Source organism: Vicia villosa, linkage group LG3 (assembly GCF_029867415.1).
Source record: "Vicia villosa cultivar HV-30 ecotype Madison, WI linkage group LG3, Vvil1.0, whole genome shotgun sequence".
Lineage (NCBI taxonomy): Eukaryota > Viridiplantae > Streptophyta > Magnoliopsida > Fabales > Fabaceae > Vicia > Vicia villosa.
Window position 1 is genome coordinate 136188772 of NC_081182.1, and position 72089 is coordinate 136260860.

General features: G+C 35.3%; 1 protein-coding gene and 1 long non-coding RNA gene across 2 annotated transcripts; one reads left to right on the forward strand and one right to left on the reverse strand.

Moving 5' to 3' along the window:
• Positions 1-23990: 23990 nt before the first annotated feature.
• Positions 23991-26746, forward strand: LOC131662443 (uncharacterized). Its single transcript, XR_009301574.1, has 2 exons — positions 23991-24268; positions 26442-26746. It is a non-coding gene; the product is annotated as an uncharacterized LOC131662443 (long non-coding RNA).
• A 21840-nt stretch (positions 26747-48586) lies between these two features.
• On the reverse strand, positions 48587-49297 carry LOC131659013 (uncharacterized). The gene is made up of 3 exons (XM_058928259.1): positions 49003-49297; positions 48761-48957; positions 48587-48664 (listed from the first exon to the last, which is right to left on the reverse strand). The coding sequence occupies exons 1-3, from the start codon at positions 49295-49297 to the stop codon at positions 48587-48589; spliced, it is 570 nt and encodes a 189-aa protein (XP_058784242.1).
• Between the last annotated feature and the right edge of the window lie 22792 nt (positions 49298-72089).

The following is a 72089-nucleotide window of genomic DNA, read 5'->3' on the forward strand; positions in this document are numbered from 1 at the left end:
GTCGTATCCTTGGCGAGCAAAACTTCTCTCTCAAACCATTCAAACCTTAGCACCCGTAGACCCCGAGCTACAGATGCTCTGATTCCCTCTAGGGGATATGTATGCAGAGGATCGCGATGATCTTTGCGAGCATAATCAAACAAACACCTTAGGTCCCACCTATTTCACAAGAACCTCTCAATAACATGGAATGAAAAACAAAGCAAAGAAACTTATAGAGTACTATAGATACGTTGGGTGCTAATACCTTCCCTTCGTATAACCAACCCTCTTACCCAAGATCTCTCCCCCCACTTTTAGGTTATTGCAGCTTTTTTCCTTTTCCTCCTTTGGAAATAATAAAAAGTTTGGTCGGTACAAAAGAAAAATCATTTTTTTGAGCACTCGAGCCCAAAGAAGGCATCAGGTGTCTCATCCACAAAAAAGAGGGACAAAACGATTTTTCGCCCGCGACACCTGGTTCCCTCTTTGGTTTCTGACACTTGCCACTAATATGCCCTTCTTCACCACAGTTGAAACAGATAACTTCCTTATGCCTACAATCAATAGTTACGTGTCCTGCCTTACCACAACGGAAACATCTTTTCTCCCCAGCAGTACACACATCACTCTTGTGACCAGGTTCTCCACATTTGAAACAAACCACGCTAGCTGGAGCTCCTCCCCCACTAGTTTTCTTGCCATTAGCCACTTCTACTTTTCCCCTTCCAACTGGAGCATCATAAGGTGTGCTACGGTTCTGCTTGCCTCTCCGATCCTTAACAAGTTTGTAATGTGCATTATGATCTTCTTCATAAATCCTGCAACTATCAACCAGATTAGGAAAGATACGAATCTTTTGATACCCAACAACTTTCTTGATCTCAGAGCGCAATCCGTTCTCAAACTTGATGCACTTTGAAAACTCAGCACCTGCTCCCTCATAATACGGGTAGAACTTAGCCAACTTAGTGAACTTTGCAGCATACTCTGTCACTGACATATTTCCCTGTTTCAGCTCAAGGAACTCAATCTCCTTCTTACCCCGAACATCTTCAGGTTAATACTTCCTCAGAAACTCTCTGCGGAAAACAATCCAAGTGATCTCTTCACCAGCAACTTCCAATCTCTGACGAGTCTCTAACCACCAGTCATTCGCTTCCTTAGCCAGCATATGAGTGCCATATCTAACCTTCTGTGCAGGAGTGCAATCCATGACACGGAAGATTCGCTCGATCTCCTTCAGCCAATCAAGAGCACCATCGGGGTCATGCGTACCCTTGAACACCGGCGGATTCTCCCTCTGGAAAGTCGCCAAACTACGAGATCCAGCATTCTCATCAGCATTTGGCTGATTCACCAAAGCCTGAGCCATAGCCTCAAGAGCAGCAGTTTCATACCCCAAAATTTGCTTTCCATAGTTCAGTCACAATTATTCAAAAAAACTCAGGGGATTCATCAAGTCATTCTCTTGAGCAAAGGTCCCCTAAAACTAGGGTTTGAGATTCTCTTAAGGGAATCAATAAGATAGGGTTCTCAATCAAAGGTATATGGTTCATAGTGATCTAATGCAACTCCATGGCAAAAGTCAAGGCACAACTCCAAAGGTTACCTGCTCAAACAATCCCAAGATCCACAGTCAACTGGTTTGACCTAAAAGTCAACCATAATCAAAGCACAGTCAAAAACTCTCAATTTTGGGTCAACATAAAGTGAATAAGAGTATAACCATCATTTGATCAAATATTGATCATGATTCCATTAATAGAAACTCAGAGATGAACAAATACAAAAAGGTTCAAATTAGGGTTTCTTAGGAGAAAGTCAACTCAACTTTGACTGGGCATAACTTTCACATGGAACATCAAAAATTCCCCACTCAAAGCCTATTTTGAAGAAAATTGGATTATCTACAACTTTGCCTCTCACAAGCCAAGGCTAGAAATGCTTCATTTGAGAGGTATGATGCAAAAGATTACAGGTCATTTTCAGGCATCCTTCAAAAGCATTTTTTTGTCAAAGAAGATATGATCAAGATAAAAACTCCAAATGAAAAATATGTTCCAAAGTGGCTTATAGAGGATATCTTGAGGTTTCCAAAAAGTCTTAGAACTCATTCATAGCTTAAAAATTGAGTGAGATACGCTTGGTTAAAGTTGGGTTATTTTTGGAGGCAAAATGTGAAATAAGAAGGTTCAAATTGGAAAATTTTGCAAATAGGCCTATGGTATTATGATACAAACTTGGTCCACAAGTCATTAGCATGCCCAAAACCATATGCCACGAATTTTAGATTTTTATTTTGATTTTCATATGATTTTTATTCATTTAAATAATGATTTAAAATTGTATAAATCAAAGGAAATCAAATATTTGAAAAAAGGTTGCATAAATATTAATTCCAATCAGCATTTATATCACAATATCATATAATTTTCGTGGTATATTTATTGGGAAAAAATGGATACAAGACTCGGCCAAAATAGAAAGATTTCATTAAAGATTTGAATCAATTTTCTCAAATATGGTAATATTGGATGCAAGGACTTTGGGCTCTCTTGGTTGACCTAATTCTGTTTCACTATAAGTATAGAACATGAGTCAAGGGAATAGGGGTTGAAGGATCGGATCAGAGGCACACTTGCAAGAACTTGAAAGTTCATAAAAAACTCACGTTCGGTTTCTGTAAATTAGAAGGTTTCAACCAGGTTTAAAGGGTGCAAAAGTTTCCTCGAAGGCCTCTGAAGGTGACTGGATATTGGCATAGCATCAACACCCCCAGATAACCCTCCAATTAGTCAAGGTATGTGCGTTTGAAGTTATGGCCGATTGGAATGATTCATGTGCACCCATAGCAAATTAATTGTGTATTCTGATTATTCTTGGTATCCTTGTTATTTCTGGGTGGTTTAATTGTTGTTTGTACGCTTAAATCGTGAATCACCATTGGAGGCCGAATTAGGGTTCCTTATTTTGATTTGGGGGTTTTCATTAGGGCTAAAATTAGGATAAAACAAGTGCATGATGGGATTCGTATGGGTTAAACGAAGATTATAGGCTAGTCGCGAAACGTTTATTCTTGTGCAGGTGCTGTTCGCTATTTTCCAGGTAAACGTGCTACGAATGAAATCGTAGCAAATCCGTAGCTAAGTTTGCAGAGGTTTTCAGGTAATGTTGGGGACGATGATGATGTGTCTGCGCGCCACTGGTCCATTTGAATTCACGCGCGCATTTTGTAGATTGGGTGCTCATATGTTTTATACATAGTGATGGGTGCGTTTCTATAACACACATGGTGTCTAGCTGGGTTGGTTGGGGAACGCTTGTTAAAGTTTAAGGGTGTGGGTTCGATCCCCCACGCCCACACATATATTTTTTTGAATTTTCAGACTCCTGATCCCATGTGCATGCGTCTGTAGGACTTACCATATACCCTCCAGATCTAACCACTCAATTGCCACTAGCTTCAATCTAACGTCCCAGTCCTAATACCCATACCATGTGCCCTCATAATCATCACACAGGATTATAACCTTAAATAAATTCAAATAATTTTAATTATTTATTTATTTTAATTGAAATATCTTTTTAATATATTGATTATTAAATAATTATTTTTTTTAATAAAATAATTATATAATAGTTATATTAAAAATTTTAATTTGTTGCTCGTGCCGATTAAATCGATTAATCGCTATGGTCAACAACAATTTTAATTAAAATGCTATTTAATTAAAATGCAATTAAATTATATTTGGTTAAATGGTTGTAACTATTTTATTAGTTGTGATGATTAACCTTTTTCTTTTTTCTAACTTTAATTCGTTATTCTTTTTAATCGAATCAATCGATTACGAGGGGTAACGATACAAACTAATTATTAAAAATTATAAAAAATATCCTAATTCGTTACTAGTAATAATCAGATCAATTGATTAAAATTGGTAACGATACAATTTCAAATCTGTTAACTATGGCGATCGAATCTATTGATCGTTGCGGTTAATAGTGCAAAATTAAATCAGGGTTGTACGCCCAAACCTCAAAACACCTTACAAACCTTTCAAAACTTCAATATCAAACTACGGATGACTACAACTACGATAGGCCATTCAAAAAGCCTCCTAACCCATATCAAATCAAACTTCAAATTCTAAAGGCGTACAACCCTTCCCCGAACTACGTTGACTCTGATTCTCCCTAAGGAGATACGTAGGCACTTGGATAACCAAGGCGAGTCCCCTTCCCTCTAAATCTCATTTTTTTTCTGATTCGTTCCCCTTAATTATTTAACCCTCGAAAGCATAAACCTTACCTTAATACTCTTAGCCATAAAACTGTGGACCTTAGATTCAAAGCCATAGGAAAGGGTTGAGGGTGCCTAACACCTTCCCTCGACCTGAATATAGTATCTTACCCTGATCTCTATACTGCGTAGGGTTTCCTATTCGCCCTTCAGAATAGGTGGCGACTCTAAACCTTCGAATTCAAGGCAGGTTGCTACAGCTGGCGACTCTGCTGGGGAAAACCTAATAGTGAATACTATGCTCCTATAGGTTTTGGCAGGGTTTAGGTTTGGCGCATTTTAGGGTTTGGCAAGCTTGCCATTTTTAGGGTTTGGGGGAGGTTCATCTTTATAATAAATATTTTAATTATTTGTTTTGTTTTGTTATTGTTTTTTTATTATTGAATGTTTTATTTAAAATGTTTGATTATATATTATATGCATTGCTGGTGTTTTTTTTTATGTTGTGTTAAACCCTAAGTGTGGGAGTTAACTTTGAGATCAGGGGGGAATCGAATCGCCTACGAGTCTCATTGGTAACTCCACTCGGAGTGGGTTGAGTATTCGGAAATGTCCAAAACGAGGCTTGACTTTGTTGAGGGCAGGACTGGATACTTGGCTGATCTCTCCGAGAACCTACCCCAAAAATTCGAACCTCATGGATAAAATGAGTTGTTCTAAAATTCGAAGAGACAAAAAGTCTCAGAGGCTACGAACGACCCCTTGAGACCTTCTAGAACCCCCCATAAAAAGGTTGGCTCCCTAGAGCCGCTACGTCGAACCTATGAACTTATGTGATTATGTGCTATATGTATATATATGTGTTGATCATTATTTTTTATTATTTCTTTTTCCATTCATCATACATCATGGGCATTCTTGCATCATATTTTTATTCAAAAAGAAAGAAAAAAGGATATCATGCATATCATGCATGGCATACACATCATTTTCATGGCATTAAGAGAAGATTTCTCTTCTATTTCTAGAACAAGGGACCATTGGGAAGGATAACCTAACATCCCGATCGTCTTATCAAACAAGATTTCAGCAAAAGAGATCAATGGATCAGCTGGAACAGAATCAAGCCGCTCTTCGTGAGGAAGTGGATCAACTGAAGGTTAGTATGGAAGAGGTTAAAGGAGGTATGGCTCAGATGCTAGGGTTCATGAAGGCCCTCCTGGATAAACAAGAAAAAGCAAAAGAGGTTCAGTCTAGGGATACCCTGGTTCAGGATGAGATCCCTAACGACGAAAACCCGCCGCTAGGATTTGTTTCAGGCTTTGGCCCGGCTAAAGACAAACCTCAGACCCGCTCTGTTAGGAGAGCTATCCAATTCCAAGAGAAAGGAGAGACCTCCCAAGAAGGATTTGTCCCCACTCCACAAACGAAAGGGACAACCCGCACAGTTTGCATTCCTGCTAGAAATGTCCCTAGGGATGATGATTACCTGGATCTACAATACGGAGTGCAAGAGGTGGACAACACAGACCAAGCACCTCAAACGCAACAGTCTAATCCCGAATCTAGGGAAGACTCCAAAGACAGTGAGCAAATCAAGACGCTAGTGTTAGAACAAGATTTGTTCTTATCAATTATCTTAGTTTTGATGATAACAATAATATGAATTTTGCTTAAGATAATATGGTACTCTAATCCAATGCAATTTCCCTTTCAGGAAATATATATAAAGAGTACGCATAATTCAGCGCTCAGAAGATGTGTCTCAAATGGTTCAGCATGCAACATCAGAACATGGTCTGGCAAGACATCAGAAGATGGTCGAAGCAGAATCAGAACATGGGTCTATGGAAGCATCAGAAGAACATGAGATCAGAAGCACTGAAGATCAGAAGATGGTATCACGCTCAGAAGCACTTCAAGGTCAGAAGATCAGAAGATGCTGTGCACCAAGCTGTTTGACTCTGATGATATTCAAACGTCGTATTCACAAACATCAGATCAGAAGGAAGTACACGTGGCAGACTACGCTGACTGACAAAAGGAACGTTAAAGCTACTAAAGGCTACGTCAGTAGACACAGCGTGAACAAGGCTCGAGGTAGTTGACAAAAGCGTATAACATTAAATGCAAAGCTGTACGGAACACGCAAAGCATTAAATGCATTCAACGGTCATCTTCTCAACGCCTATAAATATGAAGTTCTGATGAGAAGCAAGGTTAACGATTTCGCACCAATACAATTCAAATTAACTTGCTGAAACGCTGTTCAAATCTAAACTCAGAATCTTCATCTTCATCAAAGCTCACTACATTGCTGTTGTAATATCTTAGTGAGATTAAGCTTAAATTGTAAGAGAAATATCACAGTTGTGATTATCGCTTTTAAGAAGCATTTGTAAACTCTTGAATAGATTACATTAAGTTGTAAGGAACTAGAGTGATCAGTTGATCAGTATACTCTAGGAAGTCTTAGCAGTTAGCTGAGCAGGAAGTCTTGGCAGTTGGCTGAGCAGGAAGTCTTGGCAGTTGGCTGAGCAGAAAGTCTTAGGAGTGAACTAAGCCTAGAGTGATCGTGTTGATCAGTAGACTCTAGAAAAGTCTTAGGAGTGAACTAAGCAGTTGTTCCTGGAGTGATCAGGTTGTGATCAGAAGACTCTGGAAGACTTAGTTGCGGCTAAGTGGAAAACCATTGTAATCCGTGCGATTAGTGGATTAAATCCTCAATTGAGGTAAATCATCTCTGCGGGGGTGGACTGGAGTAGCTTCGTTAACAGCGAACCAGGATAAAAATAATTGTGCATTTTATTTTTATCGTCCAAGTTTTTTAAGTCACACTTATTCAATCCCCCCCTTTCTAAGTGTTTTTCTATCCTTCAATTGGCATCAGAGCGCCGGTTCTAAGGTGCAAGCACTTAACCGTGTTTAGAAAAGATTCAGGAAGAGAAAAACGCTTCATTTAAAAGATGGTTGATGAAAGTGAAAGGACTATACCTACACCTGCATCTACATCTGGCTCTGCTGAGCAATACAACGGTAACAATGGTTATACTAGACCGCCGGTATTTGATGGTGAAAACTTTGAATACTGGAAAGATAAACTGGAGAGTTACTTTCTGGGTCTAGATGGTGATCTATGGGATCTTCTGATGGATGGTTACAAACATCCAGTAAATGCCAGAGGCGTGAAGCTGTCAAGGCAAGAAATGAATGATGACCAAAAGAAGCTTTTCAGGAATCATCATAAATGTAGAACTGTTTTGCTGAATGCTATCTCTCATGCTGAGTATGAGAAGATATCTAACAGGGAAACGGCCTATGACATATATGAGTCCTTGAAAATGACTCATGAAGGAAATGCTCAAGTCAAGGAGACAAAAGCTCTTGCCTTAATCCAGAAGTATGAAGCCTTCAAGATGGAGGATGATGAAGACATTGAAAAGATGTTTTCGAGATTTCAAACTCTGACGGCTGGATTGAGAGTTCTTGACAAAGGATACACCAAGGCTGATCATGTAAAGAAGATCATCAGAAGCTTACCCAGAAGATGGGGTCCGATGGTGACTGCATTCAAGATTGCGAAGAATCTGAATGAAGTTTCTCTGGAAGAGCTTATCAGTGCCTTGAGAAGGCATGAGATTGAGCTGGACGCAAATGAGCCTCAAAAGAAAGGTAAGTCTATTGCATTAAAATCTAATATCAAGAAATGCACTAACGCTTTTCAGGCTAGAGAAGAAGATCCTGAAGAATCAGAATCTGAAGAAGAAGATGAACTGTCCATGATTTCCAGAAGGCTAAATCAACTCTGGAAGACCAAGCAAAGGAAGTTCAGAGGCTTCAGAAGTTCAAGGAAATTTGAACGTGGAGAATCTTCTGATGAAAGAAGATTTGACAAGAAGAAGGTCATGTGCTATGAATGCAATGAGCCTGGACACTACAAGAATGAATGTCCAAATCTTCAGAAGGAAAGTCCCAAGAAAAAGTTTCATAAGAAGAAAGGTCTTATGGCAACCTGGGATGAGTCAGAAGATGATTCAGAAGATGAGCAGGCCAACTGTGCGCTGATGGCGACAGAAGATGACGGATCAGAATCTACATCAGAATCAGATTCTGAAGAGGTATTTTCTGAACTTACTAGAGATGAGTTAGTTTCCGGTCTAACTGAACTTCTGGAACTCAAGTCTCAGATCAGTCTCAAATACAAAAAGCTGAAAAAGCAATTTGAATTTGAAACAAAGAAGCTTGAGTTGGAGAATTCTGAATTAAAGGAAAAACTTTTAAAATTATCCAATAATGTTGGATCTCCTTCTGATTCAGAAAAATCCACTCCCAGTCTGAACCATATTCTGAAAGAATATGATTTAAGTTTCAGGAAGTTCCTATCTAGAAGTATTGGCAGAAGTCATCTAGCTTCTATGATATATGCTGTGTCTGGAAACAAAAGAGTTGGCATTGGTTATGAGGGTGAAACCCCATACAAACTTGAACCTGTTGATGAAATGAAAATTACATACAAGCCATTGTATGATCAGTTCAAGTACGGCCACTCACATGATATTAGGCACACCTCACATGCACAAAGTTTTCACATTACACACACTAAGAAGCATGTGACACAACCTAGGAAATATCATGAAACTCACATTAAGAATTATCATGCTGTTCCTCCTATTGCTTACAATGTTAAACCCAAGTTCAATCAGAACTTGAGAAAATCTAACAAGAAAGGACCCAAAAAGATGTGGGTACCTAAGGATAAGATTATTCCTATTGCAGATATCCTTGGCTGCAAGAAGGACAAAGCACAACATGTCATGGTACCTGGACTCTGGATGCTCGCGACACATGACAGGAAGAAGGTCTATGTTCCAAGACCTGGTGCTTAAGTCTGGAGGAGAAGTCAAGTTCGGAGGAGATCAGAAGGGCAAGATAATTGGCTCTGGAACTATAAAATCTGGTAACTCTCCTTCCATCTCTAATGTACTTCTTGTAGAAGGATTAACACATAACCTTTTATCTATCAGTCAATTAAGTGACAATGGTTATGATATAATCTTTAATCAAGAGTCTTGCAAGGCTGTAAATCAGAAGGATGGCTCAATCCTATTTACAGGCAAGAGGAAGAACAACATTTATAAGACAGATCTGCAAGATCTTATGAGTCAGAAGGTGACTTGTCTTATGTCTGTTTCTGAAGAGCAGTGGGTCTGGCACAGGAGATTAGGTCATGCTAGTTTGAGAAAGATCTCTCAAATTAACAAACTGAATCTTGTCAGAGGACTCCCTAATCTGAAATTCCAATCAGATGCTCTTTGTGAAGCATGTCAGAAGGGCAAGTTCTCCAAACCTGCATTCAAGTCTAAGAATGTTGTTTCTACCTCAAGGCCATTAGAACTCTTGCACATTGATCTGTTTGGACCAGTCAAAACAGCATCTGTCAGAGGAAAGAAATATGGATTAGTCATCGTAGATGATTATAGCCGCTGGACATGGGTAAAATTCTTAAAACACAAGGATGAGACTCATTCAGTGTTCTTTGATTTCTGCATTCAGATTCAATCTGAAAAAGAGTGTAAAATCATAAAGGTCAGAAGTGATCATGGTGGTGAATTTGAGAACAAATCCTTTGAAGAATTCTTCAAAGAAAATGGTATTGCCCATGATTTCTCTTGTCCTAGAACTCCACAGCAAAATGGGGTTGTAGAACGAAAGAATAGGACTCTTCAAGAAATGGCCAGAACCATGATCAATGAAACCAATATGGCTAAGCATTTCTGGGCAGAAGCAATAAACACTGCATGTTATATTCAGAATAGAATCTCTATCAGACCTATTCTAAATAAGACTCCCTATGAATTGTGGAAGAATAGAAAGCCCAACATTTCATATTTCCATCCTTTTGGATGTGTATGCTTTATTCTGAACACTAAAGATCATCTTGGTAAGTTTGATTCCAAAGCTCAAAAGTGTTTCCTTCTTGGATATTCTGAACGCTCAAAAGGCTACAGGGTATACAATACTGAAACATTGGTTGTAGAAGAATCAATCAATATCAGGTTTGATGATAAGCTTGGTTCTGAAAAACCAAAGCAAGTTGATAATTTTGCAGGTTGTGATATTGACATATCAGAAGTTGTTGAGCCAAGAAGCAACGCATCAGAAGCAGAGCTCCTCAGAAGCAAAGAATCTGAAGATCAAGTAACAGCTTCTCTGGAGGATCTAAGTATTTCTGAAGAACCATCTGTCAGAAGATCATCCAGACTTATCTCTGGTCATTCAGAAGATGTCATTCTTGGAAAGAAGGATGATCCAATCAGAACAAGAGCATTCCTCAGGAACAATGCAGACTGTCAATTAGGTCTTGTATCCTTGATCGAGCCAACTTCTGTTGATCATGCTCTAGAAGATCCAGACTGGATAATTGCTATGCAAGAAGAACTAAATCAGTTTACAAGGAATGATGTTTGGGATCTTGTTCCTAGACCAGATGGATTCAACATAATTGGTACAAAATGGGTCTTCAGAAACAAGCTTAGTGAGAAAGGTGAAGTGGTAAGGAACAAAGCCAGACTGGTGGCTCAGGGTTATAGTCAGCAAGAAGGGATTGACTACACAGAAAACTTTGCACCAGTGGCCAGGTTAGAGTCTATTCGTCTATTAATTTCTTTTGCCACTCAACATAACATCACTCTCTATCAGATGGATGTTAAGAGTGCCTTCTTAAATGGTTATATAGATGAAGAAGTTTATGTCCATCAACCTCCTGGTTTTGAAGACTCTATGTCTCCTAATCATGTTTTTAAACTTAAGAAATCATTGTATGGATTGAAACAGGCTCCCAGAGCTTGGTATGAACGCTTAAGTTCTTTCCTTCTAGATAATGGTTTCACTAGAGGAAAAGTGGACACTACTCTCTTTTGTAAAACCTTTGAAAAGGATATTTTAATTTGTCAAATATATGTAGATGATATTATTTTTGGAACATCTAATGCTACACTTGGAAAGGAGTTTGCTAAGTCTATGCAGGCTGAGTTTGAAATGAGCATGATGGGAGAACTCAAGTATTTCCTTGGAATACAAATAAATCAAACATCAGAAGGAACGTATGTTCACCAAACCAAGTATGTGAAGGAACTTCTGAAGAAGTTCAATCTTCTAGACTGCAAAGAAGCCAAAACTCCTATGCATCCAACATGCATCCTAGGTAAGGATGAGGTAAGTAAGAAGGTAGATCAGAAGCTATACAGAGGTATGATTGGATCTCTTCTATATCTGACTGCTTCTAGACCTGACATTCTGTTCAGTGTCTGTTTGTGTGCTAGATTCCAATCGGATCCTAGAGAATCTCATTTAACTGCTGTTAAGAGGATTCTAAGGTATCTGAAAGGTACTACTAATGTTGGTTTAGTTTACAGAAAATCTAAAGAATACAACTTAGTAGGATTCTGCGATGCTGATTATGCTGGAGACAGAATTGAAAGAAAAAGTACTTCAGGAAGTTGCCAATTTCTTGGAAGTCACTTAATCTCCTGGTACAGCAAGAAGCAAGCAACTATTGCTCTATCAACCACAGAAGCAGAATATGTCGCAGCTGCTGGTTGTAGTACACAGATGCTCTGGATGAAAAGTCAGTTAGAAGATTATCAGATATTTGAGAGTAACATTCCTATATTCTGTGATAATACTTCTGCTATATGTTTATCTAAGAATCCTATTCTTCATTCAAAAGCTAAACATATTGAGATAAAACATCATTTCATAAGGGACTATGTTCAGAAGGGTGTTATATCTTTAAACTTTGTTGATACAGACCATCAATGGGCTGATATCTTTACAAAACCCCTGGCTGAAGATAGGTTTAAGTTCATTCTGAAGAACATCAGTATGGATTTATGCCCAGAATGAGAAGATGAGAATTTCTCATGTATGAGTATCTTCTGAAATGAATGTGGAACATTTTTTTATCAGAAGTTCTGATTGAATTCGTTTAGAAATTATGATTCGGTTATTACTAACGTTTCATTGTCTAAGCTGATTCAGAACATCTTGTAAAGCAAAACAGCTGTTACGCTTTATCTCGGGATGGTAAACCTGCCGTTACTATTCATGGATAAGCGCGCGTGCAGTTGAAGGGACGCCGACCATAGGTAACTGTGCTAGTCACCTCATTCGTCTTTATTATCTCTCCTCACGTTACGTAACATTAAATGCTTTTCATCATTCGTTTCATTTTATTTTCCTTTAAATACTCTTCAAAATGGTTTTCGGTTTCCTATCTCTTTGTTTCCTTCTTAAAGATTGTCTCTCCCTCTCTTCCTTATCAAACCCTACCTATTTTTTTCGCAAACCCATCATGAATTCTTCTTCAAAACCAGCAAATAATGAGAATGATAGAAATAACAAACGAAAAGCTGTTGAAACATCACCTTCCAAACCCAAAAAGATTAAAATCACCTATGATCCTCTCAAGGTAAATCCTTTCGAAGCAATGCTGTCTGGAAATTATTCTAGACGTGTGTTTCATCCTCCTGGTGAAAGCCCTCCATCATCTCCATCTTCTTCCTCATCTCTCGATCTTCAAGACTCAGCTTCCTCTGATTTTTCCTCTCCCTTAATCTCTTCTGAAGACATCTCTTCATCTTCACCCGCTGAGGATGTTGTCTCTGGAAAAGGTGGTGGAAGATCTGCTGCAGGACCAAGTCTCCCTGATCCCTCGCCTGAAAGCCCTAGAAGCAGTCAATGAGGCGTTTCACTCCTTCATGGCATGCTGGCACAGACGTGGTCTTAGCTAGGGTCCTAGGATTTGGTCTCAGTAGTTTTATTTTTCTTTGTTGCACATCTTTTGTAATATCTTTTGATTATCAATGAAAAAGTTTCCTTGTGTTTTACATTCCAGTAAATGTTTTCTTTTGTCGTTTTATACATCTGAATCTTTTTATATATACTTTTTGATGTTATGACAAAAAGGGGGAGAAAGATAAATGATAAATGATTTGATTAAATCTATCAGTTGCTGGGTAAAGGCTCCCACACATTCACTAACAAGAACTGCAAGTTCTATATGGTTTAAGTGTTTTGCAGGAACAAAGAAGTGAAGTGAATCTTCAAAGCAAACACTAGAAGCAAAACCATTGAAACTGAAGCAAGCTGAGTGCTGTCAAGCTTCAGAGATCAGAAGCAAGAAAGAAGAATGAATCAGAAGCACTGATAATAGAATTTGAACATTCATGTTCTGACAAAATTCTATTTGCCCTGATACACATAATGTTATGGATCTAATACATTATTTGCTCTGATACATGTTTTTAGCCTAAAATGCTCTGATACATTTGGCTCTGATACATATCATGTATTTGAATATACATTTTATGTTCTAACTCGTTCATGCTGACTTTTGTCGTTTAGTTTTTGTTCTGTAACATTTCAGGATGTAGAGATGCTCAGATGATGCTCTGGTACATTCAATAATGTTCTGATACAAATCTAGCATGAAGTGATGTTAGTAGACATTCAAAGTTCTGAAGCTATCCGAGGGAAGCAGAAATCAGAAGATGTGAATGTTCTAAAAAATCCAGAAATTCAAGTTCTGAAGCTGTCCTGAATGGAAGCAGAAGTCAGAAGCTGTGAATGTTCTGAAGATCAAAGAAATTCAAGTTCTGAAGCTGTCCAATGGAAGCAGAAGTCAGAAGCTATGGATTCTCTGAAGGCAGAAGCTCATATGATCGTCTCTACCGAAATAATCAGGGAAGTCTTTTATTAAAGTTCTTCGAGTATTTATTTCAGGGGGAGATTATTTATCTCAGGGGGAGATTGTTAATCTCAGGGGGAGACATATTCATATGCTTATGCTATAGCTGTGTAATTTGTCTTTTGCCGTCTACTCTTTCTGATCGCAAATTCATATCATTTATATATGTTTTTGTCATCATCAAAAAGGGGGAGATTGTTAGAACAAGATTTGTTCTTATCAATTATCTTAGTTTTGATGATAACAATAATATGAATTTTGCTTAAGATAATATGGTACTCTAATCCAATGCAATTTCCCTTTCAGGAAATATATATAAAGAGTACGCATAATTCAGCGCTCAGAAGATGTGTCTCAAATGGTTCAGCATGCAACATCAGAACATGGTCTGGCAAGACATCAGAAGATGGTCGAAGCAGAATCAGAACATGGGTCTATGGAAGCATCAGAAGAACATGAGATCAGAAGCACTGAAGATCAGAAGATGGTATCACGCTCAGAAGCACTTCAAGGTCAGAAGATCAGAAGATGCTGTGCACCAAGCTGTTTGACTCTGATGATATTCAAACGTCGTATTCACAAACATCAGATCAGAAGGAAGTACACGTGGCAGACTACGCTGACTGACAAAAGGAACGTTAAAGCTACTAAAGGCTACGTCAGTAGACACAGCGTGAACAAGGCTCGAGGTAGTTGACAAAAGCGTATAACATTAAATGCAAAGCTGTACGGAACACGCAAAGCATTAAATGCATTCAACGGTCATCTTCTCAACGCCTATAAATATGAAGTTCTGATGAGAAGCAAGGTTAACGATTTCGCACCAATACAATTCAAATTAACTTGCTGAAACGCTGTTCAAATCTAAACTCAGAATCTTCATCTTCATCAAAGCTCACTACATTGCTGTTGTAATATCTTAGTGAGATTAAGCTTAAATTGTAAGAGAAATATCACAATTGTGATTATCGCTTTTAAGAAGCATTTGTAAACTCTTGAATAGATTACATTAAGTTGTAAGGAACTAGAGTGATCAGTTGATCAGTATACTCTAGGAAGTCTTAGCAGTTAGCTGAGCAGGAAGTCTTGGCAGTTGGCTGAGCAGGAAGTCTTGGCAGTTGGCTGAGCAGAAAGTCTTAGGAGTGAACTAAGCCTAGAGTGATCGTGTTGATCAGTAGACTCTAGAAAAGTCTTAGGAGTGAACTAAGCAGTTGTTCCTGGAGTGATCAGGTTGTGATCAGAAGACTCTGGAAGACTTAGTTGCGGCTAAGTGGAAAACCATTGTAATCCGTGCGATTAGTGGATTAAATCCTCAGTTGAGGTAAATCATCTCTGCGGGGGTGGACTGGAGTAGCTTCGTTAACAGCGAACCAGGATAAAAATAATTGTGCATTTTATTTTTATCGTCCAAGTTTTTTAAGTCACACTTATTCAATCCCCCCCTTTCTAAGTGTTTTTCTATCCTTCAGCTAGAAGAGAGACTAAAAGTGGTAGAAGGATACGATGTCTTTGACATGGATACCTTCGAAATGAGCTTAGTCTCAGGGTTGACTATCCCACACAAATTCAAGATTCCAGACTTCGAAAAATACAAAGGGCTCACGTGTCCGAGGAATCATTTGCGCATGTATGTGCGAAAAATGGCTGCTTATGCTCACGATCAAAAGCTGATGATACACTTCTTCCAAGAGAGTTTAAGCGGAGCATCTATTGACTGGTATATGCAACTGGAGAAATCCTATATCAGAAGCTGGAATGATCTGGCTAACACATTCTTGAAGCAATACAAGTACAACTTGGACATGGCACCCAATAGGATGCAATTACAAAACATGTCACAGAAGAAGGATGAATCATTCAAGGAGTATGCCCAAAGGTGGAGGGAAATGGCTTCTCGAGTCCAACCTCCCTTGATGGAAAAAGAACTAGTGGACATATTTATGAGCACTTTGCAAGGACCGTACTACGACAAGATGGTCGGAAGCATATCTTCAGGGTTCTCGGACTTGGTAGTCATTGGTGAGAGGATTGAAGATGGAATAAAAAATGGGAAGATACAAGGGGAACCCTCAGGTTCCTATCACACAAAGAAGTCATATGACGGAAAAACGGAATCCAACACTGTGGGGGCAATCAGACCCCAGTATTACATCAAAGGGATCAGCAAAAGCAACAGGGTGGCCAATGCACCTGGAGGTCCAAGCCAAAACGATCATTCACCCCGTTGTACATGCCACTGTCTCAAGCTTTGCAACGTCTTCTCAGTCAAAACATGGTAACTCTGCTACCTCCATACTCAGCTCCAGTTAACCCCGCTCCTGGGTACAAGCATCATGCTAGGTGCGCTTATCATTCAGACAGTCCTGGTCATGATACAGAGGATTGTGGGCCGTTGAAGCACAAGATCCAAGATTTGATTGAAGAAGGGCTCATTGAGTTCGAAGATCCTCGCAAGGCTAATGCCATAGGTGGCTAGAAGGAGGATTTCTTAGATCATTAGTTTTGTTTCCATTCGCAATTTCTTTCCGCTTGTTTAAACATTAGTCTTACGACATATGCTATGTACTTTACAATAATCATTAATGCATTGCTTACGTTTGTCTTGATTTATTCCTAGTGTTCTCACTATATTTAAAACTGTGTTTTTACTCGGTTTTCTCATTTGTGATATTCAACTCTCGTTAAAAGTCGTACACCTTTAGAGGGAGAATGACGAAAACGATGCCACAATTTCATACACTACGCTTTCGAACAGACCATGTTGACAATGTACAGGCATTATTTAAATTCTTAAATAACGGAGATATAAGGATGTTAATCCCTCGTCAACCCCATTGAGCCTAAAAGAAGTAGGAGTTTTCCTTCATACAAAATAAAAACCCTCAAAATATAACCTGGGGAAGGGTAGTTGTTCAGTTAACTTGATTATCCCAAATTGTTCCTTTAAACATAATCACCGATGGTTCCCCGTCATCATTAAATCCGGCAGTCTATAGCCTCCAAGAAAAAGAAAGCAATGCAAAGGCCTGCTAAGTCAAAACCTATTAAGGAGACTTAGGCAAAATTAGGGCACCCCGCTGACTGTAGTTTTAAAACAAACAGTTCAGGCAAGAGTTAGGGACAACAAAGTCGAAAAGAGGTCACTATACACCTCGACAAAAAGAAAGACCTTACAAGGAAAATGTCTGCCTTTGCAAATAAACTTGTGGCTTTTGAACCATCATATTACAATTCCCAAAGTCTTTTGGAACTTAAACGTATAGCTAACTGAGCATAGGACCGGAGGACATCACGAAGATAGGGATGGGTACAAATAAACTTTGAGCCACTATCCTTGTTTCTTAAAACCGTGAACCAGGCCACGTTACAACCCTTAAAAGTCCTAACTGAAGCATGGTTAGTTCGAAAGCATACTGTTACCAAAAGTATCCCGACTCCTTAAGGTCTACTATAACTCTTGAGTTGATATCACTTTCTTACAAAAAAAAACTTTGTTTTACTCAAAAAATGTTTTTAAGCTTTCAAGACAGACATATGCATTCGCATCTTATGAATTTCATTATAAAGTACACTTGTCTATGTGGATTCAAATGTTTAAACATCAGGGAGAAGTTGCATGGGGCATGGCTAATGGTTAAGAATCCTACTAACTGGCGAAATAGCTTTAAAAAAAAAAAGAAGCTCATCAAAAGAAGAAACATCTCTTACACATGACTGAGATAGCTAAGGTGTACACAGGGCATAACTCGTCACTATACCATTTACATGGGGCAATCTAATCAAGATCCATGGAATCTGTCAAAAGTGTTGAATAGCCCATGGGGCAAGCCCATCACCTGGGGGCATGTTGCAAAGGTCACTCAGTACCAGATGGTGTCAATGCCAGTCTCACATCCTTTCCAGGAACCTTTATAGGATACTTCTCAATCTGTCCATATAGTCTTCTTTAAGACATGTTCAAACACTTCTTACCCTTTCTAGGAGCCTTTTTCAGACAGTCTTTTGAAGACCCACCTTCTTATCCTTTCCATTTTCAAACCCTTCCAGACAGTCTTCTCTAAGACATATTCCTTTCTAAGAACCTTTTCTAGGTAGTCTTCTGTAAGACATCTCTTAACTTTTTCAGTTAGTCTTTTGTAGACATATTCAAACTCCTCTTATGCTTCAAAAAAAAACCTTGTCAAACTTTGTTCAAAGTACAGAGTCTTCTCTAAGACAATTCACCATCCTTTCTAGGGTGATCTTCTTCAAGATGTTTTGCCTAAGTTTTGTTTAAAACCCCACATTCCGTAAAACAGTCTTTATCCTCTATAGGAATATCTTTGACCCTCTGCACAAACACATCCCTTTGAGCTTTGTTTAAAGCGCAATCTTGTTTAAGACAATTTCCCATTCTTTCCAAGGACCTCTTCAGGTGGTCTTATAGAAGACATCATCTCATTCTGAGTACTCAGCAAATCACTGTCCGTCAGGCGTGACCGAAATGCATGACTCACTCTGAAAAGCATCTGCTTCACATTCAAATCAATACATACAATCAAGGATCCTACTGACTAGGGGCCTATCTTTCAAGAATTCAAACACTGGGGCAATGCATATCAGGAAAGACATGGTGAAACTCAAGTTCTCTCTAAAGGGCTTTCCTTTAGATTAAGGGCACGTCTCTCAAAATTTTCTGATATTCGGGAAGTCACACTAGTATCACACAAGGAGCATTGTTGCGTAATTGATCTTCCCACGCCTGTACTATTTACGCCCCGCAGTGTGGGATCGGCATACATGCATAATTCTCATCTATTTTTAGAATCTCATTACATGACACATGCATCATGACATTGCATAAAACTAACGCTGCCTTTTCAGGTCACTTCATAATCAAAAGGATGTTATCATCCAACTACAGTGCAAATACGATCGTATCAACGATTCAATCTTAACACGCAAAGATACAATTCTAATACCTCATTCCAAGTCTTTCTTCAAAGGCAATCCAGAAGCAATCTAAGAATTTCTCACCTCTCCAGGCAGTCTTGTCCAAGACAATTATCCTAATCTTTCCAAGCAGTCTTGTGTAAGACGTATCCTGACCTTTTCTAGGTAGTTTTGTTTAAAACATCCCACGACCTTTATAGGAACCTTTCTAGGTAGTTTTGTTTAAAACGTTTCATGTCCTTTATAGGAACCTCTCTAGGTAGTTTTGTTTAAAACATATCGTTCCCTTTATAGGAACCTTTCTAGGTAGTTTTGTTTAAAACATATCGTTCCCTTTATAGGAACCTTTCTAGGTAGTTTTGTTTAAAACATATCGTTCCCTTTATAGGAATCTTTCTAGATACGTCTTGTTTAAGATATCTCGTATCCTATCTAAGAGCCTTTCCAGGTGAGTCTTGTGTAAGACATATCACACTATTTCCGAGAACCTTTCTAGGTTAGTCTTGTTTAAGACGTACCATAACCTGTCTAGGTAGTCCTGTTTAAGACGTTTCATATCTTTTTAAGAGCCTTTCTAGGTGAGTCTTATTTAAGCCATATCATGCCTTTCTAGGTAGCCTTCTTAAAATGTTTATCCAATCTTTTCTAAGACATACCTAATTCTTTTAAAGAACTCCGTGGTTAGTCTTCTCCAAGACATTCTTCCTAAGCTTTGTTCAAAGCCTAAGCTTCTTCACATCATCCTTTGATATACCCTATTCAGGAACCTCTTCAGGTGGTCTTATGTAAGACATTACTTCCTCTCTCCTCAGATACAATCAAATGATCCAGGTCTGAAAAGCATATGCTTTAGACAAGTACCCTGCCAGGCAAAGAGGTGGCATCTATAAGCCCATCTCCCACAGAACTCCTTCCCCACGCAAGCAAATTTTAGGGCATTTCAGTGTCCAATCATCTTCTACCTCTTCAGGTTTAAGAAGATTGAACAGGGGCAGCTGTCATACCCCAAAATTTGCCTTCCATAGTTCAGTCACAATTATTCAAAAAAACTCAGGGGATTCATCAAGTTATTCTCTTGAGCAAAGGTCCCCTAAAACTAGGGTTTGAGATTCTCTTAAGGGAATCAATAAGATAGGGTTCTCAATCAAAGGTTTATGGTTCATAGTGATATAATGCAACTCCATGGCAAAAGTCAAGGCACAACTCCAAAGGTTACCTGCTCAAACAATCCCAAGATCCACAGTCAACTAGTTTGACCTAAAAGTCAACCATAATCAAAGCACAGTCAAAAACTCTCAATTTTGGGTCAACATAAAGTGAATAAGAGTATAACCATCATTTGATCAAAGATTGATCATGATTCCATTAATAGAAACTCAGAGATGAACAAATACAAAAAGGTTCAAATTAGGGTTTCTTAGGAGAAAGTCAACCCAACTTTGACTGGGCATAACTTTCACATGGAACATCAAAAATTCCCCACTCAAAGCCTATTTTTAAGAAAATTGGATTCTCTACAACTTTGCCTCTCACAAGCCAAGGCTAGAAATGCTTCATTTGAGAGGTATGATGCAAAAGATTACAGGTCATTTTCAGGCATCCTTCAAAAGCATTTTTTTGTCAAAGAAGATATGATCAAGATAAAAACTCCAAATGAAAAATATGTTCCAAAGTGGCTTATAGAGGATATCTTGAGGTTTCCAAAAAGTCTTAGAACTCATTCATAGCTTAAAAATTGAGTGAGATACGCTTGGTTAAAGTTGGGTTATTTTTGGAGGCAAAATGTGAAATAAGAAGGTTCAAATTGGAAAATTTTGCAAATAGGCCTATGGTATTATGATACAAACTTGGTCCACAAGTCATTAGCATGCCCAAAACCATATGCCACGAATTTTAGATTTTTATTTTGATTTTCATATGATTTTTATTCATTTAAATAATGATTTAAAATTGTATAAATCAAAGGAAATCAAATATTTGAAAAAAGGTTGCATAAATATTAATTCCAATCAGCATTTATATCACAATATCATATAATTTTCGTGGTATATTTATTGGGAAAAAATGGATACAAGACTCGGCCAAAATAGAAAGATTTCATTAAAGATTTGAATCAATTTTCTCAAATATGGTAATATTGGATGCAAGGACTTTGGGCTCTCTTGGTTGACCTAATTCTGTTTCACTATAAGTATAGAACATGAGTCAAGGGAATAGGGGTTGAAGGATCGGATCAGAGGCACACTTGCAAGAACTTGAAAGTTCATAAAAAACTCACGTTCGGTTTCTGTAAATTAGAAGGTTTCAACCAGGTTTAAAGGGTGCAAAAGTTTCCTCGAAGGCCTCTGAAGGTGACTGGATATTGGCATAGCATCAACACCCCCAGATAACCCTCCAATTAGTCAAGGTATGTGCGTTTGAAGTTATGGCCGATTGGAATGATTCATGTGCATCCATAGCAAATTAATTGTGTATTCTGATTATTCTTGGTATCCTTGTTATTTCTGGGTGGTTTAATTGTTGTTTGTACGCTTAAATCGTGAATCACCATTGGAGGCCGAATTAGGGTTCCTTATTTTGATTTGGGGGTTTTCATTAGGGCTAAAATTAGGATAAAACAAGTGCATGATGGGATTCGTATGGGTTAAACGAAGATTATAGGCTAGTCGCGAAACGTTTATTCTTGTGCAGGTGCTGTTCGCTATTTTCCAGGTAAACGTGCTACGAATGAAATCGTAGCAAATCCGTAGCTAAGTTTGCAGAGGTTTTCAGGTAATGTTGGGGACGATGATGATGTGTCTGCGCGCCACTGGTCCATTTGAATTCACGCGCGCATTTTGTAGATTGGGTGCTCATATGTTTTATACATAGTGATGGGTGCGTTTCTATAACACACATGGTGTCTAGCTGGGTTGGTTGGGGAACGCTGGTTAAAGTTTAAGGGTGTGGGTTCGATCCCCCACGCCCACACATATATTTTTCTGAATTTTCAGACTCCTGATCCCATGTGCACGCGTCTGTAGGACTTACCATATACCCTCCAGATCTAACCACTCAATTGCCACTAGCTTCAATCTAACGTCCCAGTCCTAATACCCATACCATGTGCCCTCATAATCATCACACAGGATTATAACCTTAAATAAATTCAAATAATTTTAATTATTTATTTATTTTAATTGAAATATCTTTTTAATATATTGATTATTAAATAATTATTTTTTTTAATAAAATAATTATATAATAGTTATTTTGAAAATTTTAATTTGTTGCTCGTGCCGATTAAATCGATTAATCGCTATGGTCAACAACAATTTTAATTAAAATGCTATTTAATTAAAATGCAATTAAATTATATTTGGTTAAATGGTTGCAACTATTTTATTAGTTGTGATGATTAACCTTTTTCTTTTTTCTAACTTTAATTCGTTATTCTTTTTAATCGAATTAATCGATTACGAGGGGTAACGATACAAACTAATTATTAAAAATTATAAAAAATATCCTAATTCGTTACTAGTAATAATCAGATCAATTGATTAAAATTGGTAACGATACAATTTCAAATCTGTTAACTATGGCGATCGAATCTATTGATCGTTGCGGTTAATAGTGCAAAATTAAATCAGGGTTGTACGCCCAAACCTCAAAACACCTTACAAACCTTTCAAAACTTCAATATCAAACTACGGATGATTACAACTACGATAGGCCATTCAAAAAGCCTCCTAACCCATATCAAATCAAACTTCAAATTCTAAGGGCGTACAACCCTTCCCCGAACTACGTTGACTCTGATTCTCCCTAAGGAGATACGTAGGCACTTGGATAACCAAGGCGAGTCCCCTTCCCTCTAAATCTCATTTTTTTCCCGATTCGTTCCCCTTAATTATTTAACCCTCGAAAGCATAAACCTTACCTTAATACTCTTAGCCATAAAACTGTGGACCTTAGATTCAAAGCCATAGGAAAGGGTTGAGGGTGCCTAACACCTTCCCTCGACCTGAATATAGTATCTTACCCTGATCTCTATACTACGTAGGGTTTCCTATTCGCCCTTCAGAATAGGTGGCGACTCTAAACCTTCGAATTCAAGGCAGGTTGCTACAAGCAGCAATTGCAGCATCGTTTCTACCAGCCATCTCAACTAAGCACTACAAGATAAACAACAGTCAGATAAAAGTAATTAACAATACTCGATTGTTAACTAACTACGACTCGACAACTGGCCGGACGGACCGACCTGTTCTGATACCACTAATGTAACACCCCAAAATTTACCCGGTAATTATAAATAAAAATCAAAGTATTTTAAAATTTTCATACGATGAAATAGGATGTCACATTCGTCATTCAATTCACATGCGACAATTATGCCTCCAGATAGATACATAGCACTTAAACGAGAGCGGAGAAATTATAACATTAATTAAATTACTTCGCAGCGGAATCATCAAACTTCATAAATATTCAAATCAAGTCGTAGCATCTTTGCACGGTAACTTTAAGTTACAATTTAAAGCAAAACCAAATAAAATTCAGCAACTAAAACAATAATAAAAACAATCATTTTGTCCCCCAGAGTGCTACGTGTAACATCCCGATTTTTATTTATATTTTTATTAATTATATTATTTGGTGTTTTTAATAATTATTTTCTTAATTTAGTCATTTCTGACATTTATTGAGATTTTCGCGTTTTGGGACGATTTAGATGATATCGGTTCGGGATAGCGGGTTGATATTTAATCGAAAATTTTAATATTTTTAGTATTAAAAATATTAATGAGCTAATATTTAGCGTTTTGGGAATTTTCCGAGTAATTAAGATTTGACCGGAAATATGAGACATTGAGTTATTAGAGGATTTTATCAGTATTTATTTTACTATTTTATTTGACTTGTTTGGTGTGTTAATTAATTAATTGATTGTTAGATAGTATAATAATTGATTATATTAATTAATTTGGTGTGTTGATTGATATATATATATATATATATATATATATATATATATATATATATATATATATATATATATATATATATATTAATTAACTTGGTGTATATTTGTGTCTATTTAATTATTGGTGTTATTTGATTTAGTCACTAAATAGAAATAATAAATAGAATATATTATATTGGGCTTATTTATTGATGTTAGGAGTAAATAGGATGTGTTATATTTAGGCCCATATAGCATATGATAGTAAGAGTTAGAATGAGGGAGTGCCACATTTTCTTTCATTTTTCCTTTTCATTTTCGGATAGAGAGAGGCAGAGAAAGACAAGAAGAAGAAAAAAGGGAAAAGAGAAAGGGGAAGAACAAAGGGGAGCTAGGGTTTGGAGGAGACATTGAAGAGGTAAGGGGGAGAATCCTTATTATTATGGGTTAGTATGATTGGGTCAATGGGTATAATATGTTTAGGTTGAAATCCCTAATTTTTATGGTTTTGACATTGTTAGACCTTGATGAGTAATTCTTAATATATGATGATTATTGATGTTAGTAATTGATATATTGGTGAAATTGGGAGATGATTGAGAATCAAAAATGGACACTGTAGCCCTTAATTTAGTTTTGTTTACGGTATTTTGGTACTGTGTAGTGATTTTGATACTGTGTTGTGATTTTGGTAGTGTAGCCCTTTATTTAGTTTTGTTTCAGGTATTTTTGTTTCTATTGATATATGTTTTTGCGATTACATTGAAGTTTTAATCTAAACTATTAGATAACATATAGTTTTGTTTTGATGGCTGTAGGTTCAAATTAATTGTTATATAGACTTGTTTTCAAAATGGCTGAAAGTTCACTCTGTATCAGAAGAAAAAAAAAAGAATTCAATGCTAAGAGAATATACTGTAGCGGCAAAACTTGTTAATTGAATTACTATAATGTTACATGTTTATATATTATATATATAATACTTCATTTTGTATCAATAATAAATTATAATAATAATAATTAGTACTAATAAAATAATAATATAATATTTAGGAGTTAAATATGTGATTTAATTGAATAATTTAAGTTATTTCAAATTTTGATAGAGTTGTCAATAGAGTTGTTAGAGTTGTCAATAAAATTGTTAGAATTGTAAATAAAGTTGTTAAAGTTGTTTTGAGTATTAAGAGTCATACTTTTATTTGTTTTGCGTAATTTTGACATGTTTAGAGTTGTCAGTTTATGATGTCGGTATTTACATTCTCGTTAAAACTTTAACAATTCATATCTTTTGAACCGAAACTCCGTTTGAGTCTCCGTTTGAAGCGTTAGAAAACTAGCACGACATTCTTTTTAATAAAAATGGTCTTGAGCAATAGAAGGATAGAAAGTGGAAATGGAATAGAAATAGAAGTGAATTAAATTAATATAGTTTGATATTAATTGGTTAAATTAATAATTGAATTAATTGCGATGAGCCTATTTAATCAGATTATGTTGGACTTGGATGACTTATTCGGTTTATCGGTAAATTACAGTATTTTAAGAATTTGTCCGTAATTGTGTTTTTGGCTCGAATATTTATGTTGAGAATAATATATTGTTATGCCAATGATGTTGTTTTGATAATGTGTATATTCATATATACGTGGTAAATGTGAATTGACATGAGATAGTATGGATACTAGTGTTAATTGGATTTTGTGAAACGTAATTGATTAATTGGCCTCTTATATGTTAATGATGTGTGTGTGTGTTGCGAATGTTGTGTACAATTGGTGGATAATTCATAGAGTTGAATTATTGTGATATGCGGAAAGTTAAGATGGTAGAGATGATCTTAATTGCATATATTTGTGATATTGTACATACATTCATATCATAGTGTGCCTTGAAACACAGGTGGATTTGCTTTGAAACACAAGCGGGCTTGGATTCTAGAGTGAATCGGAAGCCGTAAACTATATGTTTACAATTGGTGGACTTTGGTCTTGTCCGGATCGGAAGTGTGGCTTAGATTCTAGAGTTATGAATCGGAGGCCGGTGAAACTTAGAATTTCACATTGGTATCACATGCATAGTGTCACATGTTTCATTGAGTCACATTAGAGTTATGTGATAGTTGATTATGTGCATTATGTTGTTATGATATGTGCATGAATGTGATAATTGATTATGTGCATTATGTTGTTGTGGTAAGTGTATGAGTGAACAATTGATTATGTGCATAGATGTCGTGATGCTATGTGTATGAGTTTGGTAATTGATTATGTACACTTGGTGTTGTAGTGATAATCGTATTAGTTGATAATTGGGAAGGGATGATGTTTGAATACGTAATTGGTTAAATGCTAGAATATGTGATAATTATGGCTATGTGTATAATTGAGAATATAGTATTGAGATATTATACTCTTATACTTGGTGTATGCTTAATATATGTGAATTATGATTAGTATTAATTTCATGATTAAGTAGGTGTAATGCATTCCTATAATTGATTTAACCATTGTATCTCATTATAATTTCTTCATAATGGTTCGTATTCTCACCCTTCTGTTTTAATGTTGCCCTCGTTTAGCGACATGCAGGTTTTGACGATTAGTAGCTGGCGTGTGATCTAGTCGGAGTTTCTTCCGAGTTGCTTGGTAATTAAGTAGCGAGTCGATGCTCTGGTCATGTAACAATGGGTAGCTTAGACGTTGAACTCATGTTCTATTTGTTTATGTATTTTGTTATAACTTGTGAACATGTTTAATTGGTTACTTGTTGTTGAGAGGCTTTAAGCCGAATATTATGATTATGGTTATCTTATGCGTTGTTTATGGAAATATGATCATGGTATGGGACATGTATCATTTATATGAAACACATGAGTATTACTTTCCGCTGTTAATGCATATTCTAGATGAGTTATGATTATATGTCAGGTGTTATTTGAAATGACCAGGTGTATTGTATTTTGTGAATAAATGATGTCGTTTTTAAAAATCTTTTTAGTTTTTGAAAACATCGATGTGACGCCCTTTTGAGTTATATGCATGCTTATTCTCTGATTATATGCTTAATATTTTATGGGGTAAAAAGGGGTGTTACATTAGTGGTATCAGAGCATGGTCGACCAGTTGGTCAATAGTCGTTAATGTTTTCTAATCCTGTTGTATTTGATTCGTGTATCTAACTGACACGATCAATACTGTTTGTCTGGTTATTTGGCTGTTTAGAACGATGGTTACAAGAAGGAATGGTGACATTAATGTCGCAGCAGTAACGAGGTGGATTGGTGCCATTGGACAAGCACCGCACGAGAGTGCATGTAATGGAGGAGAGGAGGAGTTACGTGCTTTTGGAGACTTCTGAAGGTGCAATCCTCCTATCTTTGAAGGAGAGTATGGACCGGACAAAGCACAAGCATTAATGAGTGAAATTGATAAGATCTTTCAAGTCGTGAGTTGCACTGATGTACAGAAAGTACGGTTTAGTACTCACATGCTGACGAACGGAGCTGACGATTGGTAGAGTAATACTGTGCGGAGATTTGAAAGAGAAGGTATTGAAGTTACTTGGAATCTTTTTCGTGATGCATTTTCAAAAAACTATTTTCCAGAAGAGGTGTGTGGAAAGAAAGAAATGAGGTTTCTAGAGTTGAAACGAGGAGGAGGACAATTCCGTGGGAAACCATATGATGACAAGGGGAAACAATCTAGTTTTGGAAAGAAGCTAAGCGGGGGAGGAACTTCTACTCCTCTTAAGTGTTTCAGATGTGGTGTTGAAGTTCATTGTGCTGTTGATTGTGGTAAGGACTCGGTGACATATTTCAAGTGTAACAAGATTGATCACAAAGCACACAATTGTAGAATTGGTTCGAGTGCGATTTGTTACAATTGTGGTGAGCGAGGTCACATTAGTACCAAATGTGATAAGCCAAAGAAAGAGCAAGCGAAAGGAAAAGTATTTTCGTTGCCTGGTGCTGAGACCACTACTAAGGAGAAGATAATCTAAGGTACGTACTTTATTATTGATAATTGTGCAACGCATTCTTTCATTCTTTGGATTGTGCTGTGAAGTTTGATCTTGTTTTACCTGTTATGCGTAGAAGTATGGTTATTGATACAACTGCTGTGGTTTTGTTTCTACTTCTTTTGCGTGTTTGAATTATCCGTTGAGCATCTTTGGTAGAGATTTTGGAATTGATTTAGTTTGTTTTCCGTTAGACCAATTTGATGAAAATCTTGGTATGAATTGTTTGGAGCTGAATCAAGTAATTGTAACTTTAAGAGATATTTTGGATCTTGGTATTTGAAGTGATTTCGAGTGCGAGTTCTAAAGGAACACTATTATAGTTAGTAATGGTGGTTTATGTTTCATTATGATTGTCGACTGTCTATTGACAAATTGAGGACTTGATCACCCTTAATCTATTGTTGATAGGAGACGAGATCGTAATGGACAAGATAGACTTGTCTTACTAACTTGGTATTGTGTAAAGCGACTAAGGAGAATTTGAAGAGTATGTTTAAGTATTTGTTTGAGAAGAGATTCAAATGTTTGAGTGTATAGTCGTAGAGTCGTGCCTGTTTTGTCGAGTAAGAAGAAAATAAGGTTCTATGAGGTAATGTTTGAGGATGTTTTGATTCTAAGAGTGACGATGAACATGCTGAACATTAAGGATTGTTTTATAGATGTTGAAAGAGAAGAGGTTATATGTGAAGTTTTCTGAATGTGAGCTTTGGTTAAAGGGAGGGAGTTTCTTTAGATTTGTGATTTCGAGCTGAGGTGCATTGATACAGACATCGCCAAGAGGTAGTTTATGATCCAAGGCAACTTAAAGTTCATGAGAGGAATTATCCGACAATTTAGAGTTGGCCGCCGTTGTGTTTGTTTTGAAGCTTTGGAGGCATTATTTGTTTGGATCGAGGTTTGATGTGTATAGTGAGCATAAGCGTTTGAATTATCTGGGAATATGAGGCAAAGGAGATAGTTGAAATTCTCGGAGGATTATGATTTTGTTTGAATTATAACCCTGGAAAAGAAAATGTCGTAGCCGATGCATTGAGTAGGAAATCATTGCATGTCTATGTTGATGATTCAAGAGTTGGGATTGTTGGAACAATTTTGAGATTTGAGTTTAGTTGTGGAGCGACTATTTCGTGTGTTAAGCTTGGTATGTTGAAACTTACTTGTAGTATTCTTGACGAGATTAGAGAGAGTCAAAATTGGATTTGGTATTAGTTGACAAGATGCCATTGATTAATCAAGGAAAAGGTGATAATTTCGGATTGAGAAGAACAGTGTTATAAGATGTCGTGATCAAACTTGTATTCCCGATGTTTCAGATTTGAATAAGAGAATCTTGGATGAAGGAGATCGAGTAACTGTGAGGCAATTTGGGTCATTGTGGATAGGTTGACGAGATGCGCTTATTTTATTCCAATGAGGATGGATTATCGGATAGAGAGACTTGTTAAGTTTGACATCGAGAGAATAGTGTGTTTGCATGGTATTCCATTCGGGTATTGGAGCGGCATCCTTGGAAGCTTGTCTGGTTGAATATATGGAACGTTTTGTATTGGTATGAATCGAGAGAGAGTAAGTGTGATTTCGGTGTCGAAATGGTTGTGTCGATTGAATTTTCGAGGACGAAAATATTCTAAGTGGGGGAGAGTTGTAACATCCCGATTTTTATTTATATTTTTATTAATTATATTATTTGGTGTTTTTAATAATTATTTTCTTAATTTAGTCATTTCTGACATTTATTGAGATTTTCGCGTTTTGGGACGATTTAGATGATATCGGTTCGGGATAGCGGGTTGATATTTAATCGAAAATTTTAATATTTGTAGTATTAAAAATATTAATGAGTTAATATTTAGCGTTTTGGGAATTTTCTGAGTAACTAAGATTTGACCGGAAATATGAGACATTGAGTTATTAGAGGATTTTATCAGTATTTATTTTACTATTTTATTTGACTTGTTTGGTGTGTTAATTAATTAATTGATTGTTAGATAGTATAATAATTGATTATATTAATTAATTTGGTGTGTTAATTGATATATATATATATATATATATATATATATATATATATATATATATATATATATATATATATATATATATAAATTAACTTGGTGTATATTTGTGTCTATTTAATTATTGGTGTTATTTGATTTAGTCACTAAATAGAAATAATAAATAGAATATATTATATTGGGCTTATTTATTGATGTTAGGAGTAAATAGGATGTGTTATATTTAGGCCCATATAGCATATGATAGTAAGAGTTAGAATGAGGGAGTGCCACATTTTCTTTCATTTTTCCTTTTCATTTTCGGATAGAGAGAGGCAGAGAAAGACAAGAAGAAGAAAAAAGGGAAAAGAGAAAGGGGAAGAACAAAGGGGAGCTAGGGTTTGGAGGAGACATTGAAGAGGTAAGGGGGAGAATCCTTATTATTATGGGTTAGTATGATTGGGTCAATGGGTATAATATGTTTAGGTTGAAATCCCTAATTTTTATGGTTTTGACATTGTTAGACCTTGATGAGTAATTCTTAATATATGATGATTATTGATGTTAGTAATTGATATATTGGTGAAATTGGGAGATGATTGAGAATCAAAAATGGACACTGTAGCCCTTAATTTAGTTTTGTTTACGGTATTTTGGTACTGTGTAGTGATTTTGATACTGTGTTGTGATTTTGGTAGTGTAGCCCTTTATTTAGTTTTGTTTCTGGTATTTCTGTTTCTATTGATATATGTTTTTGCGATTACATTGAAGTTTTAATCTAAACTATTAGATAACATATAGTTTTGTTTTGATGGCTGTAGGTTCAAATTAATTGTTATATAGACTTGTTTTCAAAATGGCTGAAAGTTCACTCTGTATCAGAAGAAAAAAAAAGAATTCAATGCTAAGAGAATATACTGTAGCGGCAAAACTTGTTTTAATGTTACATGTTTATATATTATATATATAATACTACTGTAGCGGCAAAACTTGTTAATTGAATTACTATAATGTTACATGTTTATATATTATATATATAATACTTCATTTTGTATCACTAATAAATTATAATAATAATAATTAGTACTAATAAAATAATAGTATAATATTTAGGAGTTAAATATGTGATTTAATTGGATAATTTAAGTTATTTCAAATTTTGATAGAGTTGTCAATAGAGTTGTTAGAGTTGTCAATAAAATTGTTAGAATTGTAAATAAAGTTGTTAAAGTTGTTTTGAGTATTAAGAGTCATACTTTTATTTGTTTTGCGTAATTTTGACATGTTTAGAGTTGTCAGTTTATGATGTCGGTATTTACATTCTCGTTAAAACTTTAACAATTCATATCTTTTGAACCGAAACTCCGTTTGAGTCTCCGTTTGAAGCGTTAGAAAACTAGCGCGACATTCTTTTTAATAAAAATGGTCTTGAGCAATAGAAGGATAGAAAGTGGAAATGGAATAGAAATAGAAGTGAATTAAATTAATATAGTTTGATATTAATTGGTTAAACTAATAATTGAATTAATTGCGATGAGCCTATTTAATCAGATTATGTTGGACTTGGATGACTTATTCGGTTTATCGGTAAATTACAGTATTTTAAGAATTTGTCCGTAATTGTGTTTTTGGCTCGAATATTTATGTTGAGAATAATATATTGTTATGCCAATGATGTTGTTTTGATAATGTGTATATTCATATATACGTGGTAAATGTGAATTGACATGAGATAGTATGGATACTAGTGTTAATTGGATTTTGTGAATCGTAATTGATTAATTGGCCTCTTATATGTTAATGATGTGTGTGTGTGTTGCGAATGTTGTATACAATTGGTGGATAATTCATAGAGTTGAATTATTGTGATATGCGGAAAGTTAAGATGGTAGAGATGATCTTAATTGCATATATTTGTGATATTGTACATACATTCATATCATAGTGTGCCTTGAAACACAGGTGGATTTGCTTTGAAACACAAGCGGGCTTGGATTCTAGAGTGAATCGGAAGCCGTAAACTATATGTTTACAATTGGTGGACTTTGGTCTTGTCCGGATCGGAAGTGTGGCTTAGATTTTAGAGTTATGAATCGGAGGCCGGTGAAACTTAGAATTTCACATTGGTACCACATGCATAGTGTCACATATTTCATTGAGTCACATTAGAGTTATGTGATAGTTGATTATGTGCATTATGTTGTTATGATATGTGCATGAATGTGATAATTGATTATGTGCATTATGTTGTTGTGGTAAGTGTATGAGTGAACAATTGATTATGTGCATAGATGTCGTGATGCTATGTGTATGAGTTTGGTAATTGATTATGTACACTTGGTGTTGTAGTGATAATCGTATTAGTTGATAATTGGGAAGGGGTGATGTTTGAATACATAAGTGGTTAAATGCTAGAATATGTGATAATTATGGCTATGTGTATAATTGAGAATATAGTATTGAGATATTATACTCTTATACTTGGTGTATGCTTAATATATGTGAATTATGATTTATATTAATTTCATGATTAAGTAAGTGTAATGCATTCCTATAATTGATTTAACCATTGTATCTCATTATACTTTCTTCATAATGGTTCGTATTCTCACCCTTCTATTTTAATGTTGCCCTCGTTTGGCGACATGCAGGTTTTGACGATTAGTAGCTGGCGTGTGATCTAGTCGGAGTTTCTTCCGAGTTGCTTGGTAATTAAGTATCGAGTCGATGCTCTGGTCATGTAACACTTGGTAGCTTAGACGTTGAACTCATGTTCTATTTGTTTATGTATTTTGTTATAACTTGTGAACATGTTTAATTGGTTACTTGTTGTTGAGAGGCTTTAAGCCGAATATTATGATTATGGTTATCTTATGCGTTGTTTATGGAAATATGATCATGGTATGGGACATGTATCATTTATATGAAACACATGAGTATTACTTTCCGCTGTTAATGCATATTCTAGATGAGTTATGATTATATGTCAGGTGTTATTTGAAATGACCAGGTGTATTGTATTTTGTGAATAAATGATGTCGTTTTTAAAAATCTTATTAGTTTTTGAAAACATCGATGTGACGCCCTTTTGAGTTATATGCATGCTTATTCTCTGATTATATGCTTAATATTTTATGGGGTAAAAAGGGGTGTTACACTACGTATCAGAGCGACAACCGACTCGACTCACAGCGGCTAAATCCTTCACTCACTAGCACCACCTGCACGTTACCAATATAAAGGTAACAGTGAAAACAAGCAAAGGGTGAGATATCAAACTATATAAATAAAGTCATGATAAAAAGTATATTACAGTTCAAGTCATAATATATATCTCACGTTTCAATTCCAATCAACCAATTCAAGATCAAAATCACATAATCACGCACAACGTCGCAATAAAACAAATGAATGAGACTCGACAATGCATCATGCATGTGGTACCCAGGGCTTCAGCCCCCATCGCCAATTGCCAGTTAAACAGAGGCATCAAGGCATAAGCCTTCGTCGCTAATTTGCCAATTCAGGTCATCGCCAAAAATATGCAATTCATGAGACACTAATGAAATGCAACAAATCACAATCAATCACATAACAACGTCACATAAGGCATTCGCCTACATCGCCAAAATATATCAATCATATTTGATAATTACTCGTCACAATGATTTCCGGCAACATCTCAAGAATTCGCAATATGTCAATATATGCATTACATCACAACATCGCCAAACATCGCCAATTTACGGATACCGAATCAATTCCGGGCTCGCCTAAATTATACCACTCGATTAATTAATTTTCCGGTCAATTATTTACTTTAGCTCACTGCTGCTGTTATGCTACCAAAATTATCTCTGCTAGATATACATATACAGTCTGTAATAATTAAACTAATCTATATAAATATATGTTCCTATAATTTGGATTATAGTGTTAATATAATAACTATTCATATTCATATTTTTATAATTATTATTATTATTATTATTATTATTATTATTATTATTATTATTATACATTAGTATGCTAATGAAATGTATATATATTAGTAAATTGAAACAATTGAAAGTGGTTTTTGTCGCTACAGTACAAAAGGTATTTCTCCACTAACTATCGCTACAGACTACAGTATTCAGTGCACATGTGTGTTTATGCAACCTGAAACATGAAACATATATTCATAGGAATTATATTATTCTATATTATTATTATTATATGGAATATCATGTATTAGAAACTTGGAAACATGATTATTGTTTATATCATAACAAATTATGATTTATCAAAAATATATATGCTTGCTATAAGTGCCGCAAATTATTGGTTATCTAACTAATTGTCCTAAGCCGCTAGACCTGGGACGTAATTCTACAATTGCGCGGCTACGCTGCAGTATCATCATCTAACAAATTATATATATATATATATAGTAACGAAATATCCATTATATATGTTTAACGCTACCGTTCTAACTACACAATATATTTACGAATACACTGTAGTATATTAATTTTAATTCTAATAATTCCATACAATTCGATCCTCACATACGATTCATCATAAATCCGATTATAGAGTTAAAACCCCATCCCTTACTTGAATTAAGGGCCGCTCTAACTCCGATTGAATTCCTAATTTTTGGTTCCGGCTTGTACTTCTCGTATCCTCTCCTTCCAAACCCTTGTGCTCTAACTTTTGTTCTTCTTTTCTTTTCTACGTAAAAAAAACCTAATTTGTTTCACTACTACTACTTATATAACACCTAATATTCTGTTAATAAATCAAATAATTCCACTTTGGCCCAACTAATTCACACGGGCAACACAAAGTTCAGCCCAATTAAATTTTATTTTATTAAAACTCCCTATTAACTTATCACCTCATATTTTACGGTCTAATTTAATTTGCTCTGAAAATTTCCAAAATAATACACGACACTCTAATAATATTTATAATACTAAAAATATTAAAAATCTCAATTAGTTATCGATCCGCTATCCCGAACTAATACCGACTAAATCGTCCCAAAATACGAAATTTTCACTAAACACTCCAAACGTTTAACTTAAGCGAATAATTGAATTTCCGGGCGTTACAAACTGGGCCCGTATTTTTAACATACCAAGCGCGTTGGCCCAATGGCCATTGTTTTAAATTGCAAGCAAGAGGATGTGGGTTCAAGTCCCTTTGGGACCAACGCCATATTTTTAATCACTTGTTTTCTTTTATTTTTTTTAACCAATTTCATTAATTTATTTAAAATAGTAAAACAAATCTTTTTTAAATCAAATTTTGTATACCTTTTATTTATATTATCTATTTTACTAATATTCATCAAAAATCCAAAAATATTTATTATTTAGTCATTTAAAAATTAAATCCAAAACAAGTCTTTTATATGTTTAAAAATTCAAAAAAAAAATCATTTCTTTTTGATATTTTCACCAAGAAAAATCTTGTATATTTTTGTGTGATTGATTTTAGGGCTAGGTTGATGTCTCCTTAACTATATCATGTACCCGTAGACCAATTCTCCTTTCGAATTTGGTATTTTAATCATTAAAATCAATTAGGTCTAAATGTGGTTCTAAAACTCTAACTTTCAAAACCCTAATTTGAAATCCATGATCTTTAGCCTTACCTTGTAAATATGACTTGTTGCTTTGATCATTGTCTTTGTTTATGTACATATACTTGTTGATTTTTATTCTTATACATTTGTACTTTATTTGTATTATCATTGTATATATACTTTGTTCACTAACCATGTGCATGAGATATTTATCCATCCATCATCACATCATATTCATTCATACATGAAATGATTCCTAAGGTATAAACACCATTTTTTATTATAATTTGAGTTTGCATTGATCTCTTTGTTATACTCACTTGTTTGTCTTTTGCGACACATGTTATCACACACACACACACACACACACACACACACACACACACACACACTTGAGGTATCCATTGATTGATTACTTAAAGTTATTGTAGAAAATCCAAAGGAATGAGAATGGTATTAACTAAAATTGTCAAGGTACTCAATCTTTTTTCCAATCTCTTTTATTTTTGTGCTTAGTATTGTTAAAGCTTTGCACTTGTTTTTAAAATGGTTTTGTATTGTTGAAGCTCAACATTTTTAAATTAACTCTTGGTTTTGTATTGTTAAAGCTCAGTTAACAATCTCCGTGATGTTCTTCAGTCCTATGCTCAGTTAACTATGCATTTAAACCCCAAAAGGGTTTGGAATTGTAACACTGACATTTGGTGATGGTTCAAAAATCGGAAGTTTATTTGTAAAGGTAGTCATCATTTTTTGTAATACTTTTCTTTTGTTGAGGATTTTTAGTGACCTCTTTTTGGCTTTGTTATCCTTAACTTTTGTCTGAACTGTTTATTTTGAGATTACAATCAGCGGGATGTCTCAATTTTCACTAAGTCTCCTTCATAGGTTTTGACTTAGAGGTCTTTTCTTTTGATAGATATTGACTGCATGACTTAATGGTGACAGGGAACCATCACTAATTACGTAAAAGAACAACTGGCATAATTGAGTTAACTGAGGAACTACCCTGCCCCAGGTTATGATTAAGGGTTTTAATCTGCATGAGAAAGAAAACTCCTACTTCTTAGGCTCAAAGGGGTTGACTAAGGATTAACTTCCTTATATCTCCACTATTTAGGAATTGAAACAATGCCTGTACATCGTCAGCATAGTCTGTTCTAAAGCATATTGTATGAGATTGTGGTATCATTTTTGTCATCCTCCCTCTAAAGGCTTACAGCTTTAACGAGAGTTGAATATCAAAAAACAAAGTAAAGACAAAGTTTAAATACTATGATAACAAAAGATATAATTCAAGACAAACATATGCAATGCATTAATGATTATTATCAAAACAAATAAAGTCTGTCATAAGGCAAATAATTAAACAAACAAAATAGAACTTGCAAATGCAAGTGAAACTAATGATCTAAAATCCATCCTTCTAGATATCCATAGCATTAGCCTTATGAGGCTCTTTCAGGCGGGCCGAAATCAATGATCCCTTTGTCAATTAAATCTTGAATCCTATGTTTCAATGGCCCACAATCCTCTATATCATGACCAGGACTATTCGAATGATAAGCACATCTAGCATTATGCTTGTACCCAGGAGCGTGATTAGCTGGAGCTGAGTATGGAGGTAATCGAGTTATCATGTTCCGATTGAGCAGTTGTTACAAAGCTTGAGACAACGGCATGTGCAACGCGTAACGCCCATTTTATTTCTGTATCTTATTTAATTGTGTGCTATGTGATTTATTTAGCTATTATGTGTTAATTAAATACTTATGTGATATTTATGTTAATTATTGGGAGTTAATAGTAAATAGCATAAGTTAGTGAGTTAGGTGAGTTATTGGGCCTAAGTTGGCATTAGTAAGTGAGGGGTGTTAATTAGAGCCCATAAGAAATTGAGGTTTGGTAAGGGTTTAACCAAAACAAGAGAATTGAAGGTAATTGAGAGTTAGAACTCATTTTGGCAAAGTTGTGAAAGAAGAGAATAGAGAAGAGAAGAGGAGAATCTCAAGGTTGAAGATATAGTTGGCCTCAATCCAAATCCTAAGGTAAGGGTGGGATTCTTTCATGCTAAAGGGATGAATGATGATGTTTAGGGTTGGTTTAAATGATATGTTGAACCATGGATTATGTGTTGTAGAAACCCTAGGATCGTGATGAGTTTTCATGAAATTTATGGTTGAAAACATGTTTTTATGGATGATTGATGATGAATAATGATTGTTGATGCCTTTGTATGTGTTTAATTGATGTTTAGAATGGGTTTTGAATAGTGGATGTGAGGTTTCGCAGTTCCTTCACGAAGGTGATTTTTCTGCATAATCGTGCGTCCGCTAAGCGGGCTCTAGCTCGCTAAACGGATGCTGTTTGTTTTGAAAATTAAAGAGAACTCGCTAAGCGGAGCCAGTCTGCTAAGCGGAGCTCAGAAATTGTTTGCTTCTGTTATGGTCCGCTTGAAGCGGGGTTGTTGATTTTGCAAGTGCATAAGCGCGCTTGAGGGTCGCTAAGCGGATCCTGTTGCGCAAAACTTGTTCAAACTATGAATTGATGTATCTTTTGATCTGTAACTCCTTTTTAAGTGTCGTTTGAGCCTATGTGAAGCTATAATTGAGATCCTTTTAATGAATATGATTGAAAACCTTTTGGAAAACCTTTTTGATGTTTTTCTTGAAATGAACCGTTTGGCTTTGTGTTTGTTGTTGTGAAGTGAAACATTGTTGTATGGTGATACAACATAGCGACGTGGTTGTGAAGTGATGAATTATTACAAAAGTAATGATGTTTAGTTGATGTTTGGACGGTGTTGTCGTACGTTGTGAATATGTGTTTTGTGGATGTGTGTCATTGTGTCACATCCATTGTATAAGTGTCCTTTAGCCTGAGAATGGCAACGACTATTAGCCTGAAAGATGGCAATAACTATTAGTCTGAGAATGGCAACGACTATGGCCCAATGGCAATGATTGAGACGGGAGTTTTACTTTGAATGGTATCACATGCATTTGCATAAGTCGAATCACATTTGAATTGCATTTGATGTTGCTTTGAATGTGTGTGTTGTGACATGATGATGAGGTGTTATTGTGATGTATTGAACTCATAATTGTGAATTAAATATGTTGACACGCTGTTTATTGACATGGTTATCGTTTTGTAAGATGTTCGAATAATGTGATTTGTTGGTAAAATTTCATATGAAGAGAAGTGGTGATATATGTATGATCTTTATTATGCTTTGAATATTATCATATGTTCATTTATAATGAAAGATATCTCACCCCTTCTGTTTGAATGTTACCCTTTGTTGGTAACGTGTAGGTAATGACATGGAGTAGTCATGTACCTATTAGCTTGAGTCGGTGTGTCGGTGCTCTGATACGTAGCACTCAGGGGACGTCTAGACTGTTTGATTGTGTCGTGTTATCTTGTTGCTTTTTATCGTTATATTCGAATGTTGTCATCTTTTATTGGATTATGTTGTTACATCCTTATGAGATATGTTGGATTCGTTGATTTCCATGATTGGCATAGATGCGATATTTTGGTTTATGTTGTTAATGAATTCCGCTGTGATGTTTCTAAGTTTTGGATTGAATGACTAATGAGTTATGAGTTTTCCTCTGATATATGTGTTATGAATCTATGAATTAAGAGCATTTTATGATTTGGTTTAAGTCGAAATTGTGACGCCTCAAACAAGATGTTTGTTCGAGACTTTTATACTATGATTTCCATGTAAATTACGGGGTAGATTTGGGGTGTTACACAACAAGGTAATTGATCGTTTAGGTTTGGATTTCCAAGTACGTCGGCCACCTTGTTGCCTATGCTGATCTTTCTATTGTTGTTGCACTGACACATGATTAGAGACCGGGACTGCCCCAACAGTGTTGGATTCATTCTTCCCAATATACAACTTCTTTGTGGCATTAGAAGATGTAGCCACTTGAATCTTACCGCTTCGGATTCCATTTTCCACCCGTTCTCCGGTCAGTATCAAATCAGTGAAACCAGATGAAGAGCTTCCAAGTAAATGACTATAGAAAGGACCGGTCAGTATGCTCATGAACATATCAACCAACTCCCTTTCAACCAAAGGAGGTTGAACCCTACCTGCCAAGTCTCTCCATTTCTGAGGGTTCTCTTTGAAACTTTCCTTAGGACCCATGGACATGCCTTGTAATTGCATATGGGTTGGCGCGAGGTCAGCATTGTATTGGTATTGTTTGTAGAAAGCGGCAGCCAGATCTTCCCAGGTACAAATATTGGTCCCTTCTAGTTGATAGAACCATTCTAATTGAGTCCCAGACATACTCTTTTGAAAGAAATGAACCCACAATTTCTTATCAGTAGTATGAGGTTGAATCTTCTGCATATAAGACCTCAAGTGTAGCTTAGGACAGGAAACACCGTCTTACTTAGCAAAAGTCGGAGTTTTGAACTTATGAGGGACGACAACCCCTGAAATAAGGCCCAATTCCTCAAAATCCAGCCCAGGTACTTTATGAATTTCTATGGCCTTCATGCACTCTACTAATAGCTTGTATTTCTGATTAGCATGTTCATCCTCATAGTAGTAATCCTCTTCTTCCTCAGAGTGCTTGGCAGAAATATGGTTGCATTTCCTATCAGTCTTGGTGCTAGCATGGTCATCTTGATCATTGTCACTGTCTTCAGGGACCTCAACTTCTTTGGATTTTTTGGCTGGGCCTCTGAATCTTCTTCCCATATTAAGGACACCAACTGATCTTCTTGCTTTTTTCTTTTTCTTCTCAGTCAAAAGTGCTTTCATCTCTTCTTTCCCCCTGGCCAAGTTCAGAATCATTTCTTGAAATTGGGTGTTATGAGCTTGAAGATCTTTGACGATTTGTTCAAGAGCCATTTCTGCTGAAATAAACAGCAAGAAGATGAGGAACCTATTGTGGAAACTTAGTATGCAATGTGATGAATGGTATGCAATATCTTCAAGGATCTTTATGGAATTTAGTTTGCCAAATTACAAGTTGGATTTGGTTGCAGCTTTGTCTGAAGTATTTTGACTTTCATTTTTGAACGTCCTTTTATGTGTCGACTTGAAAAGCTTTATCTGTCGACTCATGCAAACAAAAGCTACATGCTTTAAAAATCATTCACATGTGTTGACTCATAACACGTATGTGTCGACACGTCAACTTGTTTTTCACATAAAATCTTATTTTTAATGCATAATGTCGTACATCAATTTTATCCTACCCCTTTTTATTTTTATCTGGCTTATAGTTTTGTTTATTTACACGCATATTTCTCTTAATCACTCAGTTAAGTATTGAAGAGCTTGCAAGGTGCAGCTGTCTAGTTGAATCTGAGACACTTCTGAATGTGATAAGTGATGCATCGGTAACAACGTACAAAGCACACAGTCGGTGAAAGTCAAGGGTCTGATCCAGATGATATATGGGAATAATAGCCAAAGCATACCTGCGTATAAGGCGTACAGTAACAGTCCATCCAAAAAACTATACAGCAAGGTGTCATCATAGGAAAACAAAAATCAAAGTTTCAAAATGCACACATGACACATGAAGTTCAAGAAATATTAATGCAAAAACAAAGAGTGGTTCATCATTATCACATCAGTTCATGCCAAGTTCAAAAAGGTAGTGGTCTACCTCATTTGAAAGTATCCTTCATGGCTAGAGCCTAATGAAATCCGAAGCACTTAGTCAATTACTCCAGCACCTGCACAGTTAAGCATTCACCATCAGTCAAAATACTCACAATATCATTCAAATAATCATTTACTAGATCAGTAAAAATCAATTTAAATAATAGCTGCTACATCAATGAAATTTCTAAGCAAAAATTAGAGTGGGACCACTCATCTTCTGGAAACTCATTACAGACAATATTCCAATGAACAAACTCCCTTTTACCCCCATGACAATCCCTAAAATACCCTCATTAATCCCACCAAACCTAGAGTTTTCTTTCATCCTTCTAACGAAATTAGAGGTCATCTCAATCCTCTCTAAGAGCATCTCCAATGGTGGTATTTTTCAATGAGTTCTCCAACTAGACATCAATATAATAATTAAATATTGAATCAAAATGCCATGTCATGGTAGAATTGCATTGTAATGCAACTAGTAAAAAATTGTGCTACCCAATCAAATTAATTTATGAGGTAAAGTTGTGGGCACATTTGAATTACACTAATAAAATAAATATTAAATAAATTATTTTCAGATGATATGGCTGGTGGGACCCATAAAGAACTCAAAAATGGGTTGTACCATTGGAAATGGTCTAACAAACTCTCACACTTGAGAGAATATTCCTTTAATTCTCACACGTACCTGCACTCAATCATTCCAACTATAGATAAAGGCCCTGACCCTCTCAATTTGACCAACATTAATTGCATCGAACATCTACCCAAATCAATGAACACCCTAAGATAACCTTTACCCAATCACCTTCAATCTCACCTTCACTCATACACTCTAAACCCGAAACCTCATCTTCAAACAACAGTCTTTAACCCAATCATCCCTCAAGTGAAACCGTTACTATCACCCCCACCAAGCACCCAAACCGAGCCTCACCGCTAACTTAAATAATTCCTCAATTTCCATATTAACCCATCACACGCAAACAAAGCAACAAAACACACATAGTTGAATCCAGAAGAAGAAGGAAGTTGAATTAGCATACCTGAATGTTGCTGAAGTTGATTCATCACTACTATCAGTGTTAATGTAGTTACTATCGAAAGGAGAATCATAAAGGAGAAAGAGGATTGAGTAGGAAGCGTTGAGGAATGTTATTGAGGAGTAGAGGTGAAAATGATTGTGAATAGGAATTTGTATAGTTTATTTAAGGAGATAAGTGGCAGACAAGAAAGTAGCCATGTTTAATGTTAGCAACATAGGATTTATGGGTTGATGATAGCTTGGTTTCCATGTGAGTCCCGAGGCTTTAAGCAATAATTTGGGTTAGCCAAAACTAAAACACTAGTGGAATAAGGAAGGTCAAGAGACAAGAAAATGAACACAATAATATCGATCACGACTTCATATCGCCATTACAAAAGTATAGGCATCTCTCCCTTACAAAAGTGTGGGCATCTCGCCCTTATAGAAGAGCGGGAACCCCACCCTTACAAAATAATGGACATATCATCCTTACATATGGAAAACATCCATGAAAATACCATGCATAACCCGATCTTTCCAATAACGCATCTTGCCTTTATAATCCTGTGTTTGAGAGACTTTACATAATTCAATCTTTTTATATAAATTATCTCGTCCTTATAAGTATCATGCTTGAGGAATTGAGTATAATTTTGTCTTTTATCATCAATCATCTTGCTCTTACATATCAGATGCTTAAGGGATTGTGTACAATATGGTATTTTCCCCTAAATCATATCACCCTAACATGCCTCGTTCTTGATAAACTGTGTGCAATATGGTAATTTAGGTCAGATCTTAAACCGAACTTTAAAGAGTGCACCTTGATTTCTAAGATGTCCAATAGGACATGGTTGAGGCAGGCCAACTAATGGGGCCAAGTCAATGAGGCCAACCCAAAACCAACATGGAAGGATTGTTGAAATTAAGGAACGATGAATGATGTGTTAATGAGCTAATTAGGGGCAGTATGGCTGGAAATCAGACGTAATAGAGCCACCATTAAGACCCATCCAAATAAGACAATCTTCATTAAAGATCTTTATCGATCTTAAATTTCAAGTATATCAAGACCACTTTAAAAAAGAAATGCAACAGTGAAGAAAGAAAAGACACTTGATATAGGACGTATAATGTTACTTGTGATTATAACTGGCTTTGAACTGATAGAGTTATGTTTTTAAAGTAAATTAAAAATATTTTCAACTTTACCATTAAAGACAATCCAAGAGGCGATAGGATTTGAAAGAAAATGTAGAGTCTGTTTGTTTCAGCTTTAAAAAATAAATTTTTTTTTTTTTTGTATTTTTTAAAATAAATTTTACAATTTTTTTTTTTTAAATATTACAAGTTTTTGTATATTCGTTTTTGATAAATTGAGACCTTACTTTTAAGATTCTATAATATAAACAAACATTATTGAAGATTAAAACATTAAAATAGTAATTTTTTAAAAAATGTGGTATTTCAAAATTAATTTTTATGAAAATATATTTGAAATAGCTTTAAAATTAAGTGATTTTTTGAAATTTTGATATCCAAAAAAAGTTTAAATAAAAATATGATATATCTAAAATAACATTTTAATAACAACTATTAAAACCAAATTTTTATTCGAACCTTTTATAAAAAAATTCTTTGTAAATTTTTTTACACAAAATTATATTACATTATAAAAATCATTTCTCAAAAAAGTCAAAACAAACTGACCCTGTAATATATCTTAATTGAAGGTTACAATAATAGCTTAAAAATTAAAAGAAAATAATACAATGCAAACATTATTAGACGCTGCCATATTTCATTTAATGAGAATCATACTAAAGTTCTTGAAATTAAAATGAAATTATATTATTGATATGCAAACATAATAACTAAATGAAAGATCATAAAATATTTTAGAAATTGTTGGGATATCCTATTAGCTCTTGCAAAAATATATAATCATGGAAAATTTATTTTTACACATTTACATATGTTGAACAAACACTTTGATATCATAAGAGACGGACAATTTTTGTGTTTACAATCTTCGTCTTTAAAACATTTAAGAAACGCCGCTGTAATGTAAAAAGAGAACAAAATAATATCATCCAAATGCAATAAAATATTGTTTACTATGTAAAGAAGAAAATTTAAAGTGGATAGAAATTGTTTACCTTCAACATTTGTTGTAACAATATGTAGAGCAACAAAGATAATCATAACATAACAAAACTTGATTATTTCATTCATATTTTCTTCTTTTACATCTAACAAATAACTTTTTAACTTTTTAGTTTATAAATCTCATCTTCAACTTATATTAATTAAATAGATTTTTACCGTTTATTAAATTGGAAAAGATATTCTTATATATAATTATTAAACATCTGTTAAACGCATCGAAGTGTTTTGTTTGTCCCTTTAAAACAGTTAATAATGTTACTTAAAAATTTATTAGTCACAAGAATTTTTGCTTACCGAAATTCCATTTTATTATATCCGTTAGAGTGTAAGAAAGATTTCAAAGGAAAAGTAATTTATTTAAGTGAAAAAAATTTATTTAAGTGAATTAAAATTTATTGTTTGGATAAAAAATAAAGAATTATAACAATAATAAAAATTTATGAAGTAAGTTTTTTGTTTTAAGCAAGTTGTATTGAATAAGAACAAAAGATCTAGAATCTCAATTATAAAATAGGAAGATAAAAGTCTAAAAAGAGAAAATTTTCAAGATTTTTTCGATTTATGAAGTAAGTTGTCTACGTTAAATTTCAATTTAGTCTTTAATTAATTTCAAATTAAACCAATAGATTCTTTTACATTTTAAAATTCTGCAAATTGATCCTTTTCTCAAATTTTAAATTTGACATAAAATTTTTAAAATTTATAAAAATAATAGTTTTAATTCTCTTTTCAAATAATAAAATTTTTTTAAAAAATTTAAATTGAATCATTTGAACGTTGAAAATTTTAAATTATCTAAGAAAGTTCCGATACCTCATTTTAATGATAAAAAGGGAAAGAAATATTTTTAGTGCATGAATAAATGAACATTTTAGATCAAACTTAACAATTAAAAGTGGTGCATTATTTGTGATTGAGTGTATTCTTGGATCAAACTTAACAATCATGCAATAGCAGTGATTGATTCATGTGACTCTTATATATAGTTAAAAACTTATTGATTTTTTAGTTCATCAATCATTCTTAGAGAAACACATGAAATGTCCATAATCGGTAATAATTTATAATTCCTATAAGAGAAATAATTCTGCCCGCTCAGCCATTCAAAAAATTTCTAAATTATAAAATAAATATTATGTACATATTTAGTTGATACAATATTTATGTCTAGGTAATTCATATTATTATTTTTGGATTATTTAACAAAAATAAAATAAAATAATCAAAAAACAATTGAAGAATATTAAAATAAGAAATATATGTTAGAATATTTATTAAATATTTCTTTAATTATTATATTCTAAAATTGTTTTATAGGCATAGATCTTTGTTTAATTATATTAGCTACTTCTCAATTTAAAATTTTAATTGATTATTGATCCAATTATGTAACACTGCAAATTTGATCTCTAATTTTATAATTAGTTTTTTTTCCAGTAAGTAATGGTATTAATCACAAAAAAGATACACGAGCCGAAACAATTACCTCGTTATACAAGATAGAGGTAAAATGTTTCAAAATTGAAAATTAAAAGCTGTAGAAGAAGCAATAACTGATCGAAACCATTTCCAGGAAGCGAGAAGAATAGCACTATAGTATTCGTCAAAGTTAAAAATATAACCATTGAATAAAATGGCGTTTCTCATCAACAACAAGTTTCACAAAACCGCTAACCAAATAACTCCTACAATCTGTGTCTTCTACCAAAATACCTCTATTCTTCAGTTGATCTATTGTTGGTAACCTTCCCAAAATATACCTCCAAGCAGAAATACTAACCTTTGATGGAACTTTGATCTTCCATATAAAACCTAGCTTGCATAAAACATCATATTGCAGCCCCACAACCATACCTCTTTTCCTAAATTCTTCGGCGCAAGCTTTAACGGAGAAACTTACTTCTTCATCAGCGGCCCAGAAACAATCATCTCTACAAAGATTAACTGGGCTGTACTGCTGCACCTAATCTAGTAACGTTTCCACCAGAACTGTATTGCCGTCTTCCTGGTTTTTCAACCACCCACCCACGTCCCACACCCAAACAACCCATCCCACCATCCTTCTTCCGCGACAGCCATAAAAGGTTTAGCAACTTTCACATAAAGCTCTGGATAGGATTCTGAGATTGATTGATTTCCCACCCTACGGATGAACCAGAAAGATATATCTTCTCCATTTTGAACCCTGCAATTTATCAAATCAGAAACAGACAAACCATTTGATTCAGCACAATCATTGATCAAAATTAGATCACACCACCATATAGAATCACCCTTTGAGATAACACTCTTATCATTTACGAACATTTTGACCTTCGGATTTGAATACCTATACTTTAGCAAACTCGACCAAATCACATTTTTCTCTGTTAAGATGTGCCACTTCCACTTCATAAGCAGCATGACATTCATACTACCAACCTCTCTAATGCCCAACCCTCCTTCCTCCTTCGGTTTACACACGTTACGCCAACTAACCAATTAATACGTTTACCTCCATCCACACCTCCCCGCAAGAACCTTATTTGAATACAACTTAATTCACTTAAAACTTTCTTAGGCGCGCAATAGAAAGGTAGAGAGTAAAGAGGAATAGCATTCAAAACAGAATTAATAAGGGTCACCCTCCCTCCTATGGATAGAAACCTCCCACGCCATTTATCCAATCTTCTCCTAACTTCCTTAATCACTTCTTTCCACATCCCAACCTTCCTCGGATTATCCCCAACTATAACGCCCCGAAATTTGAATGGAATCACACATATACCATAAGTCAAGAAAGCCAACGACATTTCCAGAATTCTAGAGCTCAAGTTAATTCCGTAAATGTTACTTTTACCAAAATTCACTTTAAGGCCCGACATGAGTTCAAATCCCCGAAAAATAGCCTTCAAACTCCATAGGTTCTGGATTTCCCCATTGCCAAATATTATCGTATCGTCCGTGAAAAGAAGAATGTCTACTTTGTTATGTTCTCCACTTTGAAACCCTTTGTACTCTTCCAACTCCGATGCTCTCTCTAAGAGTCTTGTTAGACACTCCATATCAATAACGAATAATAAAGGGGAAAGATGACCCCTTTTTCGTAAACCACGAACAACTTTGAAATCATCAATGCGACTTCCATTAACAATAACAACCATAGAGCTCGCAAAAACACTAGCCTCCATCCATCTTAGCCACTTTGACCGAAAACCCATCTTCTTCATAACGAATCTAAGAAAGACTCAATTTACACAATCGTAAGCTTTCTCGTAATCCACCTTCAAATTAAGGCAACTCGGCCCTTCTCTTTTGGCAAAATCCAGTACTTCATTAACCATTAATACTCCATCAAGAATATTCCTATTCTCAATGAACGCATTTTGTTTGACAGAAATCAGACCACCTATGACCTCCTTCAGCCTTCCTGCAAGAAGCTTTGACAAATTTTTTTGAAGCCTCCCTCCCTACAAGGCAAATAGGTCGGTACTTCGAAAGAGATTGGGGGTTATTTACTTTTGGAATGAGAGTGATAAAAAAAAAGATGTGCAGGCCTTGGTTAGAGTCGCCTTCATGTGGAAATCTACCACAAACTTTAATATATCCTCATTTAGTAACTCCTAGTGGTTCTTGAAAAAAGCCAGAGAAAAACCATCAGGTCCAGGTGTTTTGCTTCCTTCATAGTTCCACACCGCTAATTTAATCTCGTCTTCCTCAAAAGGTCTCTCCAAGCTAACTGCAACCTCTTCCTCAAGCCTGTTAAAAATAATGCCTTCAGGAACATGTCTAAAACTGCAAGGTTCTTTGAAAAAATCCTCATAAGGCTTCCTAATATAAGAGTTGACATCCTTAACCCCTTCAATCATGCCATTAGTAGTTTCCATAAAACTGAAAGAATTCAATCGAACCCTTTCCTTTAACGAATTATGGAAAAACTTTATGTTGAGATCACCTTCTTTGAGCCAACTCTGCCCCGACTTCACCCTCGACATACTCTATTTCAATTCCATCTTTTTCCATATGTCGTCAGCTGCTAACCTTTTTGCCTCGACAACCCCAGACACCTCTCCCCCAGCATTCCCTGCCAAGAAATTATTCAGATCGTGTTGCTCATCAATCCCGTCTTCTATTTTCAAGTCTAGCCATCCAAAAACCTCTTTATTCCACACCTTTAACAACATCTTAAGACTTTTTAACTTCTAATACAAGACATAATCACCTCTTCCATTAACCGATAAAATATTCCACTACTTAGACATGAAAGAGTTAAAATCCTCATGTTTATACCAATCGTTGTTAAACCTAAACGGTTTAGGCCCCTAGTCACCACCAGCAGATTTCAACCAAACGGGGAAGTGGTCTGAGTAGATCTTTTTTCCCACCATCTGATTATCCAACTGCCAACCGGAGATTAAAGAATCAGAGATCAAAAAATGACCTAACCTGCTTATAGAATGACCGTTACCGCTGAACTAAGTAAATCTTCCACCCACACAAGGGAGATCAATGAGCTCCATTTCCTCCCCAAAATTATAGAAACCACTGATGTCCCTACCATTACAACCCACACTCTTCCCAATCCTCTTCTCTTTAAACAAAACCGTATTGAAGTCACCACCAATGCACCACTCCTCTCCTACCGATAATCTCTTCAGCCTTAGTAAACTCTTCCACACCTCTCTTCTGAAAACTAGGTTATAAGGAGCGTAAATGTTAATGAAATTAATACAAATACCTTTACACAAAGCCTTCATCCCCACAAACCCCACTCCTCTAAAACTTTGAATGGGATCCAGAGAGTTCTTCCACCATAGGATAACCGAGCCTCCCAAAGCCCCGTTAGAATCCTTATGAGTCCAATCTACATCCTTTGCTCCCCAAAAATCTTCAGCTGTCTTCAAATTGAAGGTTGATAACTTTGTTTCCTGAAGAAAGCAAACATCAACTCTGCTTGACTGATTCATGAAACCTATATGCTTTCTCTTAATAATGTTACCCCATCCCCTTATATTGTGAGTGACAATAATCATTTCAAGCTATTGTTAGCCGCCTTCTTTACAACCACATCTTCCTTATCTCTCTTCTCCATCACTTCAATTTTCTTGAAAATTGCCTTGTCAGGATCGACACTAACAATACCCATCCTAACCATAGAATCTTTTATCGTCTTGGCCATCAGGGATTCCTTGTTGACCTTCAAACGCAAATTACAATGGACAATATCGGAATCCATCATGGAATCGCAATTGAGGACATTTCCACCTAATAAAATATTCTCATCATCCTCGATCTTCTTCGATTCAAATTTATTGCAAAGAAATTTGGGGGCAAATTTAGGGTTCAAACAGGCGAAGTATGACTTCTGAACGTCAACACTCTCAATCTTTTCTCCTGAATCTTTTACAACTCTAGTTTTCTTCATTTTGGGCTTTACTTTTTTAGTGTTGGAGCAGGCCTCGTCAAAAAGGCCCAAAGAAAAAGGCTCCACAATTGCTAAACCTTTGTCCTCTTCCGACCCACTTCTACTCCCACTAGAGACAAATCTTGCTGGACATGTAACTATCCTGGGGCTGACACCTATTCCACCCGCTAACTCTACTTCCTTGAAAGTTGGATCCGCCGAACAATCTTGAAACGTCGCCATCGTACCTTCCTTAATCCCCAAACAAATTTTCGTTTTGCCCTGAGAATAATTTCTTTCATTAACCAGTCCATTCTCTGCTAAAGCATGTAAGTAAATATGTGCGCCTAAGAGGGGGGGTGAATTAGGTGATGGTAGATTTTTGTTCTTTTATTCTTTTATGATCTTGTTGAGTGTGTTGAAAGCAATAAAAGCAGAAAGTAAATGAACACACGATGTATACTGGTTCCCCTCACAGATCGAGAGTACTCCAGTCCCCTTGCCAACAAGCAAGAGATTTTACTATAATGTTATGACTCTTACAAGACTCTTCCTAGTCCTTCTAAAGAGACAACCACCAAGAACACCCTTCTTGGATTTCAATAAGTCCTTAAGAGAACACCCTCCCTAAGGATACCTCTTGTTTCCAAAACTATGGACAACAAGGTTACAACCTTACAATCTTATATCCACACTTGGAACAATAAGATGTAATCAATACAAACATAAAGAATTACAAGTGATTGAATATATTTGGTAATAAGTAAAGTTTTCTCACAATAGGTTATTATGTACTCAATGGAAATGATGAAGAAAATTTTCTAAGTATATGAAAGTGTATGCTGAAAATTTTCTTTAAAGAAGTTTGAACACAATGGAAATTTGAGAGCAAGAGCACAACAAAATGATTATGAAAATTGATAGTATGTGTGTATTTTCAAAAGGAATAAAGAAGCCTTTATATATGATTAAAAACCCTTTCAAAAGGCTGCAAATGCATTTTCAAAAAGGTGCAAACTCATGGCCAAAAAGAACTTTCGTATGGCTGAAGAAATAATGAAAAGATGTGATGCTTCAGCAGTAATCGGTTACCAGAAGTAGGGTAACCGGTTACCCAATTGCAACGTTCATATTTTTCAAATTTTTAACAGGGTAACCGATTACTGAAACCAGGGTAATCGATTACCCATACAAAAACCAGAGAGAGATCTTTTGAAAAACTCAGTAACCGGTTACCAAAGCTTCAGTAACCGATTACTTCAACTACAAAACCAAAAAACACTTTTTGAAAAAAACTTTTTATGTTGAAATGAGTTTTACCAAAAGCCTTTTAAATGCAATGCATGTTATGTGTGATATTTCCATTGATTACATAATTATATCTAAGTGAGTTTTTCTTTAACTTATTTACCTTACAATTGATCAAGATATATTGAAGATTAAACTTGTATATTGAGAGAATTCTTGATCCAAATCCTTTGCCAAAAGCTATGGTGATGTTTTGTCTTCATCAAAAACCCTTGAAGAAGCTTGTCTTCACATTCTCCCCCTTTTTGATGATGACAAACCAATCTTAGATGAAAATATGAATAATATTGCTTTTGCCTTATGATTGACTTTTGCTCCCCCTATCACCAATACTCCCCCTTTATGTAAGAGTATTTCTTGATTTTGAAAATTAAGTATTCTTGAGCTACATATGGTTAGTAAAAGCAATCATATAATTTTGAGATCTTTCTCCCCCTTTGTCATTAACAAAAAGGAATGAAAGACTAATAAAAGTGTAGAGTATAAATAGTGAAAATGATAGAGAGAATATATATAATCCAAACATAACTCTAATTAATTCAAACATTGTTTTAGAACATGCAAATTCAAACACAATGACATAATGCAAACATTGTTTTAAGAACATGTAAATTAAACACACAATATTAAAGAAAATAACATTAAACTTGAACATAAAGAGATGATAAAACTTAAACTAAATGATAATATGAAATGAAATGACTATTCTTGCTCATCCATGTTCTCTTCCTCTTCCTCCTCTTCTTCCTCTTCATTTTGGTTGTGAAGCATATCTATTTGGAGTTGCATGTTGTTAAACCGGTTGACCATATAGGTGTCCATAGCACACACCTTGTTGTAGGTTAACATTTGAAGGTTGTAGATAGCTTCATTTGTGTATCCTCCTTCGGGCATAGCGGGAGGTTGGTAGTGAACATTTGGTTGTTGTGGTTCAACATCTCGATAAACAAACCGACCTTCCCGGTTTTGAAAAATGCCGGTATTTTTGGTGATGGTTGAAGTGTCGATCTCATTGTCATTAGTCATCATGATTTTAGGTTCCCTTCTTAGAGCAATATCAAATTGAGGCAAAAGGCGTGAAATCATTCTAGCATAAGGTAGGCCACCCGACAATTTAAGTTGATGCTCCATATTCCTTAAAATCATAGTTGCCCAATCAAGTTTAATGCGGTTTTTGACCGCAAACATAATCATCAACTCGGTATCACTCACTTGAGAGTGGTTAGAATGTTTTGGAATCAAAATATAACTAATGAAAAAGTGAAGCACTCGATCACTTACGGTTAAATTCTTCGCCGGTAATACCAAACGGTCCGCCGTGTTAGCCTTGGCCGCGAAACTTTCCCTAACCGATTCTCTTGAAATATCATAAAAGTAGCCATACCTAGTATAGTTCTCCCATGGAGGTAACATACCGTGAAGGATAGCTAAGCCGGTAGTGGGAATAGTTGAAAACTCCCTAAATTCCTCTAAGGTCATTGAAATTTGTTTCCCTTGAACCTCACTAGACAAAGATAAATCATTCCCAATTTCAAAAGAACAATAGAAATCTTTCACTAAATCCGCATATACTTCTCCATGATCACTAACAAATCTATCCACTTTTTGATATCTAAGCAATTCCGGAAATTGGAAACTAGTGTTAGGGAATTTATGCAACATACCATACTTTGTTGCCATTAAAGGTCTCTTGCGGATATTGAAGGTGAGACGTCGAGCTTTCAAGGAAGGTGCTGCCGGATGCCTTGAAGAATCTCCATCCATATGCTTGTTGCTTCTTGAAGATCTCATGATGAAAGTTAGGGTTTGGAGATGATAGAGATGTTAGGTTATGGAGGATTTGAGGTATTATATAATAGGTAGAGTTTATGGGAATTTGAGAGTTGTTAAAGAGAGTTAATGTGAAGGTTGAATGTAGAGGTTGAATGTATTGATTGTGAAAGTTATGAGAGGTTTGAATGAGTTGAATGAGGTTTATGAGAGGTAGGTGGAAGAGATAAAAAGGAGATTTGAGGAGAGAGGAAATAAAATAAAAAATTATGATGCATGCATGTATGCCACATATGCAATATAGGAGAAAAAATAAAGTAAAAACACATTTAAATAACCTAAAAACGTGAACAAACAGAGCTGGGCGCAGGGTAATCGGTTACAGGGGTTTAGGTAACCGGTTACTCAAAGTTAAAAAAAACAATTTTTGCGCAAAACTCCCAGGGTAACCGATTACTCTCATCTGGGTAACCGATTACTCAAAATAAAACACTATTTTTTGCGCAAAATGCCCAGGGTAACCGATTACTCCCATCTGGGTAACCGATTACTTATGAAAAAAATGCAAAAAATACATAAAATAAACATAGGAAAAACATGATAAGCATAGAAAGAAAGCACCTTAATATTTTGGTGAAGATTTAGGCTAGATCACTTTCATCCAGAATGCCAAGTTCTCGACGGATTTTATAGAAAGCATCCTTCGGAAGCGGCTTTGTGAAAATATCTGCAAGTTGATTTTGCGTATCTACAAAAGTTATCTCAACGTCACCTTTGAACACGTGATCCCGTATGAAATGATGTCTGATATCTATGTGTTTTGTGCGGGAGTGCATCACTGGATTTTTTGTTATGTTGATTGCGCTTGTGTTATCACATCTTAGAGGAATACAACCAAGGTTTAAACCATAGTCAAGCAGTTGTTGTTTGAGCCATAAGATTTGAGCGCATCCACTTCCGGCTGCAATATATTCAGCCTCAGCAGTACTAAGAGCCACGCTTGCTTGTTTCTTGCATGACCATGACACTAGAGCATTTCCCAAAATGTGACACGTTCCACTGGTGCTTTTGCGATCAGTTTTACAACCTGCATAGTCAGCATCAGAATAACCAACTAAAGTATTCATACTACCTTTAGGATACCATAAGCCGACATTGGTTGTTCCTTTTAGATATTTAATGATTCGTTTGACTGCTGCAAGGTGAGATTCCTTAGGGTTGGCTTGATATCTGGCACATAAGCAGACGCTAAACATTATATCTGGTCGACTTGCTGTTAAGTATAAAAGTGAGCCGATCATTCCACGATATTTTGTGATGTTGACAGGATTGCCTGGTTCATCTGGATCAAGGTAGGTGCCAGATCCCATTGGTGTTGCACTATCTTTACTATTTTCCATCTCAAATTTCTTGATTAGTTCTTTGCAATATTTTGACTGATTGATGAAGATTCCATGCTTGAGTTGTTTTATTTGGAGACCTAGGAAGAAATTTAATCTTCCCATCATGGACATTTCAAATTCTCCTTGCATCATTGAAGAAAACTCTTTGCACATTTCATGGTTAGTCGAGCCAAAAACAATATCATCTACATAAATTTGTACAAGTAAAGTGTGACGATTGAATTTTTTAATGAAAAGAGTAGTATCTACTTTACCCTTTACAAACCCTTTTTCGATTAGGAAAGTACTTAGTCGATCATACCAAGCCCTTGGTGCTTGTTTTAGCCCATATAATGCTTTCTTTAATTTGAAGACATGAGTAGGATGCTTGTAGTCTTCAAACCCAGGGGGTTGCTTTACATAAACTTCTTCATTGATGATACCATTGAGAAAAGCACTTTTTACATCCATTTGGAAAAGTTCAAAGTCTAATGAGCATGCATACGCAAGAAGTAATCTTATCGCCTCCAATCTAGCTACTGGAGCAAAGGTTTCTTCAAAGTCAATACCTTCTTCTTGATTGTACCCTTGTGCTACTAATCTTGCCTTGTTTCGAGTAATTATACCATTTTCGTCCATCTTATTCTTGAATACCCATTTGGTTCCAATGATGCGTTTGTTTCCCGGATTAGGAACAAGTTCCCAAACATCGTTTCGCTCGAATTGATTTAACTCTTCTTGCATGGCAAGAATCCATTGATCATCTTCTAGTGCTTGAGATACCTTGGATGGTTCTATTTGTGAAACAAAAGCCATGTGTAAGCAAGCATCTTTGAGATTTAATCTTGTTGAAACTCCTTGACTAATATCACCAATAACTTTGTCAATAGGATGATCTCTATGAGTTCTCCATTCTTTTGGTAGATCATTGGTGTTTGATTCTTGTTGTACACTTTCTTGTTGAACACTTTCTTGTTGTACTTCCGGTACCTTCACAATTATATCATTTGAAAGTTCTTCCGGTGCCTTCACAATTGTATCATTTGAAAGTTCTTCCGGGGGTAAATCTAAAGGATCATCATCATCACAAACAACTATTTCCTCTTTGGAAGTGTTAGTCTCATCAAAAGATACATGCATAGATTCTTCAATAGTTAAAGTTCTTTTATTATAAATTCTATATGCTTTACTAGAAAGAGAATAACCAAGAAATATACCTTCGTCGGATTTCTCATCAAACTTACCAAGATTGTCTTTGTCATTGTTTAGAACAAAGCACTTGCATCCAAAAATGTGAAAGTGAGCAATATTTGGCTTTCTTCCTTTGAAGAGTTCATATGGAGTCTTTTTTAAGATAGGTCTAATGATTACTCGATTTCCAACATAACATGCGGTACTAACCGCATCCGCCCAAAAATATTTAGGAAGATTTGCATCACTAAGCATTGTTCTTGCAAGTTCCACTAGAAACCTATTTTTCCTTTCGACTACTCCATTTTGTTGTGGAGTTCTTGGTGCTGAAAAATTATGAGAGATACCATGTTCTTCACAAAATTCTTCAAATGATGCATTTTGAAACTCTCCACCATGATCACTTCTTATGGATACAATCTTTAATGATTTTTCATTTTGGATTTGTTTTGCATACTTCTTAAAGGCTCTAAAAGCATCACTTTTCTGCACAAGAAACAAAGTCCAAGAATATCTAGAATAATCATCAACAATGACTAAAGCGTATACATTACCTCCGAAGCTTCTTGTCCTTGATGGACCAAATAGATCCATATGCAACAATTGAAGTGGTCTTGTTGTAGTCACCACATTCTTTGGTTTAAAAGATGATTTGGTTTGCTTTCCCTTTTGACATGCATCACATAGTTTATCTTTGACAAACTTTATCTTAGGTAAGCCAATAACAAGATCATGTTTGGTTAACTTATTTAAATGATCCATATGAATATGGGCTGCTCTTTTATGCCATAACCATGATTCATTATTGTTTACCAAAAGACATTTTACTTTTCAAGATAAATCATTTAAAGAAATCATAAAAATGTTATTAATTCTTGTACCTTTGAGTTTTACCTCATTGGTGACTTCATCGATGATCAAACATTCTTCCTTAGTGAATTTGATCTTGAAGCCTTTGTCACAAAGTTGGCTAATGCTTAGAAGATTATGCTTTAATCCTTCAACATAAAGAACATCTTCAATGGATGTGAAAGGTGGTGCACCAACTTTGCCTTTGCCAAGAATTCTTCCCTTATTGTTGTCTCCATAAGTGACAAAACCCTTGGCCTTTAACCTTAGATCTGAAAATTGGTTTAAGTCACCCGTCATATGCTTTGAACAACCACTATCTAGATACCATAGGTTTGAAGTGGTCTTCAAGCAAACCTGCAAAACAAATTAAGTTTTGTTAGGTACCCAAATGGCTTTGGGTCCATCATAGTTAGTTCCTTTCTTTACCCATACATAATGTCCACTAGGAACACTAAAGTTCCTTACATAACAAGCATTGGGTGTGTGACCAATAATACCACAATAAAAACAGGTAGGTTCAAAGTTACTTCTATATCTAGGAGGATAAGATTTCTTCTTAATAAAGTTCTTCCTTTTAGGATAATGTTGCATTACTTTAGGCTTGATCACTTTCTCTTGAATTGGTTGGTTACTAGCTTTGACAAATATAGTCTTGTTGGATGTTGGTTTATCAAACTTAGAGAAACCAAGTCCGCTCTTATCATTGGAGTATCTTTGTGTGCTAAGAACATTTTCCAATCCAATTTGCCCTTTTTCATATCTTTCTAAAACACGTTTTAATTGGACAATTTGGAAGGAAAGTGATTCACAATTCTTGCATGCAACATTATCTTCTTGAACACTAATCATTTTTTCTTTGTCATTTTTATGTTCTTCTTCAATTATCTTAACCTTCTCTTCTAAAGATGATATTATCTTCTTTTGAGATGAGATAGTTTTATAGAGAATTTTACACTCATTTAATAATTCATTTATTGCACCTTGTGCACCATTATTAAAAAGAGAATCATCGTAACTAACCTCGCCTTCTTCATCATCGGAGTGGTGTGATGCCATCAATGCTAGATTTGCACTTTCGTCACTATCGGAGTCCGATGAAGAACTTACTTCATTATCTTCCCATGCTATGTAGGCCCTTTTCTTTTTGAATTCCTTCATGCCTTTGAATCCATTCTTCTTAGAAAGTTTTGGACATTCCGGCTTTATGTGTCCTTGTTTCCCACATTCATAGCATGTTACTTCTTGTGATGAAGTGGATGCTTCTTTATCCTTATGCTTTGAGAATTTCTTCCTTTTGACAAAGTTAGCATTATCAATATTATTTTTATTACCAAAAAATTTGCCTAACCTTTTCACAAGAAGCATGAAGTTTTCATCTTCATCTGATGTATCTTTCATTTTGCTTTCCTTTGAATCTACCTTTAATGCAATGCCTTTGGATTTCTTCTCTAAGTTTTCATGCTTTTCTAATCTTCCAAGTTCCGTCTCATATTCTTGAAGTTTACCGAACAATGTTGCGGAAGTCATTCTAGATAGATTCTTTTTCTCGGATATCGCTGTTACTTTCGGTTGCCATTCTCTAGTTAAGGATCTGAGCACTTTAAGATTAAGTTCTTCGGTAGTAAGAGTCTTACCAAGTGCCTTCAAGTGATTTGTCAAATGTACGAATCGTTTTTGCAAATCGAGAATAGTTTCTCCGGGCTTCATTCTAAACAGTTCGTACTCTTGGCTTAAAGTATTCAACCTTGATCTTTTAACTTCAGCGGTACCTTCATGAGTTTCTACAAGAGTATCCCAAATTTCCTTTGATGTTGTACATGTTGATATTCGGAAGAATTCATCCATACTAAGAGCACCATGAAGAAGACTAATCGCCTTTTTGTCAGCAAGAACCCTTTTTCTATCATTATCATCCCATGACGCTTTAGGTTTCTCCGATCCAACACCATTAACGACCGTTGTAGGAACATGAGGACCTTGTAGGACAGCCTCCCAAACTTCTTCTCCTTGTGCTTCTAGATGAGCCTTCATTTGGATTTTCCAAAAGTCAAAATATTCACCACAAAACAATGGAGGCTTGTTGTTAGAACCACCATCTTTGAAAACCGGTCTTTGATTTGCGGAAGCCATTCTGGATCTTTAGGAACAAGTTACCTATAACTTGCTCTGATGCCAAATGTAAGTAAATATGTGCGCCTAAGAGGGGGGGTGAATTAGGTGATGGTAGATTTTTGTTCTTTTATTCTTTTATGATCTTGTTGAGTGTGTTGAAAGCAATAAAAGCAGAAAGTAAATGAACACACGATGTATACTGGTTCCCCTCACAGATCGAGAGTACTCCAGTCCCCTTGCCAACAAGCAAGAGATTTTACTATAATGTTATGACTCTTACAAGACTCTTCCTAGTCCTTCTAAAGAGACAACCACCAAGAACACCCTTCTTGGATTTCAATAAGTCCTTAAGAGAACACCCTCCCTAAGGATACCTCTTGTTTCCAAAACTATGGACAACAAGGTTACAACCTTACAATCTTATATCCACACTTGGAACAATAAGATGTAATCAATACAAACATAAAGAATTACAAGTGATTGAATATATTTGGTAATAAGTAAAGTTTTCTCACAATAGGTTATTATGTACTCAATGGAAATGATGAAGAAAATTTTCTAAGTATATGAAAGTGTATGCTGAAAATTTTCTTTAAAGAAGTTTGAACACAATGGAAATTTGAGAGCAAGAGCACAACAAAATGATTATGAAAATTGATAGTATGTGTGTATTTTCAAAAGGAATAAAGAAGCCTTTATATATGATTAAAAACCCTTTCAAAAGGCTGCAAATGCATTTTCAAAAAGGTGCAAACTCATGGCCAAAAAGAACTTTCGTATGGCTGAAGAAATAATGAAAAGATGTGATGCTTCAGCAGTAATCGGTTACCAGAAGTAGGGTAACCGGTTACCCAATTGCAACGTTCATATTTTTCAAATTTTTAACAGGGTAACCGATTACTGAAACCAGGGTAATCGATTACCCATACAAAAACCAGAGAGAGATCTTTTGAAAAACTCAGTAACCGGTTACCAAAGCTTCAGTAACCGATTACTTCAACTACAAAACCAAAAAACACTTTTTGAAAAAAACTTTTTATGTTGAAATGAGTTTTACCAAAAGCCTTTTAAATGCAATGCATGTTATGTGTGATATTTCCATTGATTACATAATTATATCTAAGTGAGTTTTTCTTTAACTTATTTACCTTACAATTGATCAAGATATATTGAAGATTAAACTTGTATATTGAGAGAATTCTTGATCCAAATCCTTTACCAAAAGCTATGGTGATGTTTTGTCTTCATCAAAAACCCTTGAAGAAGCTTGTCTTCACAAAGCATTCTGAAAAATACTTGCTGGATTTTCCTTCTCCGTCATCGGACGACCCCCATCACCAACGCCACTGGCTGTCTCCGGAACATATTCAAACTCACTCTCATCCTCCTCATTTTCAGAATCATTTACCGAATCCTCAAATGAAGAATCAATATCCTTTTTAAAAACCATGATGAGGTACTTTATTGTTCAGCACTTCCTCCCCGTCATAAGCATCTTCTATCAAACAATAATATGGAATATGACCTATTGTAAAACAATGAAAAATAATTGTCTTTCACACTACATTAAGCTATACTCATCAATGTACCTAATATCAATGTACCTAATATGTTGTAAACTATCTCTTCTCCCCCATTTGAAGAGGCTTAGGGCATAAAGCGTAAAGGTTGAGAAACAACCATAGGTCATCGTGTACTTAACATTCTTCTCACTCTTTTAGTATGTTTGAGGATCACTGTCGCCTAAAGACATTTTATTTTGGAGCCATCAAAGCATTTTTATAATCGATAATGCTAGATAAATCAACACGTTGTAGATTCTATTTTTTAATGCATGCTCATTTGTTAATATAATTTCGATATTAAAGTATGATTGTATATTTAATAGTTGCATTGAGCATGTCTTATATGATGAATTAATAATATAGTTTTTACAAATTGTATTAGAGTAAATCTTCATGATAAATTACTAATAAATTAAAGGTACAAGATTACACATAAACACCAAAGCAAATATAGTACCTTTTGTAACACCCTTCTAAACCCCGCAGCAATTTAAATAAATAATCAGAGTAAAAACATAAACACAAGGGTGCCACAATTATTTAAAATAATTAAACCAATCATGGTCAAAGTCATGCTTCATTAGGAAACGATTTAACAAAAACACAATTATGTTTATCACATCGGAATAAGAAACATCATCAACGTAATTGAATGGAAATATAATCCAACACCAAATAAAATAGAGAATTCTCATAAAACTCTATAACTATCGTCCCCCAGTGTTACAAGATCAGAGCATGACTGACACGACCCAACATAAACGGATAAACTCTATGAGTCATCCTCACCAAGCACTAATGCCGCAACTCCTCAATCTGAAAATGACAACATGTAAGGGTGAGTCTCATTCTCAATTAGTAAATATTATGCAATTCATAAGCACCAAGCATCATAATATACCGTTCACCCAATTATACACATTCAGATTCACATATATTATTCATCAAATCACACAATGATAGATTACGATACAAAACACAGAAATCCACACAATCATGCTATAACAAAATGCATATGACACAACTGACACTATGCATGTGGTACCAAAATTCGTGAATCACATTCACAGGACTTCTCTCCTCGATACTGCCCTTTAATCGCTCACACCCCACATGGGCACACGATTAACCTCATCGCTCACACCCCCATGGGCACACGATGACTTCTTACTAATCTCCGCACAATGGGAATTAGCCACCAACGATCCACTCATCAACGGGATCCATCATCAAATGCATATGAATGAATGAAACAGACATAACATACTTAAAACATCACCGAATCACGATGAACAACTCACCTCAACACCACATCACCGAATAAGTATGTACATGTTTTCAACATCATTCAAATAGCAATGCATTCATCACAATCACCATATTAATCACAACCAATTCATCATCACATCAAACACATTGTCACACCTATCTCATATGCACACAATGTTCAATTCTCATCAAGTAATTAAATCGAGTTTTAAAGAATTAAAGTCGGCCACCGCCCATATTCATCATTCATCATATAAAATATTTAATTACTTGCACAACGCCCAAAACGGCACTAAGAAATGATACACGGATCAAAAGATACGTTATTTTAAGTTTTAGAAAAATTCACACATAGCAAGGTTTGCTCAGCGAAGCAAGACAGAAGCGAATCCTTCAGACTTCCTCTCAGCGGACCTCTAGCGACGTCCAACAGAAGCAACCTACGTTGGGACCTCCGCTCAGCGGACCCCCCTCTGCTCAGTGGACCTGCGATTTCAGCAAACCCCAAGTCTGCGACAGACCCTGCGATTTCACACCCTTTTCACCCAAAAACGATTCCAGACATCACATACAGGCATACAATCATCATATATTCAATTATACACCACAAAACATCATTTAAACGCATTATTAACTAAATAGTTCACACAATTATCATCAATTCAATCCAATTATAACAACCTAACCTAACAACCCCAATGTCTAATTGAATCAAACCATACATCAATCTACCTATTACTTAAGATCACAAAAGAGATACTAAAAGGAAGAGTCCCCCCTTACCTCGATGAATCTCTTGAATGCTCTCCTTCCGGTTCCACGTTCTTGCCTCTTTCTCTTCTCTTGCGCTTTTCACGTGTTCTTCCTTTTTCCCCAAATGATTCTTTTTTCTTATTTTATGAAAAATAAAATAAAATAAATTAACCACAACTTAGTAAAAAGGCCTAACCAATTAGCACCCCTCTTTTACTAACATCACACCATAAGCCTAATAGCTATTACTCCATCATTTTACAATTAAATCCAATTAAAATACTAAAATTCCAATTATTCAATTTAAATCTAAATTAAATTAATAAACAGAAATTATGGGATGTTACAACTTTTCTTTTATTGATAATTCCAATTGAAGCTAAGTGTTTACCAAAAACAACATCAATTTGAAATGGAATATAACAAATATCACTGCAACAAAAAAAGCATGTTGCAACAATTTTTTCAGTTCAAACCGCCACAATAGTTAGGTCACGGTGGTTTGGATTTAGCCACAAAAGCGTCTGTTGCCAGCATGATTTGCGAAGGTTTGAAAAACTGCCACTCCAACAGTCATTACTATTTTAAATTGTTGTGAATATTTTTGTGTTTCATTTTTAATGTTAATTGCAACGGTTTCAAACTATCGTGAGTGTGAAACATTATAGAATGAAAGAAAAAAACACTTAATATACAGTCATAATATTACTTGTGATTCTAAATGCCTCTGAGCGGATAGAGTTACTAATTAGTGTACTTTACATATATAAAGTTTAATAAAAATCTCAAATATTGTAGTATTATGATATCATTATTTTTAACTATTTTTTTTAAAGTAAATTAAAACTATTTTCAATTTTACTAAGGACGCTCCAAGAGACCATAGGATTTGAAGAATATGTCTGAATTGATGGTCACAATATCTCTTAACTGTAATAACTAACCACCTATAATTCAGTTAGGCAGTTATTATAGTTACTATATGATACAGCTTGTGTACAATAGCTTAGGGTAGAATGCTCTAACTATTGTATATATACTCCATCATAGCCATGTTTAATGCATGAGGAATTATACCATTCTCATCTCTTTATGCTTTGTTCTCCGTTCATAATATGGTATCACAGCAATACATATAACTTTTCCTCTTCTTGTTCTCCTTCTCCTCCATTTTTTTCTGCAAATCTTCATCTTCTTCCTCCTATTCGATCCAGTCTCATCATCTCTCTCATGGCTCCACGCAATTCCCCCTCTTTCTCCAATAATGATGTTGATTCTGTGTATTACATACACCCTAGTGAGGGTCCAAATTCTGTCAAGATCAATCCAGTTCTCACTGGCCCTAACTACCTCTCTTGGTCACGATCAATTCAATGTGCACTCGGAGCTAAGAACAAATTAGCTTTCATTGATGGTTCGATTGAAGCTCCTTCATTCACTGATCTCAATTACGCTGCTTGTCAACGATGCAACTATCTTGTTCATTCTTGGCTTCTTAATTCGGTTTCTGAACCTATTGCAAAGACCATCGTTTTCTTGGAAAAATCTCTTGATGTTTGGCTTGATCTAAAGGAGAGATTTGCCAAAGCTGATCGCATCCGTGTTGCTGCTCTTCGCACTGAACTGAACACCATGAAACAAGGTGAAAGATTCGTTCTTGACTATTATACTTCTATGTGAGGTCTATGGGAAGAATTGAACTCCCATCGCCCTCTCCTTGCATGCACATGCCCGCAACAGTGTAGATGTGAAGCAATGCGTTCTGCCAGATTGTTTCGTGTAGAAGATCAAATCATTCAATTCCTTACAGCTTTGAATGATCGTTTCTCTGTTATCAAATCCCAGGTTTTGCTCATGGAACCTTTACCTTCCATCAATCGCATCTATTCAATGGTAGTTCAAGAAGAGAGCAACCATATAGCTTTACTTCCTAAACCTGATGCTGCAATTTCGCTTGATGAATCTGACACGCTTGTCAATGCATATGATTCAAAGAAAGCTCCTGATCGTTACAAATCTAATTCTGGTTTCAAGAAAGAGACTCGTGTGTGTACTCATTGCAACCGAACTGGTCACACTGTGGATGTATGTTATAGGAAGCATGGCTTTCCACCACATTTTGGTAAGAAGAATGTGTCCACCAATGCTGTTAATTCTTCGGGTACAGAAGATGGTGCACAAACGAATACTGAATGTGGAAGTTCCTCGACTGTTCAAGCCAGTTTTACTCAAGACCAGCTTACTCAGTTAATTAGCTTGCTTCAAAACTCTAATTTGATGCCTCATACTACACCTTCTAGCCAAACCTCTAACCATGTTCCTAGTTCCAATCAAATTTTCAGTAATCATGATTCAAAGTCAGGTATTCGTTTGATTTCCAACTTAATTTGCTCTAGCCATGCATACTCAAATTTTTGGCTGTTAGATTCAGGTGCAAATGACCATGTATGCTCTTCTATTAGATTTTTTCAAACTTACTCTCCTATATCACCTGTCAATGTAAGTCTCCCAAATGGCAATTCAGTCATAGCTAGATATGCTGGCACTGTAGTTTTTCCTCCTCAGCTCTATCTCACTAATGTGTTGTACATTCCTAAATTTTCTCTTAACCTTATCTCTGTCTCTAAAATGTGTAAAACTTTACAATGCTCACTACAATTCTTTGATCACAAATGCATTGTGCAGGACTTGAAATCACAGAAGATGATTGGTTCGATCGGCTAGTGAAATTGATGGTTTATACAAACTCTTGCATGATGGTCACTCAAACACCACACCTTCTGCAGCTTCTCATGTTATCATTAACCAAGTCACTACAATTCCTTTCCAAGCCTTGTGGCACTTTAGACTAGGACATTTATCTAATAATAGATTGTGTAAAATGTCTCAATTGTATTCCAATATTACACATGACAATAAAGAAGTCTGTGACATTTGTCATTTTGCTAGACATAGGAGTGTGTGAAATATCTTTAAAATTAAAAGAAAATAATACAATGCAAAAATTATTATACGCTGCCATATTTCATTTAATGAGAATTATATTAAAGTACCGAACCAAAACAACAAAGTTCTTGAAATTAAAAAAGAAATCATACTATTGAATATGCAAACATGATAACTAAATGAAAGCTCATTAAATATTTTAGAAAGTGTTGGTATATCCCTATTAGGCCTTCCAAAAATACATAATCATGGGAAATTTATTTTTGCACATTTACATATGGAGAACAAACACTTTGATATCATAGGAGAGGGACAGATTTTGTGTTTACAATCTTGGTCTTTAAAACATTTAAGCAACGCTGCAATAATGTAAAAAGAGAACAAAATAATATCATCAAAATGAAATAAAATATTGTTTACTAAGAAAAGAAGAAAATATAAATGGTTTACCTTCAACATTTGTTGTAACAATATGTAGAGCAACAAAGATAATCATTACATAATAAAACTTGATCATATCATTCATATTTTCCTCTTTTACATCTAACAAATAATTTTATAACTTTTTAGTTTATAAATCTCATCTTCAACTTATATTAATTAAATAGATTTTACCATTTATGAAATTGGAAAAGATATTCTTATATTAAGTTAGTATTAAACATCTGTTAAACGCATCGATATGTTTTCTTTGTCCCTTTAAAACAGTTAATAATTTTACTTAAAAATTTATTAGTCATAAGAATTTTTGTTTACCGAAATTCCATTTTATTATATCCTTTAGAGTGTAGGAAAAGATTTTAAGGGAAAAGTAGTTTTTTTTAAGTGAATTAAAGTTATTTAATTAAAATTTATTGTTTGGATAAAAAATAAATGAATGTAAAAATAATAAAAATTTATGAAGTAAATTTTCTACGTTAAATTTCAATTTAATCTATAATTAATTTTAAATTATACTAATAGGTTTTTTTAAATTTTTAAATTTTGAAAATTGATCCTTTTCTCAAATTTTAAATTTTACATTAAATTTCTAAAATTTATAAGATAGTAGTTTTAATTCTCTATTCAAATAATAATAAATTTTAAAAAAAAGAATTTGAATTGAATCATTTCAACGGTTGAAAAATTTAAGTTATTTAAGAAAGTTTAAATTACCTCATTTTAATGATGAAAGGGGAAAGAAATATTTTTAGTGCATGAATTAGTGAACTTGAGATCAAACAACCCAATTAAATTAAAAGTGGTGCATTAGTTGAGGATTGAGACTCTGAGTGTATTCTTGGATCAAATTAACAATCAAATTTGGTATGGCGTGGCAACATGTCCGCAATAAGTCGTTTAGGAATTTCTCTGAAAAATGGGACGTTTTTCCGATTGGTGGGATGCAAGGGTGCTCTAGGGAGGAAATTTCTTCGTTCTACTTTTCTCAGTTCCCTGATAGGATTAGGGCAATAGACATCTTCAAGTAGTTTGGCTGCATTGGCAATGTTGTAGAAGTTATCATCTCTCCCCAGAGGAATAAATGGTGGAGGCGGTTCGGTTTCGCGAGATTCAAATAGGTGGTTGACTTTAGAATGCTTGGCGTTAAACTTGATAATATCTCTATTGATGGCAAGAAGATACATGCCAATCAACCGAGGTTCAACAGAAGGGAGACACGCGGTGAGGGTGGGGAATGCTTTTCTGTGAATACTGTGTGGAAGGATGCTAGCGTGAAAGACCAGAAGGGCAACATGAAAGGTATTTTCAGCAGTGGTTTGGTTGGATCAAAATCTTTTGCAACAGTGGTGGCTGAAGGCAAAGAGGACCGTGCTCAGAAGGCTCTTGACAACCTGATTTATAACTCTGCCTCTGATGGGTTAGATAGATGGAGTAAGGCTTTTGTAGGAGAGGTGGTGCATCCAGGAGAGTCATATAACATTCAAAACCATTTCAAGATGGAAGGTAGTTTTTCTCTCAAGATTACTCCTTTGGGGGCTAATCTTTGTCTAGTGGAGGAGGTAGAGGAAGGTTTCATTCACAAAATGCTCAGCGACGGGTGCTCATGATGGAAACGGTGGTTCAAGTCCCTAAGACCTTGGAAGAAATGAGATGTTGATAAGGAGAGAGTGATGTGGGTGAGGATCCATGGAGTCCTCTGCAATATTTGGAGTGTGGATTTTTTCGCTTACATTGCAAACTCGCTTGGTTCGTACATCTGCGTGGATGATAACACCTCTGCTGGGAGTAACATGGACATTGCTAGGGTTCTTATCAGAGTTCCTATGGATTTCTGTCTTAAAGATCATATTAACATTCTTATTGATGATGAAGCCACTGTTTTATCGCTTAGGGAGGATTCTTTTGGTCCGATCTGTGTGGTGTACAAGCAAGTCAATCTGTCATACCCCAAAATTTGCCCATACTATTTCTCTTGTTCAAAATCAAGTCAAGGCACAATGCTCAAAGACACCTCCTCCTAAGCAGAGGCTCAAAGAACTAGGGTTTTTGTTGTTTTGAAGAAAATCAATGGATCAAAAGCTCCAAGGCATCTCATATGGTTTATGATATTCCAAACTACCTCCATGACAAAATTCAGGTCTCAAGTCAAGGAGTTGATCACTCAATTGCTCAGAAAGTCAACAGTCGACTGATTTGACCTAAAAGTCAACTGTGGTCAAAGTACAGTCAAAACTCCTGATTTTTTGTCAACATCATTATATTGAAGTATCATTCACCATTTTATCAAGAATTGATCATGGTTCATCAAGAAAATATCAGAAATCAACAATTCCAAAAGTTTCTAAATTAGGGTTTTCATAGGAGAAAGTTAACTGAACTTTGACCAGTCATAACTCCCACATGGAACATCAGAAATTTCCCATCCAAAGCTCATTTTGAAGGAAATTGAATTCTCTACAACTTTTTCTCTCACATGCCAAGTCTAAAAATGCTTCATTTGAGAGATATGGACCAAGACATTATAGGTCCTTCTAAAAGTCAACAAAAACACCTTTTGAGTCAAAGCTCATAACTTGAACATGGTAAGCTCAATTGAGATGAAACCAAAAGGAGGTTTTAGAGGACATCTTGAGCTTTCCAAAAAGTCATGGAACACCTTCATACGATCAAAATCGAGAGAGTTATGCAATGATGAAGTTGGACAATTTTGAAAAAATATACAAAAGTCAACTTGAACAAAATTGCTTACTTTGACTTATGGGCCTAACATTTGGTTTTGAAACATGACCTCTAAGCCCAATCACATGCTCTCCTTTTATTTATTTTATTTATTGTTGGATTTAAGTAATTTAAATTCAATTTTAATTGAAATAAATGTTAAAAATCAATAATTTTGTGCTAAACTTATTTTGTGATCAAATATTAAGAATATATTTAGGATATTTGATTAAATATCCGTGGCTAAAGGATTGGAGAGAATTTTGGGCAAGATATTCTTCAAAATTAGTAACTTTCAATCAAGCTCCAAATCAAAGATTTGATGGGCAAATCAAAGATATTTGAATGATTTCTCTTGCCCTAAATTGTTTCATTATAAAACCACAACAAAAACCTGATCAGAGGGGAGAAAAAAATTCTGGCCGAAGAACCCTATTCGTGAGCAAAAAAACCGTGGAACAAGAGAAGGTAGAGGCCAAGTGTGGAGTTCGATTCAGGCCATTATAAGGGTTCAGGAAGCTTCTTCGGCCATCTCTGAAGAGGATTACATCGGCAACAACGTCCAAAGTATTCAATTTCGTTTCCTCACGTTCAAGGTTGGTCAAATACTTTTTTGTTCGATTATGCTAAACCATGTATCATGACTACTTTTCGATTGCATATTTGAGTTTGTATGATTGTTTAGAATATTTCTGGATTGGTATTGTTGAGATTAGACGCAGGTTTATGGAGAAGCCGTGGTTAGGGTTTCGAAGCTCCAAATTGGGGAACCCTAACTAGAGGCGAAATTAAACCAAATTGATGGCGCTATTACGTTCAGAAGAGGATTTCCCATCAGATTGCGTCTTTGTCTGGAATTTATGTGTTGTATTTCGATGAAGTTGATACTTGTAGGTGTATGGCTACAAAAAATCCGTAGCAAGAAGCTTTAGCAACAGACGTGTTCTGTAGGTAAAACCCCTTTAGTGAAAATTTAAAAAAAAAACGAAGGAGATGAAGATACGCGCGTGCTACGTTTTGAAGTTTTAAGTTAATAAATTTTATTTTATATTAAATCCATGTTGAACCACTAACAGCGTGTGAATATTGTCCCAGCGGAGAAAGCGTCTCCATATCTTTCCCATGTGCAAGGACATGAGTTCGACTCCTGTCTTGCATACAATTTTTGTTAATTTTTCAGGATTTCACCTCCTATGATCCAGCGCAGCTAGCCTCTTCGCGTGTACCATGCACCTTCATCACACCAGCCTTCAGATCCTTTCAAACTCAGATCAAACGCTTCTGGTAGCAAGGTCCACCATGATCCCTCACCAGCACACCACACCAGATTACAAGCTGAGATTTCTAATTTCTTTTATCATTATTTTATTTTTCTTTTTTTAAATGACCCTTTTTTTTTCATATATATTTTGTATAAATGTCTTATATATCTATAAATCTCTAAAAACTCTTCAAAAAACAATTTTTTTTCTTTAAACTTTTTTTGTTATTTAAAAAACATAATTAATTATTAGTAATAATTTGTTTCTTTGTTTTGTTTAAATTAATTTAATTTGCCTAAATTAGTTGTTTAATTTAATTAATTCTTATTAATTGATAAAAAATATATATTAGGGTTAGATATTTAATCGAAACCTTATATTCACCGATTTAATTAATTAGGTTGGAAAACCAATAATTAATTAATTTGATTTTATTTATTCTATTAACTAGGGTTAACTTGTGCCTTAATCAGGGTTTGCGAAGATCATGCCTACACTAAAAATGTTTTTCTTGTGTAGTTTTTCCAGGGTTAGCACCAGGGTTTCCTCCGACTGCGAGCCATATCAGATCAAAAGCTAAGTCCTGATCCTATATTTATTTAAATATTTGTTATTTTTTTGCTTTCTAAATTAAAATTAGGGTTTATCTTTAAATAATAATGAACTCCGCCTACACTCACCCTTTGCTTTTTATTTTTCCTTTTCCAATTTTCAGGGTTAGCCAGCCGGTCAAAGCTCGATTAGTCGGTAGCCCTAAAACCTAACTTATTTTAATTTCTTTCTCTTAAATTATTATTTGTGTCAGACCTACTGCTCTATTGAAGTTTTTTTATTGCCCTGTTTCCCCATCCCCATGGTTGATTATGTAACAGTTCCCTGGTTGTATTGTGTGGCCTTGAAGGCACTTAAAACTGTTATATTATATTAACTGTGTGGTTAGTAATCCTAGGGAGTGATAACCTCGAATCGAATTAGAATCACTTAATTACAAGATAATTTATTCTGAATCTGATCACGTGATTGTTGCACCCACGCACCTTTTATGGTACCCCTCTTGTTGCCTGTTGCCTGTTGCCTTGTTGCCTTGTGTTTTTCAGTGCAGAATAGCCAAGTCCCTTGAATACGAGGATACCTCAGCAATGTTGCCCTCGGTTCATTCTTAAGATCGTAGGTCCCAATGATGCTGCCTTCGATTCGCTAATATGATCTTGTCCCTCGAAGTCGCCTACGAAGTGCTGAGGTATCCTCCGGTTGCCTAAAAGTAAATGGCTATTCTGATCCTTCCCTTAGACTACCTGCCCTCTCTATGGCTAGGGACAGTCTTGTGGCGAACGATAATTCGACGACCCTTCAACCTCCAAATAAAAGGACTTCCCTACCCTCCTATGGTATGGATAGCCCTGAAAGGCTAAAAGAACATTTTTCATCTAACCAGGTAATTTTCCCCTAATTGCTTTGCTCTGGTTTACAAATCTTTTTATTACACTTCTTCTTAAAAAACTTCAATAAGGCTACGCTTATTTACGAGCTAAAGTCCTTGTTTCTTCTTCTTCTACATTTCTAAACTTTTGGTTTCTGAAAGAGCAAAGCAATTAAGAGCCCATGGAAAACCATGGATGCAAAGGGTGCCTTACACATTCCCTTTGTATAAATTACCCCCCGAACTCAAAATTTCTTTTAAAGTTCTTCGTAAAAAACTTCAATAAGGCTACGCTAATTTACGAGCTAAAGTCCTTGTTTCTTCTTCTTCTACATTTCTAAACTTTTGGTTTCTGAAAGAGCAAAGCAATTAAGAGCCCATGGAAAACCATGGATGCAAAGGGTGCCTTACACATTCCCTTTGTATAAATTACCCCCCGAACTCAAAATTTCTTTTAAAGGTTTTTTTCTGTTCTTTTAGCCTTTCTATAATTTGGATAAAATAAAAGTCGGTGGTGACTCTTGCTAACCGCGTGTTTACGGTGATTTCCGGTAAACAACCGCTAGTCTTCCAAACTATAATAAATATGATTTGGTTACTCGCAGGATCGACTAGATTGATCCTAGGACACATAGTCAAAAAGATTGTTATCAATGCTCATTCGAACCATATTCATGATTCGTCTTCTTCAATAAGCGTTGTTCGATTAAAGAACAAGTAATCTTGATAATCACTTTGTTATATGTAAGTATGATTTTAATGAAAAGATAAGTAACATAATATATGAAACTAAAAGGACTGTTAAACGTAAAGAATCTTAGAATGCAGAAACGTTAAAGACTTTGAAAATAAATGACATGAAAGTAATTCGAAAGTAAATGACATTAAAGTAAAGATACAGAAATGTAAATGGCAAGAAGTAAATGGAATGCACTAATTCTGAAAGATATTCGAAAACGAAAGATAATACACATGTATTAAAGTGGTGGTGTCATACGTACATTTTCTCAGCGAACTCTTTCTCTTAACGCTTGATACTTGAGTAAATATGTGAGTGATTTGTACAAAATGAACACACAGAATCCTAACATTAAGACTCCTATTTATACTAGTTTCGACCTTAACGGTCCTACACTAATCTGCTGCCACGTCTCTCATAAGAACTTCCAGCGACGCCATCTGTTACTTGGACAGTTACGAAAACCGTCTTCGAATTTCAAATCTTCCCGCCTGAGTCCGTCTTCGACGCGTGGCAGTGTATTAAAAACACTACGAAAACACGCTAAGTAGTAATACTTGAATATATTTTATAAATTTTGTCTAAGTCCCCGAAGACACATACTTTCGCTAGCTTTCAGTATTCATTATCTTCATAACGAACTTAGAAATCTTTATTCTCGAAGCATGGCCATCAGTAGCCATCTTTTATTTT

Excerpts from the sequence above, each read along its gene's own strand:
- LOC131659013 (XM_058928259.1), bottom strand. The coding sequence starts at position 49,297 with ATGATTATTGTCACTCACAATATAAGGGGATGGGGTAACATTATTAAG. Across the intron at positions 48,958-49,002 it reads GATGAAGGCTTTGTGTAAAG|TTTTCAGAAGAGAGGTGTGG; the intron begins GTATTTGTATTA and ends CTTATAACCTAG. Across the intron at positions 48,665-48,760 it reads AGCTCATTGATCTCCCTTGT|TTGGATAATCAGATGGTGGG; the intron begins GTGGGTGGAAGA and ends TCCGGTTGGCAG.